The 72089-nt window shown below is 39.3% G+C and overlaps 1 long non-coding RNA gene and 1 other non-coding gene across 2 annotated transcripts; both read right to left on the reverse strand.

The window, feature by feature from the left end:
- Positions 1-14314: 14314 nt before the first annotated feature.
- Positions 14315-55240, reverse strand: LOC101681710. Its single transcript, XR_199562.2, has 3 exons — positions 55109-55240; positions 37385-37455; positions 14315-14602 (listed from the first exon to the last, which is right to left on the reverse strand). It is a non-coding gene; the product is annotated as an uncharacterized LOC101681710 (long non-coding RNA).
- On the reverse strand, positions 47546-47636 carry TRNAS-GCU. The gene has a single exon. It is a non-coding gene; the product is annotated as a tRNA-Ser (tRNA).
- Positions 55241-72089: the final 16849 nt, after the last annotated feature.

Raw genomic sequence — 72089 nt, forward strand, 5'->3', positions numbered from 1 at the left:
TGGGAGTGGGTCATCTAGCCCTAGCCACCCTGATAGATCAGAGACAAATTTTCCAACCCACAAAATCATTAGAAAAACAAAATTGTTATCTTAAGCCATTAGGTTCTAGGTTTTTTGTTACACAGCAATAAAGTATTGGGATACACAGTGTTCAGGGTGAATTTTGAGCAAAACAAAAGAAGATCTTAGAGAACCCCATGTGAACAGTTATTCTCCTCTTTCTCCATTCCCCCCCTTCACCTCTAGCCAGGACACAGGAATGATCCTGCCATGGCTGGTTTGGAGATTGCGGCACTGGTGAGGGAAATGGATCTGTCTTGTATCCCCATCCGTGACCTTGCTCTTGTCTGTAAATCCAGGTTCTCACTCACTATTGGAACTGATAGGAGGGCCCAGCTCACTTTGTTATGCTCACTGGATGCAACTACGGACCATCGAGGAGCATTAAAAAAATGGCTTAAATAAACTGTCACTCAAAAAGATACTTTTAGCATCTGCAGGGGAAAGAACTCTTGTGTTTGCCTTCCTTGAGCCAAAGACACTGAAAGCTATAGAAGAAACTTGAAACTCATGTCCTCTAGATGTTGAGTCTTTTTCCTCTCTAAAGAAGGCTTATAAGATCTAAATCTTACCTCTGTGCCCTGACACTATAGATTCTATAAACTTGCTAAATGGGTGATGGAAACTTGGTGCCATCTTGCTACTAAAAGAATCATCCATTGTTGTCCTCAGCAGTGGGGAGAGAAAAGGAGGGGTATTTGCTGCCTTAATAAGTGAGCCAAAGAGTGACTTTGACTTATGCCTTTCTCAAGACTTCACCATGGCAACAAGGACATAACACAGCTATAAAACTGGGGAATTATTATTTGTTTTAATTCCTGACTTTATTTGTGATTCAGTAATGTTGCTGGTCACACTATATGGATTTAAGATATTTTGGCTTTCCATGCTCAACAGTACTTAGCTGTCCACACCGTCTGTTATGAACTGGTTTGAGCCTCTCCCCCCAAATTCATATAAAATCCCTAACCCCTAAGGTGATTGTATTCAGAGTGGGGCCTTTAGGGAGACAAGGTTAAATGAGGTCATAAGGGTGGGACACTAATCCAGTGGAACTGGTCCTTAAAAGAAGAGGAAGAGTCACCAGAGCTCGCTCTCTTTCTGTGCACCTACACAGAGGAAAGGTGTGAGGGCACAGTAAGAAGGTGGTTTTCTACAAGCCAGGAAAAGAGGTCTCACTGATAGCACCTTGAACTTGCCTCTAGAACTGTGCAAAATAAATTTCTGCTGTTCAATCCACCCAGTCTGTCATATTTTCTTATGGCTGTGACAGCTGACTAATAAACCTCCATTCTGATTTTTTGGTCAGATTCTATTCTCTTGGAGGGTCAGGGATGAGGTGCTTATAAATTCAGTTTGTCTCTTCTGCCATTTTGGAGTCTTCTGTGAAAATATTTTCTCTCGTGATTTTTTTTTTTTTTTTTTTTAGAAAACAACAACAACAAAAACTACACAGACTCTTGCAAAATATGCATTTGGTGGAGCAGAGGTTTGCCTTCAAATGTGAGGATATATGGGATCCCTGATTATTTGAAGACCTTTGTTTCAGCTGAGCTATGAGCAGACACATGCTGTAGAGAATCTCATTTCTCACTGTGGAACTGGTTTCTGATATGTCTGGGGACTGGCACATATTTAATTAACCATCCTTTCCTCCTGATGTTACCTTCATTTCAGTGAACTGTGGACATGCAGAATCTATAGCAGGAGAGTAAAGAGATCAAAATGTCCTACTATGTTAGCTCCCCACAATGTTTTTGAGATACATTGGGTTCAGACTGAACAATTAGCTGTAGGATACTGAACAGCATGGTTTGAATCAGGGAAATAAATGCTTGGAGACCATTGTGTGATTTGCTTCATGGGGATATGTTTTTATGGGTCAGGAGTGGCATCAAGAAGCTAAAAGACTTGTTAATTGCCATGGTGCTATGGATATTGGCTGAATATTTGTTACTACTACCAGATGTGTGAGTGTGAAACTCAAGACAGCTGAGGTCATTAAATTGAAACATCGGCATTAGCAAAGAGGATTGTCCTACCCATTCAATTGATTTTCCAGGACTTAGTAATCAAAATTAAGACTGAATTCTAGTCATTTAATATTGTGATGATTTATTAAATTCTATAAATATTAACATGTAATTTTGTTTAAAACATTGTAGGGCAGGCATGGGCTGATCCACTTGGATATTCCTTTAAGAAAGAACTTGCTGACCAGCAGTGAGGAGAACAGATAGCAGGTAATCCCCAGCTGCAGTGGTCTGGGAATCTACCTCTGCATTTGCACAGAGACCTCACATTTTCCTGGCAGCCTCTGGTCACAGAAAGAACATTCTAGGGTCTGGTTGTTTTTACTCAACACTGGAACTTCCTTTTATTTTCTCAGGAGTACCCTGTAAGTTGAGGTTCTTCTTACACAACCTTCCTTCCTCCTTTTACTTTTTCCCCAGATAGGAGACCTGCATCATAATCGGAAGTCCTTCCCTTCCTACTCCTGTGCCCCCCCTTATCATTTGCAGCTATTAACCCCAATAAATCTCTTGCACTTATAACTCTCCTTTGGCACTGCTTCCTGAAGGGCTCAACTGGAATATACTGAATAAGGTAAAATGACTCCTACTTCACGTCTGGCTTTCCTGGTCTCCTATCTCAGAGCTGCCAGCTGAAGGGCCAGGAGAGCTATGGAGCAAACCAGAAATTCAGCTGGGGGCTCTTGTTACTGAAAATAGACTTTTTTTTTTTTAAATTTGACCCAGTTTAACACTCTAATCTTTAAAGTAACTAGGTTGTTCAAAATTTATTTTGTATCTGAAGTACCATCATGACTATCTTTTGGGTCTTCAAAATTGTATGACTGAAGTACTATGAAGATAGCAGTCTTGGTTCTGTGAAGCCAAATGATTCAATCTTTAACTGGATTTCATAAGGCAATATTTTAACCATAAATTTCATTATAAAGGAGTTTCACCATAGAAGAACTTATTAATCATCACGATATTGCTGTTTTTAGACCCTGGTGTAAAGCAAAGCATCACTTGTGAATAAATTTTGAGGTCTTTAGAAATCAGTGACAGAATCTGATGTCTGAGAAGTCTTGTAGCCATCACATCTACCCATGGAGCAGGGGCGTGGATGACTCCTATTTCTGACCCATTGTGCAGTCCTTCTCTCTAAGGAAAGACAGAATCTTTGGGATTAAAGGAAGTTGAGCTTTAAACACTATCATCAGTGACCACTGCTTTGGATAATGGCAGCAGCCAGTCCTGGGAATTCAAAGGCAACATATCAATTTGCGTTGTTGGGTTGACCATTAAATCAAAGGGAAAACTGCAGGTGTGTTAGGCTTTGCAGTTATCCAAGGCTTATTATTAAGGCTTGATCTGTGTCTCATAGTCTTTTTAGCATCCAGAAAACCACACCAGCTGCTAAAACATGTTGAAAAAGAGAAGACAGTTAGGCATACATGATATAATATTTCTAAAATTACAAATTAAGAGTAGTCGAGATACTTGATCATAGGAATCCTCTCTTGTGTGGGTGGGGAAGGTTACTTTGAACTGATCATCAGTCAATATTGTGAATATTAAAATGTGATTTAATTTCTAAAATTTGCATATAGTAACACAAGTTGATGGAAATAAACTAGATGGAAATAAAACCTCTGGAATAAAAATCTTGTCTCTTTCTAGCTGTGTGATTCTGGATAAGTTAATGAACCTCTCTGAAGCTCTGTTTTCTGATGTGTAAAGACAGTCAACCCAGTATGAACTTATGAACTGCTGCAAAAGATACATGCTCAAAGTGAACTTTTCACAAATGATTCAGACCTGAATAGAGGTGATGGTGGCAGTGGATGGAATACAAAAATGTACACAAAATATTCGAAAATTACTTGAAGCTCTATTAACAGAGCCCATTTTGTTTACTGAAGCCATTTTTTTAAAACTGAAAATATAAGAAACTCTAGCCCAGTCAAGTATTAAATGTTTTTATAAATTCTGAATTAGTGGGATTCATTGAATATGGTAAATGGGGTACATTGGAGACCTTTAAGATGATCATTAAATTTATTTGAAGTATTTACAGTTGCCCTTGGTACATAATTGTGAATAAAGGTATGTTTCTCAAATATTTCTAAAGTAAATACAGTTAGCTCCATCCTCTAAATCTCAAGTGCATTAATAAATCTACTCAGTGTTGCTTTTTTTTTTTAATTCTGAGAAGAAATTTTGAAGATCACATTGAAATAGAGCCAGATGGTCAGATATGACTTTCCACATTAGGTGAATGCTCATAATTTACTTTTCCTGAAGCAACCACAAGAGCAGAAATCATGGTGAATGGCCTCCAAGAACATCGGATCCAAATAATCTCAGGGGTTTTATGTTCTGTCAAACATTTCATCAAATGGCATGAGAAACATATCTTTCATGTCCTTTTCATTTTTAAAATGGCTATATCTTTTACATTAGAGGAAAGTAGTTTTGATATGTGTTTTAAATTACTGCATATAATAACATTCTTTTCTAGAAATGTATTTTTTCCTTGTTTGAGCCAATGCAAAGATTTGGGTTTTTTTTATAAGCACAGTTGATTCATTTAATTCTCTTTAAAATAAAACTTTTAAAATCCGAAATCACTCTCTTCTATTTTAAATAAAACAAAGAAACAGTTACAATTTTCAGCTTTTTCTACTGGATGGAATTTTTTAAAATTGATGAATAGGTAACATATAGTAGTCAAGATGATAACTAATCTGATTTAAAAAAAAGAAATGTGGGCTAGTGTAACAGAAGAATTGGGAAATGTGTTATCTAAATATGTCATGGGATATATTGACTTTAATCTGTAACATATGTGAAGTTTAATCATTAAGCAATGAATTCCTTTTCTGAGGTTCGTATGGTGAATATCAATGAATATAATATTTTTTGACCTGAATGAAATGCCCAAGACCAATCTCTCAAGATTTAATTACCCACTTAAAAGTCCCTAGGGTTTTTGAAGGAAAGCTTGAAGCCTATAGATCATGTTTCTTGGGCATGATCTTGAATGTATTGGAAGGTGAGGCCAGTACCGTCAGGGTCAGCCCTATCTAGAATTTTGGAACGGGCATTGCCCACCCTCATTTACTGGTGCTCACTGCAGATCCCACAGACCCAGGTGCCTTACGTCTTCATGATGATGGTAATTAAAAAAAAAAAAAAGAAGAACAAAATAAAATAATAACATTAACTTTTAATTAATGAGTGTGTGTAGGCACCACATGAAATATTTTAAACGAATGATCAATCCACTTCTTTCTTCCTTTCTTCCTCCCTTCCTTCCTCTTTCTCTCTCTCTCTCTCTCTCTCTCTCTCTCTCAGTGAGTCTTTATTACAACCTGCTACAAGCCAGGCTCTGGCCAAGTTCACAGCAATGAATGAGTCCCTCACAGAACTGATGCCACAGTGGAGTAAGAAAACAGCCAGTAGCCCACAGAGAAATAAGGCATAACCACACTGTGAGACTGGCACAGTGGCAGTCATGGGACAGGGAGAAGTGGTGGTTCATGGGGGGGGGGTTCTAGCTTAGATAGAATGATCAGAAAAGATTTTTCAAAGGAGATGCCTCTGATTTAAGGCTGGAAGGACCTGGAAGAGCCATTCTGAAGGAACAGTAGATGCCATTCTCTGAAGGAGGATGAAGCTTGCAGGTGTGAACAAGAGAGATGAGGCCAGGGAAGTTGGAAGGTAGTGCATGAAAGAGATGGTGTGGCCAGGTAGAGCAGGGGAAATGGGAGGGTGGTGATGCTGTGGCCTTGGGGGACATGCTCAGGACTTTGGATGTTCTTCAAAGAGGATCCATGGGAAGCACTAAAGGACTGAAAGCTGGGTGACATGAGTTGACTTTGGGTTTTAAAAGATTCCTCCATCTTCAATATAAGATGAAGAGTAGGGGAAGGAGTGTCAATGGTGGGGAAATTTCCAATCCTGGAAGTCCCATAGTGTCACTGATGATGGCAGTGGTGGGAACCCCAGGGGCGGCAGAGGAGATGGAGTACAGTACATGGTTTGGAAGTTCAACTGACAATATTGACTGGTGACGTCACCACAAGGGATTCCAGAAGGAAGGGTTTCAGGCTTAACATCATGGCCAATGAGTAGGGTGTGAAATTTGGGTGAGGAAGGGATTTTAAAGATGAAGTGCCAGGGATTCGTTTTAGAAATATTAATTTTGAGATATCATTTGGATATCCAGTCTGAGATTTCAAGCTAACATATTAGATAGGGGTCTATGATGCCTTATCCACAATTCAAGAATCCATAAATCTCTAAGAAATGAAAAAGATTTTCGTCACTCTTTGACAGTAAAATCTGACTAAAACCAACCTGGGTCTCCTGACAGTCCTGGTTTAATCCACTGAGAATGTTCATACATTTGAAGCACAGCTATTGATATATTTAATTATAGGGCTATTTCCTGAACCCCACTGGGAATACAATGTGCCATGCACAGCAGATTAATTTTATAACATCCCTAAGGTTGAAACCCCTTTTTCTCTCCCTGCCATGACTCTGAATTTTGTGTACATCTGTGGATTTCTATAGATTTCTATAAGTCAATATGAAGGGCAAACATGGAGATATATGTTTGGATCTGGACCCTCAAGGGACAAGGAAAAGGGGCTGAATTTGGAAAAGTCATGATCAATTTCTTAGAGGTTCCCCCCCCCCAAGCTTATAAACCAAGTTTCAAATATTTATTTAACATTATTCAAAGGTCTGGTTATTAGTGGCTTTTTTTCCCCCTCAAGTTCTTAAAGAGGTTTATTAGCAAGAAAGCTCTGACTCCTTGAAAACTCCAACGTGCCCTGAAAAATTGGTGGGAGGATATCAGCTTTGCCTAGGATCTCTCTACAGAGTACCACCAGCCCTGGAAAACAGTCAGTTAAACTTAGTGCCTGTACTCTGATTTGGCAGGAGAAGGCATGTCTTCAGATTCCATGATCTTGATTTTAATGGTTCAGCCTATGCCTTTGACCAGAACTCTCAGGGACTGTTTTTTATGATATCTTGTTACTAATCCATGTCTCTCAACTATCACCTAGTGAAACATTTTGGGAAAAAAAAAAACTGAAATGATGTCACCAAGTTGGATAAATCATATGTGGTGTTTTGTTTTTAAAATACGTTTCCCCACCCACATTTAATTTCTGCTAATTTTAGGGCAATTTGAAAATACAGAAAAGACTACACAGAATAAAATGAATATTGCCTACAACCTCATCATGGAGAAAACCTTTGTGATATTTTGATATTTTCCCTCCAGTTTTTGTCTTAACATGTTGGCTCTGAATCTATGTATTTCTGTATTCGCATAGCTGAGGTATTAGAGTATATTTAAGTTTGTGTTCTGTTTTTCTTTCAATATTCTCAGATTGTCATGTTTCATTCTCAGGAAAGAAACCTAAAAATAAAATGAGGGTGCCGGTGTATTAGTTCACACTGAGAACTGGACAAGCAGGCCTGTCCTCCCTGAGCCAGTGCACACATTATGCATGCTGCCAAGAAGCTCCGTGAGTATAAAAATGACAGAATAGAACAGGAATATAAACATCATTTCACAGTGGCATCTGCGGGAACTATACTTTCTTTAACCATTTCTCTCCCTTGGCTTTGTTTCCTAACTTTCGTGTGTGTGTGTGTGTGTGTGTGACTCTAATTCATGCCTGGCTATATATTTAATTTTTTTTCCTTAGGATAAATGGTTTGAAGTCAAAGACCTAGGTCAGAGAACATGAACTTTTTTGCTTGAATTTTTTTTTTGTTACGTCTTTCTCGTGAAATGATATATTAGCATTATAAAATTTGAAAAACACAGAAAAAGGAAAATGCAAACATAAACCACAAATATTCCTGTCACCTAAAGAAAGTGGTCACTCCTGTGTCATGTGTAGTCCCCTGTGATTTTGTGTGCCTGTATTTCTGCTTCCTTTATTCATGTCACGTGCTGTTAGGCTGTTTTATTGTTTTTTTCCCCTTTATCATTAGATATTTTTCGAAAACACAATGTTAAGGCTCCTCGCATTCTCCCAACTCGTAATATATTTGGCCATTTCCCTTTGATTGGGTCTACTGAGCTGTTTTTAACTTTTTGCTATCTCAAATACTATTGCCATAAACATCCCCACATTAAACCTTTGAACCAAATCCCACCATCAGAACCGAGGGCACTGAAACCAGGGACAGGGAAAGGGGCTTTTTAAAGCTGCTCTCAGCACATTTGTGTTTGCTAGGCAATTACAACTGCAAAGAGATGCTTCTCCGGGTTGATGGATCACAGACATGTTTCCTCTGAGAGAACTGACTATAAAACAGTGCGCCTTTCTTAGGGTTGGCATAGCCTTACCACGCACACAGCTGGATGAGCAGAGTGTGGGCTAGATTTGTGGGCCCACCTTCTTGGCCATGTGCTTTTGTTGCAGTAGATAACCCGTCCAACTTTACATAACAGTTGTGCTACATGTGATGTTTTATCCAAAGGCACAGAACTAGTAAATAAATGGTAGAGCTGGTTGGCAGATCCAAAGCTGATCAACTCCAAATCTGTTGTTCCTTTGGCTATGTTGTTCCTCCTGACCAGACGGGGAAGCTAGTGAGCTAGGGTTTCTGTACTTCCTTATGCGTGAAATTCATGACATGGCCCTGATCATAGTACATTTAGTTTTTGAAAAAGCGGTCACCACAGGATTATCTAAACATTCCATTCAGGCAATCACATGTATTATCTGGCTTCCTAATTTACCTAAACTTTGTAAAACAAAAAGTCTGAAGTTAGGGACTTCAGTTAAAAAACCTGCACATACACACACACACACACACACACACACACACACAAAATAAAAACAATTAAACTAACTGTGGTCTTTAGGATTCTTGGAAAATGTCCCCTCAACCAATTCAACTGGGGAAAATGTTAAAAAAAAAATACACATTTGAACACGACCTTAACATTCATAATACATAAAGTGAATAACCGTAAGTCAATTACTTGAAGGATCACTGCTGTTTTTGACATCCCACCAGGATGTTCTGGAATTTTATACTGACCTAGTCATAGTTTTCCTTTTAAAATTTGGAAAGCAGCTTCCATCCAAAGGCAGACCGAGGATGAGAAAATGACAGTGAAGTGAGAACTGAAGACTTAATGTGTCCATTTTATGTTCTTTAAACCAGTCCTTTCTGTTGTGTATTTTGGCATGGTTTTTAGACATATGTTAGTCGATCTTTGCAAAGTTAGAAGTTGATTCAAAGCCAGATGTTAAGAAATAGACTGAGAAGGCAATTGTAATTTTTTGTCCCTAAATTTTTGTACAGGAACTTCATTGTAAAAATTGTTCTAAATGGATGGATGTCATTGAAAACTGGGCAAAAAGCATGGCTCTGGTGGAGAATCCTTGGGATTATTTATTAAACAGTGCCTATGCAGCACCAGTGGGACACAGTTGAAACATTCCTTCAGGTCTGGCACTGGTGTCAGGTGGACTTGCTCTGCGTTCTCTTTGAAATTTTTATTTTGAAATAATCTTAGGCTTAAAGAAAAGTTGAGGAAACAGGGCAAAGAATGTCCTTAGGTCTCCACCTATATTTTCCAAATTTGAACACATTTCCTAAATTGTTCTCTCTGTCTCTCTGACTCTGTCTCTCTTCAAGTGCATGCTTTCTAAAACCAGGAATGTTCTCTCAGGTAGCCATGATTGAATAACAAAATCAGGGAAATATTGTGACTACAATGCTATTATTTAATCTGTTGTTCTTATTTTAATTTTGCCTCGTGGACACTACCCCAACCAGGGAGCAGAGTTAACATCACCCCTAATGGGGCAGTCTGACCACCTTAGTCTGTCATGTGATGCCCTGAGAGGGCCACATCATCACATCTGTGATGTTCTTTCAAAAATACATAAGCTGCATCCCTTCTTGAGGAAACATCAGACAAACCCACAGTAAAGGGCGTCCTGTAACACAGCTGAGCAGGACTCGTCACAAGTGCCCGTGTTACCAATACAAAACAAAACGAAAAGGAGAAGCTGCACAAAAACGAAAGGGAGAAGCTGTTCCAAATGAACAGCCACAGCAGTTCTATCATTAGTAATTGCTTGAGCAGATGATTAACCCAATGATTTAACAACTGGATGGGGTCCCAGGAAATCAAATCCTCTCTTACTTAAGGAACATGAACTGGCACTTAGCACAAACACACGCATACTCCCCCCCACCCCCCCACCCCGCTCCGTGAGGCGGCGCAGACAGCTTTGACGCGCCTGTGGACAGTCCCTTGTAAGCTGTCAGCCTGCGGGTTTGACCGGCAGGCTCAGCCCTGCAGCCCGGGCGCAGGAACCCAGCACAGCGGCGGGCGGGGGCCAGGGTCTGGGGACCGGTGGCGCCGGCCGCCCGGGAACGGAGGCTTCGCGCGCGGTGCAGCTGCGTGCGCCCGAAGGACCCGGGGCTGCGCGGGGACTTCGCGTCCTGCCCCTGGCTCCGGAGCTGGAGCAAAACCATGCCCAGGGACAGAGCACAGCTCAGGCAGCAGAGCTTCCCTTTTCCCATCACGGCGCTCTGAGAATGATCATATTTGTCCAACGCAATAACCAGGAAATTTAGGGGCATTTACAGAGCACTTGGTGAGATTTTCATGACATGTTCTTTATATTACACAATTATGATAAGAAAAATAAAATACGACCCTTTTAGAAAAATATTAAACATAGATTTAGTATAAATCTTCCACTTGAACTATTTTCCACCCCCTCCCCCAACTCTTTAATGAGAAACTTGAACTTACCCCTGTGATCTGACTTTAAATTTGTCAGGTTTATGCTTGATATGGCTTTATGAAATTCCTCATCAGCCTCAAAACCAGGTTTCTTGGGTCTGAAGCTTATACAATTTCAGAGAGTGGGGAGACTTTAAGAGAATAGAAAATAACAATGATCAAACCAGGTTAAAAAAAAAAAGTATTTACTTAGAATGAGAAAACAAGTCATAATAAATTCCTGGAAGCTTAGAGATAATAGTCTTTCTCTCCTCTATAATATATTTAGGCCTGTGTTGGAACTGCTTTCTGTTTATCATCTGGCTTCCCCTCACAACCTAGAATATTCTATGACTCCCAGCAATTCTGCCAGCACTCACGGGGGCTGGTGAAAACAAGGCACCCTGGACCTCAAGCTTGATTAGCTGCCCAATAATTATACCATTTTATACTCACTCCAAATAAGACAGTTTGTTGACTCAAGTAGAGAATACAAAATGGCCATTGTACCTCCATTAAAAAATGTACAACAGTTGAACATTAGACTCAAAAGCTCCTGCTTTTCTTTATTAGAAAAATGAACTGTTATAATTTCTTAGGATAATGAGTGTGGATTTCCAATCCACTCAATTTCTATGTATCAGACAAGGACTTTGAAAGAATGGCAATGATTTGTAAGACCCACGTGTCTAGTTATAGCAGGCATCCAGTGGCTGGTTTGGACAAAAAGGGTACTTTGGCCACTTCATTTCTGATGTACTAGAGCTGAAGTGACCTGGAGAGGACACCCCACAGGCCTCCCCACTCCCAGCTCCAGGGCCAGCACTTTCAGCACCAATGCCTCCTAGGGTACCTGTAATACAGCCTCTCCCACAACTCAATGTTCTGTTCCCCTGGGCATAGCCTCAACCTGCAAGAGGACCTTGCAGGTGAATGGGTATAGACTTGGCTCCAGCAAGGATGCCATTCATTGTGTGGGGACTCCAAGGAAAACCAAATCCTACTTCCCATGGGCTACTGTTCTACATGCCCTAATCAGGCTGCCTTGGGGTCAGATTCAACCAAGCACACCTTCACCTGAGGGAATAGAAGTACAACAGGGAGTGGGAAGCTCTGGGAGAGCGGACAGTGTGCTTTGTAGTTGCAGAAGGCTAGGTCAAAAATCAGATAATGTATGTGAAAGGGTTTTTTCTAAAATGGCCAAGTAGCCTCAGACAGATTTCTGGTCAAGATTTTTGGGATAGAAGCTCTAGGAAGAAATGTCTCTGATGTAGAAAAAAAGGCAGAAGAGTAGCAACAGAGTAAAAAACTGAGGGTTTTGGAAAGGAGGGGGATGAGGGAGGGCTGAGCCTGGTGGTGGGTATTAAGGAAGTCAGGTATTACAGGGAGCACTGGGTGTGGTGCATAAACAATGAATCTTGGAACACAGAAAAAAAAAAAAAAGAAGAAGAAGAAGAAGTAACATTAAACAGATTGCCAAACTCTGACAGTGAAAAAGAAATATATTTCCTAGCAGTTTCCATTCCGCTATTGCAGTATGGTGTAAAGGACAGTATGGGTGTCTGCCAGTTTAGGCAAATCACTTAGGTAAGTCTGTTGCATTGTTTGTGAAACCAGCTTCCCAAGAATCCTATCTCAGCTGTTATGAAGATCAAATGTGAGACATTCTTTGTAAATGGCTGAGGAAGCTTTGTGTTTATTTTTTTCTCTTTATGTGACTGTAGAAATGTCTGCTGTTCAAGTTCACCTAGAGTAGACCATTGAGAAAAGCCACACGTTTTTATTATTACAACTCATTTAATTCCAGAAATAAACACCTGCCACCCTGAATCCTTTGAGAGATGCTGACAGAATCATGTTCTGTTTCCACCTCTCCATTGTGGTGATCATTTTCACCCAGGTTTACCTGAGTGTCCAGAACAGACTAAAAGGGGGGTGGGGTTTGAAATCACAAAAATGGCACATAGTTGCAGCCTGAAGCAACATATAAGGATGAGAAGCTATTTGTGGAGAGGATGGTTGACTTCTTCACAGATTAATGGCACATATCTATGTCTGTACTAGTTTGTTTTATTTTGGACGTATCTACTGTAGCACTAGCTGGGAGAGTCATTTTTCCCTTTTCCTAACCTTCCTGGGTCTCAATCTAGCTCCTGCCCTGCAGGCATCCCCGCCCCCAAACCACATGCCCAAAATGGCTCCTCAATTTGCTGTTCCCAAGAGGGTGGCTCTGAGCTCGGTTCTCATTTCTTCCGACGTCAGCCTGGATTTATACAGCCTTCCTATAGGGTTTCCTGCTGCAGGCCGCTACAAAGTGTTCTCGAACTTGCCACAGTTTAATGGCCAAACCTCATATTTAAAATATTATGGATACAAAGGGAGGAAAAGAATTCTCAATAATGGACCATTGAGACCTTGTGGTGGTGTCAGTTTGAAAGCGTGGGCAGTTGAAGTCTCGGATCTTTAAAATGGAACTTAAAGAGCAGTGTGGCTTTGCTTCGGGAAGGCCTCTTTGTGACTCTCCTGCTTCTTTAGGGTCTTGGGGTGAAGAAGACCTTCAGGCAGAATTTTATTTAGAAACCCGAAGCCAGCAAGCAATAACAGCCTCCCAAGAGCATTCCTTTTGCCACAGGTGAAGTGAAAGTGCAGGAACCCCACATTTTCAGAAATTTTGTTCATATAGGATCACTGATAACCATCTAAAATGAAAGAACAAATACAGTTGTCCTCCTTCCCTGTCAGCATTTCAAGAATTTACTGGTAACTTAGCCAGATTTTTAATTGTCATGTTACAGTAAACCACACACAAACGGGAAACAACAGTGTGTTAAAAATTGGAATTTTAAAAGTCTTTTAATTTGAGGGAAAAATGATTTACACACACAAATGAAAAAGGAAAAGAGATTTATCGTGAATCAAATATAAATTTTGTCTAGATACATTGAATATTTTCTTTCAAATTCGTAAATCCTGTTGATATATGTTCATTTACTATTTATGATCTAATTTGTGGCAGGAGTCCGTGTATATGCATTGTTAGAACAGGAAAAAATAATGTACTGATGGTAAACAGAATGCAGTGTTTTTTTCTTCATTTTTTAAAGTAATTTTTTTGGAACTAACTCCTGCAACAATTTCCATCTGCAACTTTATCTTCAGAAGTTTTAATTAGTTTTTAATTTCACTACTTGATTTTGATGAGTGCTGTTGGCAATGGAATCAGATGGCAGGCGACAGGTTTAATCAATTGCAAGTGCCTCCTATAACCTTCAGTTTGGGAAGTAAATAGGAGGAGAACAGAAACTCAGTGGCACATTCTCTTCTCTTTCAAACATATGTTCTTATTTAATAAATTCTCTCTCAAATAAAATAAGCCTATAGTTACTGGCGGTCAGTTTCATGTAATAGGAGCTACTACAGTTTCCCATTTAAAAAAAAAATAACAAGACTGCAATAAAACAAACAGTGAGTCACTTTATTGGGTATGAAGTAATAAACCAGTGGTTATAATGATAACTTCTATGACGTGCTTTAGAGGAAAACAACCTTGAATGTTTTGTTCAGTTTGGGGCAGGACTTCTCAGCTTCGTGGTACAGAAAACCAGTAGGTGATCAGATTCTGCCACTGCTCTGTGTTCTCACAGTGCCTGGAAGTCTTGGCTCTCAGCAATTATCCCAGCCATAATTAATTCATAATGAAGTGTGTCGTGTGTTGCTTAACGTCTCAATCTTCCATGAAACTCTGCAGAGGGGCAAGAACTAGTCAGCTTAGGTGGTTGAATTCCTGCCCGCACACATGAATGACTTGTGTCTCTGTGTGGGAGAGAGACAAGAAGAATGGGGGAAGAAAACAGAAGGAAAGAAAGAAGAAAGGAAAAGACAGAAAGCAATGGAAAAAGAATGAAAGAAAGGCATGATAAAGACAAAGAAGAAAATAGGAAACGAAAGAAAGAAAGAAAGGAGGCTCTTACTCATTAGCAACCTGCAGTCTCAAGATTCTGCCAAGCTTAGTTTACTCTTCACAAGATCGGTATCAATTAGGTCTTTCTAACTTTGCTTATCTTGTAAAGGCAAGTAAACCACAGCACTAGTAAAGGGTTTCCAAAGCCTGCTTCCAAGGCCCCCTCTGCTGCACCTTGCCGCCAGCATTCCACAGCCTCCCACAATACAGAGGCAGTAAATGAAAGCAAAGGCATTTCAACCATGACGTGTTGCTGAGTGCTGGGTGTTGGGACGAGCCTCATCCCTGCGGGTTCACACGGCGGAAACCCACAGGGTGACCCATCCCGGGCATCTGTGATGAAGACCGAACATCATTGCTCCTGGCAGGAGTAATACTTTGCGGACAACCTGGGAACTGTTGCTGGACGCGGGTTCTAGTCCCCTGGAAATGATATTGAACACCCAGGGAAGTTCTCTTAAAGAAGCAATAATTCGCGGCTGGATATTAACCAGATCTGTGACATACAGTACTGCCACATCATCTTCTCATTTCGCTCGCTCTAACCCTGCAGAACATTTCTAATACAGCAGGGGTGTTTGGTGAAATACGACTTTCTGATTGAATGAATGCCTGCAGGGCCCCATGATAAACAGCAGTTCAAGCACACTGTGGCTTTTAATGAGGGACAAGTGCCAAAGCCTGCAGATGAGTTTGTAGCACGCATGCCTTTGTTTGCAACCCCCTTCCCCTCCCTGGTCCCCCAACCCAATTTATCTGTTTATTTTTCATCATGTCTGACTGTGACCAATAGCTTTTGTATGGCGAACATCAGTGTTTTTGCCTGCCTTGTAACATTCTGTTTTTTCTCTCTCTTTGCTCGCAGATGACAAGCTATTTTTGCCTATAAGGCAGTTTTATAGAAAAGAAGTTTTAAAGAAACATTTACTGTGTGGCAGGATTGATATAAGCCCATTGGCATGAAATAGTTGAAGTTTATACACCTTATCGCTTTAGTTTCCCCCTTCTTTTTATTATCCTTTTTTTGGGTTCCTATTACTAACATATTTCATTTTCTTCCAGTGTATTTTTCCAGTACTAAAGCTATGCTTTTTTTAGGTCTACCTAGAAAATTTTCAGTTACATCATTTGCACAAATATGTTGATGTTAACATTGAAAAACCTCTTTGCTTGCAGTTGTATATTTTATTTGGCTAAAAATGGCTCATGTCTAATACATTACATGTCCTTTGGTGATACTATTTAAGCGAGAAATTCCAAAACTCACAAATACCGAATAGCCAAAAGTTCCAAAGCTGTGCATGAACACTAAACATGCAATATATCTCCTCCTTTTCCAAACAGAAATAGATTTCTCTCTGATTTGTTTGATAAATTTGACCCAAGATTTCCATTTGGAGTTATTGGAGTTCCTACTGTTTTTCTGTGTGTTGGTGGGCCAAGGCCTAATCACCCCGAAGCCCCACGGAGGCCATAAATTACAGCGATGAGGTGAAGCTTTGTATTCCTTCGGCTACAGAAGAAGGACCATTTTGCTGCAGCCTATTTTGACAGGCATGAATTTAATTCATTGTTTTATGACAGATGGGAAAAGTGTACATGCTCATAGTACTGATTTATGGTCATTTGGGTCTGGAGGATTCTATAATTTGCAACTAATGTGAAAACAGATGGATAGGCAGACACCAAAGGTTAGGCTGACCCGTGGGTTCTCTCCCCTGGTTACAAATGGCGTCCATATGCGTCCAATCTCTCTGGGTGAGGTCTTCGTCGGGACGGCCAGACTCTGTAGAGCCCGCTGCACTTCTTTTTTCTTTTCCTGAGTAAGTCAGTGTAAGTGAAATTGGGGGAATATTTCTAAGCCTCAGTATTTCAAGAGTCGTTCTGTGCCTTTGGAACCTGTGGGATTCTTCTTTTTCTTTTGTTTCTTTTCAAATTAAAAAGCACTTTTCTAAGGTATATGCAATATGTACATTATTATCCAAACAAGTAATACCATCTCAAGGCATCGGTGGCTGTTTTCATTCCAATTGACAAATTTATTTTAATAGAATGATTGATTGAAAACCAGCAGTTGGGGAGTTTCAAAGGAAATGCCTTGAGCTCAGGACGGGCATGCATTTCTGTGAGAAATGAGTTTGTGCTTAGATAAATGAATTTCTACTTTACAAATGATTTTGCATTTTTAGAAAATAAGTGATTTATCGAGTGAAATTGTTTGGTTGATGCTAAAAGTATTTAATACATTTTTGACTATTAGGTGATTTTGCCAAAGAAGAAACAGCAGTGATTGTATCTCTTTTTGAAAAAAGAAGGAAATTTTAGACCTTCAGTAACAAGGTAAATCCACAGTTAATTTTAGTTGAACTGGTACTTGCAATCCATGTAAAGATATAACATTAAGAAGTCATGTATTATGTTGTTGCTTACCATCTTCAATTGGCATAACATTATTATTAGCTTCATTTTATAACATTTCAGCATTAAAACTGAACAAGTTATTAATTTTAGTTCTGGAGATGGAATAAAGTTGCTTAATTTCATTTCATTTTGAAAACTAGAAGTGTAGATTTCTAGTTCCTAAACCAGGAATAGAAAATTTAGGTATAATTAAGGGCTGGCATAGTCTTGACAAAATCAACATTTTGACAATAAAAGCCAGAAGACATAGTGATTTACAGTGTTAAAATATTGTTTTGTTTTATTCTGATTTAAAATTGCAAGTTAGCCAGTCCAAGGGCTACTCCTGAGGTTTAACCAACACGAAACTATCCGTTGCTCCAATTAGCAGAACATTGGCAGCCTCGGGGCTCTGTGAAGATGGCCGTATTAACCTCACTTGACATACCCACCTTTGTACATTTACCCTTGGAAGAAAAAATTTAACTCGCTGGTAACTGATTTTAAGTAGCATCTAGAAAAAAATAAGCCAAGCAAACCAAATTAAGTGTTTTCTGACAGCTGTGGTCTACTTCACCATAAGGTCCTCTTTAATCACTGAAAGAAAATCATGTGCATGTACTTTTAAATGCTTCGCTTCCTGAAGGAGCTTCAGGCTCAGGATGTCATTTCTATTTCATACAGTAGCTACCACCGTCTCGTTGCTGGGTCAGATGTGGGTGGCCTCATCAGAAGATACCAAAAAGAATCATGTGAAAGCCAGAGAAATGAGAAAGGCCAAGGTCTGGCCTTAAAAAACTTTCTCTTGGCCCACATGTTTAATATTTGTTGAGCTTTCAGATTGTCGATGTAAGAGCAACCTTATTTGCAATGTCACTTGACTGGAGTGTCAAATTTTTAAAGATTTTATTTATTTATTTGAGAGAAAGAAAGGTACACCCTGGGTGTTATATGTAAGTGGAGAATCACTAGATTTTACTGCTGAAACTAGTATTACACTATATGTTAACTAACTAGAATTTAAATAAAAACTTGAAACATTAAAAAAAAAAACAGGTAGGAGAGACATCTTTTTATTATGTACTTTTTTAAATGGCTATGGCTAATTTCACATATGTATTCATATCAATTAATTGGATAGGGCCCTATCTAAACCCCACCGGTGCTGGGAAATGTGGAAAGGTGGCCACTGAGCCATCTTGCTGAGGCATCTCCCATCCCTGCTCCCAACCATCCTGCACCCATACCTGTCCCTGCCTGTACTTCATTTTCGTTCATCATCCAGAGCTTCCTCTCCTCCCCAACCTCTTCAATTACTCATTGGCATCAGTGCTAGAGGTTGGATGGTGATCAAGAACTCCAGGAACCCTGATTTTGTGGGGTGCATGGTCTCCCTTGAATAATTTTACTCTCCCTCTTGGCATTCCCCAAATTCCCTAGGGCATATCTCTTTTAAGAATTTGCCCTCTCAGGTGGTTGGTTATTCCCATCTTTCTCTTTCACTAGGGACCTCATTTGATTATATTAATTTTTGAAATCCATTACCTACCTCAGTGCCTGGGACATTAACAGTTAGTTGTTCAATAAAAATTAATGGGAAGTTAGATATGTGAAAGAAAACCAAAGTCATCTCCATAATGATCGCAAACAGGCTGCATGAAGTAAAGTAAAAATAAATCCATAACATATACGTACTAATAAAATGATTTCAGTAACAACTACATATGAAGAAACCAATTTTATATTTATTTTACTTTTTAAACTTTTGCTTGCATTTGTTTTTCATTGCTCAAATAATGCATAGTTACATCCCTATTGGCAGCATTTCCTGAAATTCACACAAAGTAAAAGTTAACTTTTCTGACTTCCTCCTCTTCCCACATTTTTCTCCTGAGGACAGAATGGCTTATTTTGCCATTCCTGTATCCATGAATATTTAGAGTGAGTCCAATCTTTTATTATTATAAATTTAAAACAAATATTCTTATATACTCTGTGCAAATGTAGCACTATTTCCAGCTGATACACATAAAAGTAAAATGTGGGGCCAAGGGGAAATGTGTATTACATTTTTTTAAAAGATTTTATTTATTTATTTGACAGATAGAGCTCAGAAGTAGGCAGACAGGCAGGCAGAGAGAGAGGATGAAGCAGGCTCCCTGCTGAGCAGAGAGTCCAATGTGGGGCTCAATCCCAGAACCCTGAGATCATGACCTGAGCCGAAGGCAGAGGCTTAACCCACTGAGCCACCCAGGTGCCCCTGTGTATTACATTTTAATAGATGCTGCTAAATTTTGATTCAAAAAGACTACTGTTACTTTCATTACAACATAATTTTTTTAATGTTGTGAGTGTGAGGGATCTAAAAGAGATAGTTGATAATTCTAATTTGTATTGTCCTAATCAGGTTTTTTTCATTTTTATTGATTTATAGAGGTTCTTTATATTATAGACACTGGATACTTTATATATTTTAAATACATTGACATATGTTGTTAATATATTTCTTCATTCTGTTACTTTTCCCTAAACTTTGTTGACTCCTGTTTATTGTTCACTGCTTTAAACATTTATGGGAAAAATACTTTCTGTGATTTTTACATGGCTTAAGAAATTCTCTTCTGTCAGACTGTTTTAATTAGACATTTTATTATAATACAATTGTGTTGATATTTGTTTTGCTTTTTGTTTTCTTATTTATATAGATATTATTCTGGAATTTATTAATGTGTGTAGTGTAAGTAGAGATTTTTTTTCCTACTCAATTTCCCTGGTATCAATCATTGAATAATTCTTCTGTCTCTTACTGATCTGAAATGCTACTTTGCCATAAATGTAATAAACATTTTATTCTCATAATTGTAGTAAAATTAGCAAGTAAAAATCATACAAATAAGATGAAAATTATTAGTAATCCCAATACTTTAAACTACTTGGGGGGACGCCTGGGTGGCTCAGTCAGTTAAGTGGTTGCCTTTGGCTCAGGTCATGTTCTTGGGGTCCTGGGATCAAGCTATGAGTCAGGCTGTCTGCTCAGTGAGGAGTCTGCTTCTTTCTTTCCCTGCTCATCTCTGCGTGCTTTCTTTCTTTCTCTCAAATAAATAAATAAAATCTTTAAAAATAATAAAAAATAAAATACTGTATAATATTTAGATGATTTCTCTCCATGCATAATATAAGGGTTTATTTTTAAGATTTTATTTATTTATTTGACAGAGCGAGATCACAAGTAGACGGAGAGGTAGGCAGAGAGAGAGTGAGAGAGAGGGAAGCTGGCTCCCTGCTGAGCGGAACTCAATCCCAGGACCCTGAGATCACGACCTGAGCCAAAGGCAGCGGCTCAACCCACTGAGCCACCCAGGCGCCCCTGCATAATATAAGTTTATACAGCTGATATTTTATCCATCCCCTTCTCACCATATGATATATATTTTAATATATCATTGTGTTAGTAATTTAAATAACAATAAAATACTATGTCTGCTATCAGGTTAACATAGATTTCTAAAATGACAATATGCAAAAATAAAATAAAATAATAAAATGACAATATGCAAGGTTAGTGAAGTTGGAGTTTGATTGGAATGTTTACATTGCTACTGGTAGCAATTTTTTCTGTTTCTATTCAAATGCTCTGGAATAAACTCATAAAATAATTTAAGGGTACTATCAGGTTTTATGCTTTGATCTGTAGTTAATTTTTAAGATATATATGCAAAAGGAATAACCAGACATGAGTTCAAAAATTAGTATTTAATACATGGCAGGTATATTTGGTAAGACTAAAAAGCATGTGAACACTAAAATGTTCAACAATGAGGATGGTTGGATAAATGAGGGTACATTCCTGGGATGGAATCCTATTGACTTAGTGCAATGGGGCTTTGTAGGCCTGGCTTGGCAGTCATTGGTGCTCTTTGCCAAATATTCTCAGCTCCCTACCTCCTGGGCATGTGGGAGGCTCACACTTCCTGGACACCTTGCGTTTGGGTGGGGCTGTGGGACTGCCTGACAATGAGTCATGAGTGGAAGCGACACGCATCATTTCCAGGCCGGAACATTTAATTGCTAACGGGAAACACTCCAGGTTTAACAAAAAGTCCAACAATATTTGAAATGACATGGCTGACTGATGATAATAAGTAGAGATCTTCTGCTAACCAGAAATGGAAATATAGATTAGAAAGAAACAGACATGTGTTGTTTTAAGCCACTAAACACTAGTCAGTAGCCATTGATTAATACAAATGAGAAAAGATTCACAAAACAATACCAACTGGAAAAATAAGGTAAAAATGTGTTGCATATATATGAAGTCAATTTTGTGTGTGTATGTATGTGTAAAATAATGTTACAAATAGCTGCACCAAATTAAGTTTTTACCTTTGAGTGTTGAAGTTATTAGTTTTATTTTCTTATATTTCTTTCTATATTTTCCCAAACCAACACATATTATTGTGTTATTATAGAGTTGACCTTTAAACCTTTATAAGCATATAAAATGGCTGCATAGTGTTTCAACATATGAATATATACATAAATTTGGCTTCTTATTGTTAAGAGTTTTAGTTATGGTTTCTACTATTTTCATAAGATAGTAATTGTTATCCTGTGTATGTAATTCTTACTCAGCAATTAAGGATTGTCTATGGGATTCGTGGTAGAATTAATTATTCAATGATTATAGATGATTTAAGGCCTATAGAAGTGGTATTTATTTACTTTCATTAGCCATTGTATCAACTACATTTTTATCTAGAAGTGCTCATTCACAAAAATGCCCGTATAGGAGTCTGTCTTTCTTTCTTTCTTTTTCTTTTTTTCTTCCTTCCTTCCCTCCTTCCTTCCTTCCTTCCTTTCTTTTCTTTCTTTCTTTCTTTCCTTCTTTCTTTCTTTCTTTCTTTCTAGTAAAACTTTATATTTATATTAGAGAGGGAGATATGGTGGGGGAGGGGCAGAAGAAAAGGGAGAGAGAATCTTAAGCAGGCTACATGCTTCTGAACCACATAAGCACCCCTGTAAAACTTTGTAGTTTGACAAGGAAAATCTTCGAATCATATTTTCTTAATTCAGTGTGTCTTAAGATATCCAAGGCAAAGTACCAAAATTATATTTTACTTCCAATCTGTTGTGGACTGTGATGTGAACCTACAGTACATAACCAGGACCTACATGGAGCCACTTGTGTGTAAATCATGTGAGTCTGACATCGCTTAAACTTGTCTTTGAATTCAACAAGTCCATTGATGACACTTATGAATACCAAGACAATACCAAATTACTCGAAAATTTTTAAACATTTACACTCAATATCTGTATTTGTGTGGTTTGATAATAAATAAATCACTGACCAACAGTAGCTGTGATCAATACATGAATAGCACTAATTTGTGTTTCTTTAGTTTTAATTAAATGCAATTAAATTTAATTTTTACTCCATTTTTGGCAAGTTATTCTTTCATGATCTTTGTTCCTTTGTGTGTTGAATTCATAGTTCCTGTCACTTGTGTTAAGTTTGACATCTGCTAAGGGCTTTGACCCTTTTTGATGGTTGTACATATTATGTGTTTGTGGATTCTTTGTTCATATCTTATCATATCAAGGAAGGAATTTGAGTGCCCATCTTTTCATCCTGAGTGGATGGAGAACAAATGCCATGCATTGTAATGAAAAGACAACCAAACTGGCCTTTCTAATTTCACACAAAATAATCTTAAGTCAAAGTTTTTCAAGAGACAAAGAAGAACACTATATATTATAAAAGGGATAATTCATCAAGAAGATATGACAATTTTAAATTCACATAGATCTAACAACAGAGGCACAAAAAAAACCTGAGGTAAAAATTGAAAGAATCAAAGGGAGAAATGGAAAATTCAATAATAGTGGTTGAAGACTTTAATAATGGCTAAAACAATAAAGTGAAATTAATGAGGAACTAGACAACTTGAATAACAACATAAACCAGTAAGACATAGCAAACACTGAAAGAACATTCCAATCAACAACAGAAAAGTACATATTCTTTTGAAGTACACATGGAACAATGTCCACAATAAACTGCTAGCCCCTAAAATAAGTCTCAATAAATAGAAGAGAATTAAAATAATACATTTTTCCCATACTACAATGGGATAATAGAAACAAAAGAAGGAAATTTGGGAAATGCACAAATATATGGAAATTAGAGAATACTCAAGAAATCAGTTAATCAAAAAGAAATCCAGGTGAATACAGAGCCAGGCATTCATAACAAATACTAGAAACCAAATCAACGCCATATAAAAAAGATTATACAGCATAACCAAGTGAGATCTATCTAAATGCAAGGTTAGTTCAACATACTAAAATCAATAAAAAAATACACCGTATTAATAGAATAAATCAAAACCACAAGATCATTTCAAGAAATGCAGAAAATGTACTTAAAAAAAAAAACCCACTCTTTCATAATACCCAAAAACCAAGAAATAGAAAGAAATTTCCTCAACTTGATAAAGGGCATCCATGACAAGACAGCTAGCACTGTATTTAATAGTAATAAGAGTAATTGGTTGATTACTACTTGTGATCTGTTAGTACTTATTAAGCTTTTACTAAATTAGTAAGGTCTCCAGCAAGGTCTAAAGGGAGTGGGGAGATGAGGGTAGGGGTGGGGAATCACTGTGACAAGTACAGAGAGCTAGGATTTGAGTCTTGTCTCTTCTTCTCACCACCCAGTGAATTTGGGCATCACTTAAATTAGCTGAGCCTCAGGTTCATACCCATATTAAGACTTTCCCTACAAGCTTCTGGGGATGATGGCATCACTTGAAGCATGCAAACTACCTGCTGGACTTGGCATAAGGTTATAAGAATGTTATTTTCCTTTAGAAGTTTCTCATTTATAATTAAATGAGAAATTAAATGGTCGAACCATTTTTTTTTAATTTTTTATTTTTTATAAACATATATTTTTATCCCCAGGGGTACAGGTCTGTGAATCACCAGGTTTACACACTTCGAACCATTTTTATATGGGGTTGTTTGCCATTTGCTATTGAGTTTTAGACATTCCTTTATTTACTCTGGACATTAAAACCCTAACAGATATATGATTTCTAAATATTATCTACCATTGTGTGGGTTTTTCTTTTTACTTTCTTTTAAATGTCCTTTGAATTGCAAAATTACTGATGGGGTCCAATGTATGTTTTCCTTTGGCTATTTGTGTTATGAGATCATGTACAAGACATCATTGCCAAACCCAGATTCATAAAAGGTTTCCCTCATGAGCACCTGGGTGACACAGTCCATTAAGCATCTGCCTTTGGCTCAGGTAATAATCCCAGAGTCCTGGGATCGAGCCCTGCATCAGGCTCCCTGCTCTGCGGGAAGCCTGCTTTTCCCTCTCCCACTTCCGCCTGCTTCTGTTTCCTCTCTCACTGTGTCTCTGTCTGTCAAATAAATAAATAAAATAAAATAAAAATTAAAAAAGAGATTTCCCCTATGTCTTCTTCTAAATTTTAAATTGTTTTAATTTTTATATTCAGATTATTGATCTAATCTGAGCAAATTTTTGTATATGGTATAAAGTAGGGGTTTGACTTTATTTTTTTGTTTGAATATCCAGTTTTAGTACCATTTGTTGTAGAGATCATCCTTTACCTCCAGCAAATGGTCTTTCTACCCTTGTTGAAAATCAGTTGGCTGTAGAAGTATGGTTTTATTTTGGATTCTCAATTTTAGTCCATTGGTCTATGTATCTATATCAAGGAATTACCACACTGTTTTCCATATTGTATCTTTGTAGTAAGTTTTGAAATCAGGAAGTGTGAGACCACCAACTTTATTTTTTTCTTTCTTTTTTATTTTATTTTATATTTTTTAAGATTTTATTTATTTGAAAGAGCACATGTGCACACACGAGTGAGCAAGCTGCGCAAAGGGCAGAAGGAGAGGGAGAGAAATAAGCAGACTCCACACCGAGTACAGAATCCCACCCGAGGCTTATCTCACAATGCTGAGATCATGACCTGAGCTGAAATCAAGAGTTGGGCATTCAACTGATTGAGCTGCCCAGGTACCCCATGTTCTTCATTTTCAGTATTGCTTTGTCTATTCAAGGCCCCTTGAAATTCCATAGGAATTTAAGGATCAGTGTCATTTGCAAATGTCTTCTATCATTCCAAGGGTTGCCTCTTTGTTTTGTTGACTGTTTCTTTTGCTGTGCAGAAGCTTTTTATCTTGACAAAGTCCCAAAAGTTCATTTTTGCTTTTGTTTCCTTTGCCTTTGGAGACCTGTCTTTAAAGAAGTTGCTGTGGCTGATGTTGAAGAGGTTACTGCCTATGTTCTCCTCTTGGATTTTGATGGATTCCTGTCTCATATTGAGGACTTTCAACCATTTTGAGTTTATCTTTGTGTATGGTGTAAGAGAGTGGTCCAGTTTCATTCTTCTATATATAGCTGCTCAATCTTTCCCGGACCATTTATTGAAGGGACTATCTTTTTTTCCACTGGATATTTTCCCCTGCTTTGTCAAAGATTATTTGACCAAAGAGTTGAGGGTCCATATGTGGACTCTCTACTCTGGTCCACTGATCTATGTGTCTGTTTTTGTGCCCGTACCATGCTGTCTTGGTGATCACAGCTTTGTAATAAAGCTTGAAATCAGGCAATGTGATGCCCCCAGATTTATTTTTCTTTTTCAACATTTCCTTAGGGATTCAGCGTCTTTTCTATTTCCATACCAGATTCCATCCAAATTTTAGTATTGTTTGTTCCAGCACTTTGAAAAATGCAAGTGAAATTTTGATCAGGATGGCATTGAAAGTATAAATTGCTCTGGGCAGTATAGAAATTTTAACAATGTTTATTCTTATGATTCATGAGCATGGATTGCTCTTCCATCTTTTTGTGTCTTCTTCAATTTCTTTCATGAGTGTTCTGCAGTTCCTTGAGTACAGATCCTTTACCTCTTTGGTTAGGTTTATTCCAAGATATCTTATGGCTTTTGGTGTTATAGTAAATGGAATCAATTCTCTAATTTCCCTTTCTATATTTTCATTGTTAGTGTATAAGAAAGCAACTGATTTCTGTGCATTGATTTTGTATCCTGCCACATTACTGAATTGCTGTATGAGTTATAGGAATTTGGGCTTTCCATATAAAGTATCATGTTATCTGGGAAGAGAAAGAGTTTGACTTCTTCTTTGCAAATTTGACTACCTTTTCTTTTTGTTGTATGATTGCTGTTGCTAGGACTTCTAGTACTATGTTGAACAACAGTGGTGAGAGTGGGCATCTTTGTCATGTTCCTGATCTCAGTGGGAAGGTTTATCAATTTTTCCCCATTGAGAATGATATTTGCTGAGGGTTTTTCATAGATGGATTTTATGGAGTTGAGGAGTGTTCCTTCTATCCCTATACTTTGAAGAGTTTTAATCAGGAAAGGAGACTGTGTTTTGTCAAATGTTTGTTCTGTATCAATTGAGAGGACCATGTGGTTCTTCTCTCTTCTTGATTTGACAAAGGGCTGATATCCAAGATCTATAAAGAACTCCTCAAACTAAACACTCCCCCCCAAAAAACCCCCCAAACTCCCAGATAATCATGTCAAAAAATGGTCAGAAGACATGAACAGACACTTCTCCAAAGAAGACAGACAAATGGCTAGCAGACTCATGAAAAAATGTTTATCATCATTAGCCATCAGGGACATTCAAATCAAAATCACATTGAAATACCACCTTACACCAGTTAGAATGGCAGAGATTATGCTGAGTGAAATAAGTCAAGCAGAGAGAGTCAATTATCATATGGTTTCACTTATTTGTGGAGCATAACAAATAACATGGAGGACATGGAGAGTTAGAGAGGAGAAGGGAGTTGGGGTAAATTGGAAAGGGAGGTGAATCATGAAAGACTATGGACTCTGAAAAACAATCTGAGGGGTTTGAAGTGGCGGGAGGGTGGGAGGTTGGCGTACCAGGTGGTGGGTATTAGAGAGGGCATGGATTGCATGGAGCACTGGGTGTGGTGAAAAAATAATGAATACTGTTATGCTGAAAATAAATTAAAAAAATTAAAAAAAGATTAACAAGACAGTAAACAACAAGTGTTGGAGAGGATGTGGAGAAAAGGGAACCCTCTCATACTGTTGGTGGACATGCAAGTAGGTGCAGCTGCTTTGGAAAAGAGTGTGGAGATTCCTTAAAAAATTAAAAATAGAGCTACCCTATGACCCAAAATTACACTACTGGGTACTTACCACAAAGATACAGATGTAGTGAAAAGAAGGGCCATCTGTGCCCCAATGTTCATAACAGCAATGGTCACAGTCACCAAACTGTGGAAAGAGCCTAGATGCCCTTCAACAGATGAATGGATAAAGAAGATATGGTCCATATATACAATGGAATATTATGCCTCCATCAGAAAGAATGAATACTCAACTTTTGTATTAACATGGATGGGGCCGGGGGAGATTATGCTGAGTGAAATAAGTCGAGCAGAGAGGCAATTATCATATGGTTTCACTTAACTTGTGGAGTGTAAGGAATAACATGGAGGACATTAGGAGAAAGAAAGGAAAAGTGAATTGGTGGAAATCAGAGGGGGAGATGAACCTTGAGAGACTGTGGACTCTGAGAAACAAACAGGATTTTGAAGGGGAGACTGGTGGGCAGATGAGTGATCCTAGTCGTGGGTATTAAGGATGGCTCATATTGCATGGAGTACTGGGTGTGGTGTATAAACAATGAATCTTGGAACACTGAAAAAATAAATAAATAAATAAATAGAATCAGCCAAGCAAACAAACAAACAAAGAATTTAGGGATCAGCTTTCCCATTTCTGCTCCAAAAGATCATTGGAATTTCGGTAAGAATTGCTTTAATTCTGTAAATCACTTTGCGTAGCATAGCCATCTTAAGAATATTGTATATTCCAACCCACAAATATAGATGTTTTCCCATTTATTTAGATCCTCGTCAGTTTCTTTCAGCAATGTTTAAAGTTTTCAGTTAACAAATCATTTGGCTGCTTAAATTTATTCCTAGATACTTTATTATTTTGGATCCTATGATAAAAGGAATTATTTACTTAATTTCCTTTTTGGATTGTGCATTGCTGGTGTGAAGAAACACATCTGATTTTTGCATTCTGATCCTATACTCCACAACTTGCTAAAATTATTTGTTAGCTACAGTAATGTGTGTGTGTGTGTGTGTGTGTGTGTGTGTGTGCTGATCTTTCCATTTTGTTTTTACATTGTTTCTATGTTTTTTTTCTAGTCTTTGATTATGTTTAAGGACGTTGATTTAAAATCTTTGCCTAGTAAGTCCTGTGTTTCTTCAAGTATGGTTTCTGTTGATCTGTTTTTTCCTATAAATGGACCATACTTTCTTGTTTGTTTGAATGCCTTATAAATTTTTTTGTTGAAAACCAGACGTCTTAATATTATAAGGTGGAAATCAATTTCTCCCCTTTCCCCAGAATTTGCTGGTGCTGATTGTTGTGCTTTTTTTTTAAGTGGTTTATTAAAGGAGTTATGTGTTTATTACCTTTTCCAAACTATTTTCACAAAGATTATATTTCTGATTATGTGGTGTCTGAAGTCGCTGATTTATTGTCTTGGTGGTCAACCAGTGACCTGACAGAGGCTCCCTTAAATGCCTGCAGCCAGAAAGAGGTTGGTGGAGGGAGAGAGAGGAAGAAAGGAACAAAGAGAGAGAGAAAGAAAAAGCAAAAGAAAAAAAAAGAAAAAGACTTCTCTCCTGGTCTTTGTAGCTTAGCACTCCTTTACACGACTAACCCAGGTCATCCATAACTCAGCCTTATCCTTCAGGCAGCCTGGTTTTGCAGAGGCTGTTGATCTGCAACATGAGTTCTTCAACTTTGAAGAATCTCATTCTACTTTTCACATATTGTGTTGCTTAGGCTTTTGCTTTTTCAGAGGTCAAAAAGTATAGTTTAAAAGGTGCATTTGCAACTCTGATCACAGCAGCCTTGTCCACAGATCTACTCCCCTCCTTATTAAGCCAGTTGTTTGTTCTTCACAGCTTGGCAAAGCAAATCTACTCTAGTGAGTGTAGTAGACTGGTACTTCATTTTTCTCTAAACTTCGGTGTATGGAGATAATAGTGTAAATTCCTAGCCTACTAAGTGTAATGGATGATCAGGCCAAGTGTTGGATAGCTAGAAAGGGGAAGTAATTTCAGGACCCATTAATGGCACAGCTACAACTCAGATTCTACTGACTGTGGCTATGTAAAAACACAAGCCCAATGTACCAGGTATGATAGATTATACTTTGTAGAAATGATCATAACAATGTTCCCAGTCCAGATGCTCTTCAAGAACTTTGCCTTTCCCCATTAGGAACTGGAGTCTATGACTCCTCCTTTTCAAACCTTGTGGGAGAGATTCTACAAATAGAGTATGATAGAAGTGATATGTATGATGTCCAAGGTTAGGTCAAAAAAGGCAATCTAACTTCTGTTTGGGTCTCTCTTGGAATATTCATCCTCGAGAGAATAAGGCTACTATGAGTAAGCCCAGAACCCATGGGGCCCATGTCAAGAAAAGGACTGAGGCCCCAAACCCTGAGTTAGCCATGAGACAAAGTCATTTCAGAAGAGGATCTTCCAGATTCCAGTGAGCTACTATTGGGGAGGGAATATGATATGATTTGAATGAATGACCTTTCCACACTGAGCTCTGCCCAAACTGCAGATTTGTAGGCAAAAGAAATGATTTTTTTAAGTCATTAATTAGATTTTGTAGTGGTTTGTTAGACAGCTATAGAAAACCAGCATCTATTGAGAGTATCATATGGTTCTTGTTCTTTCTTTTATTGATGTGTTGTATCACATTGACTGATTTGCGGATGTTGAACCAACCTTGCAGCCCTGGAATAAATCCCACTTGGTCGTGGTGAATAATCTTTTTAATGTACTGTTGAATCCTATTGGCTAGTATTTTGTTGAGTATTTTCGCATCTGTGTTCATCAAGGATATCGGTCTATAGCTCTCTTTTTTGGTGGGATCCTTGTCTGGTTTTGGGATCAAGGTGATGCTGGCCTCATAAAATGAGTTTGGAAGTTTTCCTTCCATTTCTATTTTTTGGAACAGTTTCAGGAGAATAGGAATTAGTTCTTCTTTAAATGTTTGGTAGAATTCCCCCGGGAAGCCGTCTGGCCCTGGGCTTTTGTTTGTTTGGAGATTTTTAATGACTGTTTCAATCTCCTTACTGGTTATGGGTCTGTTCAAGCTTTCTATTTCTTCCTGGTTCAGTTGTGGTAGTTTATATGTTTCTAGGAATGCATCCATTTCTTCCAGATTGTCAAATTTATTGGCGTAGAGTTGCTCATAGTATGTTCTTATAATAGTTTGTATTTCTTTGGTGTTAGTTGTGATCTCTCCTCTTTCATTCATGATTTTATTTATTTGGGTCCTTTCTCTTTTCTTTTTGATAAGTCGGGCCAGGGGTTTATCAATTTTATTAATTCTTTCAAAGAACCAGCTCCTACTTTCGTTGATTTGTTCTATTGTTTTTTTGGTTTCTATTTCATTGATTTCTGCTCTGATCTTTATGATTTCTCTTCTCCTGCTGGGCTTAGGGTTTCTTTCTTGTTCTTTCTCCAGCTCCTTTAGGTGTAGGGTTAGGTTGTGTACCTGAGACCTTTCTTGTTTCTTGAGAAAGGCTTGTACCGCTATATATTTTCCTCTCAGGACTGCCTTTGTTGTGTCCCACAGATTTTGAACATGCTGAAAAAGCATTTGACAAAGTACAACATCCCTTCCTGATCAAAACTCTTCAAAGTGTAGGGATAGAGGGCACATACCTCAATATCATCAAAGCCATCTATGAAAAACCCACCGCAAATATCATTCTCAATGGAGAAAAACTGAAAGCTTTTCCGCTAAGGTCAGGAACACGGCAGGGATGTCCATTATCACCACTGCTATTCAACATCGTACTAGAGGTCCTAGCCTCAGCAATCAGACAACAAAAGGAAATTAAAGGCATCCAAATCGGCAAAGAAGAAGTCAAATTATCACTCTTCGCAGATGATATGATACTATATGTGGAAAACCCAAAAGACTCCACTCCAAAACTGCTAGAACTTATACAGGAATTCAGTAAAGTGTCAGGATATAAAATCAATGCACAGAAATCAGTTGCATTTCTCTACACCAACAGCAAGACAGAAGAAAGAGATATTAAGGAGTCCATCCCATTTACAATTGCATCCAAAACCATAAGATACCTAGGAATAAACCTAACCAAAGAGACACAGAATCTATACTCAGAAAACTATAAAGTACTCATGAAAGAAATTGAGGAAGACACAAAGAAATGGAAAAATGTTCCATGCTCCTGGATTGGAAGAATAAATATTGTGAAAATGTCTATGCTACCTAAAGCAATCTACACATTTAATGCAATTCCTATCAAAGTACCATCCATCTTTTTCAAAGAAATGGAACAAATAATTCTAAAATTTATATGGAACCAGAAAAGACCTTGAATAGCCAAAGGGATATTGAAAAAGAAAGCCAACGTTGGTGGCATCACAATTCCGGACTTCAAGCTCTATTACAAAGCTGTCATCATCAAGACAGCATGGTACTGGCACAAAAACAGACACATAGATCAATGGAACAGAATAGAGAGCCCAGAAATAGACCCTCAACTCTATGGTCAACTAATCTTCGACAAAGCAGGAAAGAATGTCCAATGGAAAAAAGACAGCCTTTTCAATAAATGGTGCTGGGAAAATTGGACAGCCACATGCAGAAAAATGAAATTGGACCATTTCCTTACACACACCACACAAAAATAGACTCAAAATGGATGAAGGACCTCAATGTACGAAAGGAATCCATCAAAATCCTTGAGGAGAACACGGGCAGCAACCTCTTCGACCTCTGCCGCAGCAACATCTTCCTAGGAACAACGCAAAAGGCAAGGGAAGCAAGGGAAAAAATGAACTACTGGGATTTCATCAAGATCAAAAGCTTTTGCACAGCAAAGGAAACAGTTAACAAAATCAAAAGACAACTGACAGAATGGGAGAAGATATTTGCAAACGACATATCAGATAAAGGACTAGTGTCCAGAATCTATAAAGAACTTAGCAAACTCAACACCCAAAGAACAAATAATCCAATCAAGAAATGGGCAGAAGACATGAACAGACATTTCTGCAAAGAAGACATTCAGATGGCGAACAGACACATGAAAAAGTGCTCCATATCACTCGGCATCAGGGAAATACAAATCAAAACCACAATGAGATATCACCTCACACCAGTCAGAATGGCTAAAATCAACAAGTCAGGAAATGACAGATGCTGGCGAGGATGCGGAGAAAGGGGAACCCTCCTACACTGTTGGTGGGAATGCAAGCTGGTGCAGCCACTCTGGAAAACAGCATGGAGGGTCCTCAAAATGTTGAAAATAGAACTGCCCTATGACCCAGCAATTGCACTATTGGGTATTTACCCTAAAGATACAAATGTAGTTATCCAAAGGGACACATGCACCCGAATGTTTATAGCAGCAATGTCCACAATAGCCAAACTATGGAAAGAACCTAGATGTCCATCAACAGATGAATGGATCAAGAAGATGTGGTATATATACACAATGGAATACTATGCAGCCATCAAAAGAAATGAAATCTTGCCATTTGCAACAACATGGATGGAACTAGAGCGTATCATGCTTAGCGAAATAAGTCAAGCGGAGAAAGACAACTATCATATGATCTCCCTGATATGAGGAAGTGGTGATGCAACATGGAGGCTTAAGTGGGTAGAAGAAGAATAAATGAAACAAGATGGGATTGGGAGGGAGACAAACCATAAGTGACTCTTTTTTTTTTTTTTTTTTTTTTTAAGATTTTATTTATTTATTTGACAGACAGAGATCACAGGTAGACAGAGAGGCAGGCAGAGAGAGGAGGAAGCAGGCTCCCCGCCAAGCAGAGAGCCCGATGCGGGGCTTGATCTCAGGGCCCTGGGATCATGACCTGAGCCGAAGGCAGAGGCTTTAACCCACTGAGCCACCCAGGCGCCCCGCATAAGTGACTCTTAATCTCACAAAACAAACTGAGGGTTGCCGGGGGGAGGGGTTTTGGGAGAAGGGGGTGGGATTATGGACATTGGGGAGGGTATGTGATTTGGTGAGTGCTGTGAAGTGTGTAAACCTGGTGATTCACAGACCTGTACCCCTGGGGATAAAAATATATGTTTATAAAAAATAAAAAATTAAAAAAAAAAAAAAAAAAAGAAAACCAAAACAGCAGGTCTTCCACATTTTTAAGAAAAAAAACTAAAATCTAAATGTTCAAGTGAAATTTCTAAATTTTATATATTAGCAACTAATTCTACATTTAAAGTACTATCTGCAAGTCACAAAAAACATTTTTAGGTCATTTTAAGCCCTCTGGTCACAATTGACAGTTTACACAGTATCTCAGTTAATTGTCACAGTAATAATAAAACTGCCAGATAATTGCTATTACATTCATTTTTAGATAACCCAAGAATCACTGAATAAACCAGTTCAAAGTGACACAGCTGGTAAGAAGTATAGTCATGATATGAACTCAGCAAAATCTATCTGCTTTTCCCTATACCATACCACATTTTTAAGCTTAATATAGAAGATAGATTATTTCCTGCTTCTTTTAATCCTTGCATATATAGTTTATTTAGAATTAGTCCCAAGGTGATTTAATTTCTTTCACTCTCTTATCCTACTGGAGCTGTTTTCTTTTTCTTATACTTCAATTCCCCCAAACCCCTCACCTCCAGCTTCAATCTTTCTCTTGGGTTCAAGAAAGAAAATAATAAATAACATAAATAAATAACAGAAATAAATAAATAAATAAATAGAATTAAATAAGCCAAGGAAGGTGTCAATGACTCTTCAATGATTTGCAATGAGACAGGGTCATGGTGTGGGAGAGTCATGCAACCAGCACTCGCCAAGTTAGAATAGCATACCTCCTAGCTATCACTGGGCAGAGTTTTTCATGCCTTCAGGATTGCTGTCTCATGATTTTTAAAATTTATTCTTTATAACCTATTATCATTTCCAAGATCCCTTTTGCTATACGAGTTTAATCAAAATGTGACCCAAGATTCAATATCTGGAAGTCTGTGTCAGTATATCTATTTACGTATAGGTGAAAGACACAAAAAGACGTTGTGATTGTTGTTGTTGGGTTATTTTGGGGGGTCACCTTTGAAGAATAAAAAAGGGAAGCCAGTGAGAGCCACCATTATTTCGTTGGTGATTATAAACCAAGAAAAAGGCAGAAAGGCCAATCATTATTTTTTGGACAACTTTATCTTGGGACAAACTCAACTGGATCAAGAAAAACTTTTATACTTCAAATATAGTGTGATAAATTGGCTTTTATAATAATGGTCTTCTTTTCTTTTTTTTTTTTTCTGTCTCATGTATTTTATTTTATTTTCTGTTTTATTTGATTTTATTTCTTTTCAGTGTTCCAGAATTCACTGTTTATGTACCACACCCAATGCTCCATGCAATACGTGTCCTCCTTAATACCACCACCAGGCTTACCCAACCCCCCACCCCCGCCCCTCCAAAACCCTTAGTTTGTTTTATTTTTAACTATCTAGATACTTCTTTGATTCTTCCTTAGTGCATTTTATTCTGGTTAGTAGAGGTCTGAAACACATTTCAAATAAACTCCTCCAAAAAGTTGATCTTGTAACTTCGAAACCTACTTAGTGCAGTTTATATCATTTTGATACAATTGAACTCACAAATCATGGGACATGGTTTTTTGAACTGACTGGAGGTATGGGAACCCAGGATTTGGCACTGGTACTACTGCTTTAACCTGGAAAATTCCCAATATCTATGGGATTTTCTACTTGTAGTAAATGGATTATAACAGTTTATCCACAAGTTGTTTTGAGAATAGAACAAAAATATGTCACTGTGTCAGTCAATAAAATTATTTGAAGTAGAGTCTTTGCAAATTCAGTGTGTTATTATGCTTTAATTATTTTCTTTGAAAAAAGTCTCACATCAGAGGCTATTTTATATTTCTTTTTATTAAAACATAGTACTTCACAAATAAGAGATTTTTTGCAACTCGTCTCAAATTCTGATCAGGGAAAAATTGGGTCTTGAGATTTGAAGAAAACCAAGTTTTTTGTTTTGTTAAGAAGATTATTGTGTGATAACATAAGTTTGTGAATTATCTGATCATATAGCATCAGTGTGGAATGTATTAATGTTAAGTAAATATGCACATCTTCTCTCTCTGCTCCATGGGAAGACCTGTCTCCCCCCCTACTACGTTGTGTTTGAACTTGGTTGTGTGACTCAGACCAATGGAATGGTAAGTGGACATGATACATGCTACATCCAATCAGAAGATTTAAATTCAAATCATGTGTGTGGTTTGACTCGGTCTCTTGCACTTCTGCCCACCATCATGGGAAAAGCCTTCTCCAGGTAAGCACTGTTCCTTCAGCCTGGCTCACAGAAAGATGTACATATGCACCAGATCTATGCATGACTGCAGTTTCTATCTGAACCAACACAGCTGACCTGCAGACTTGAAAGAAATACTTAATTGTAAGCTATTAAGATTGGTGGGGGGAGGTTGTTATGCAACATTTTTGTAGTAAAAGCTGATTAATTCACATATTAAATACCTTTTTATTTACAAGATTTCTCGGGACATGTATTATGTTAATGACAACTGTGGATCTCAAAATTAATTGGCCCTATACTAGATTTATGGGTTCCAAGGAAACACTATTTTAAAATACAATTTTTAGCATGGCTTTTTTTTTTTTTCCCGACATTCTGTCTTTTCAAAAGTGGAAAGGTTTAAGATTACAAATCCTATTTTGATACAATTCAGTATTAGCCATGGCTTTATTGTATGCTAACATCCCCTAATATAGACTAGTAATCTAATATAGGAATCAAGAGCAGTAGCTTTGCTAGTTCAAATGCAAGACAAGCCTTGCATTTAAATCCCAGTTTCATCACTTAGGAGTTAAGGAACCTTGGGGAATTCATTTTCATTCTCTGAAACTGAATGTCCTTATTGGTAAACTTGAGATCATAATAGTGACTACATCATGAAATTGTAGTGAGAATTAATTGAAATAATAGATTTTGCACAGTGCCTGACCCAGTGCATTAACTTAATAAATAGTAGCTAATACCACTATTTTTAAAAGCCCGATTGTACAAAATTCTGTTTAGATAAATTGGAAGTAGAAAAATAGTAAGACTAAAGAATATAGAACAAGTTGATTTTTATCAAAGAACAGATTATTCAGGAAAAATTATCCTCTCTATCATTTGAGAGTCCATTTTTTACTGAATTCATCTTTCTGGTTTCCAAGTTACACTTTCATATTATGGAATTCAGGTTTTCTTAATGTTCACCCTCCTCCACAGACAGCCCCCTGTTCCCGCAATGCAGGGTAAAAGCCAGGCAAGACAGTGACAGTTGGTATTCTGCCTGCCTTTACTTACATGAATGGAATAAGCACCCTGCCTGTAGCACCCCAGGTGGTTCCCAGAACTCACCATTCTTATAAACCACCTGCCCAGGCCAAATTAGCAATTTCTCCTCCTATTAAAATCCAAAGATGGAATTTGGAATCACATGAAAAGTTTCAACATTCCAAAGATTGAAATAGAGCTTCTCTAACCCCTGCTATGATTACTCTGCTTTAAGCGTTAAGAGGAAATGATCTTTTAAAAGGTGGAATAAGCAAAAGGGGCAAACAGTCTCCTCTGGTCTTTCCTGGGAATTTTTAAGGCATTTCCCCAAAGAGCCTTGCAGGACCTCTAACTTTCCAAAGCTTGTTCATTGTGCCAGAGAAGCAAATATACCTAGAATTGCTCATTGGGGTAATATTTAAGTCAACGCTAGATTTCAAGCTCAGTTTAAGCACAACATTTAATTTTTTTTTGAGAAGAAAAATTTGGCTTATAAAAATGTTGCTTTTCTTTTAGAGAGATCCATAAACATGCCTTGATTTTCACAATGAGGAAAAAAAAAAAGAAGTAGGCTTATATTTCTAAATGTAGATGCCCTGAGTCAGGGTGAGTAAGCTAAGTGAATCTATTCATTTTATATATATTTATAACTCTTCTTACCGTACACTGAAATTCTCCAAAATTTCCAGTGATTCTTTCTCATATTTGGTACCATTTAAATCATTCCCCTCCTACAAACAAGCAAATGTTAAAGTCAAAATGGCATGAGTAAATGGCATTGGGAATTTTATAAATTCAATATATAACATTCTGAAGTTTAAAAAATAGTTCTGAAAGCAGACACCCTAATCAACCAAATTATTTAAGGTAATGAGTAGTGATATGAGGCTAACTTCAACTCTTAGAACTGATTTGTTAACACATTTCTCAATAACTAAAAGTGATGTCCCTTTCAACTCTTCTTGCTGGGAGGAAAATTCATAATGTCCATGCCTACATGAAGACAATGGAATATTTATAAGACTGTTAAGCAGGTGGCAGCTGGGATGTGTCACAGAACAGAGAATTTTTATGTGTGATAAAACATACATAATACAGAATTGACCATTTTGACCATTTGCATTCACATTCTTCTGTACCATCACCACCATTCATCTCCAGAACTTTTTCGTCATCCTAAACTAAATCTCTATATCCATTAAGGAACAACTCTCATAGCCCCATTCCCCCAGCCTCTGAAAATCAGCTTTCCACTTCTGTTTCCATGAGTTTGTGTATTCTAGGTACCTCAAATAAATGATACAAATACCATACAATATGTGTCCTCTTGTGTCTGGCTTATTTCACTTAGCATAATGTTTTCAAAGTCCATCCATGTCATAGCATACATCAAAACTTCTTTTCTTAAAAAAAGCTGAATTATCCATTGTATATGATACCACATTTTGTTCATCCATTTATCGGTCAATGGACACTGATTCCTTCTACCTTTTAACAGTTAGAGAGATCCATAAACATGTGAGTAACGTTGTCTTAAACATTGGTATACAAATACCTCTTGAAGTCCCTGCTTTCAATTTTTTGGGGGTGTATACCAAGAAGTGGAGTTGCTGGATCATATGGCAAATCTTCATTTAATTTTTTTTAGGAAACACCATACTGTTTTCCATAGCAGATGCCTCATTTTACATTTCCAAAATTATGCACCAGGGCTCCAATTTCTGCATGTTCTTGCCACCATTTGTTATTTTGATTTTTGTTTTTGTTTTCTTTTGTAATAGCCATGCTAATATCTGTGAAGTGTTATTAAAATTTTGATTTGCATTTCCCTTATGATTATCATTTTAAGTGTTAATTGGCCATTTGAATATCTTCTTTGTAGAAGTGTCTATTCAGCTTCTTGGACCATTTTTAAATTGGATTGTTCAGTGTTTTGATTGTTGTCAAGTTAGCAAAATTTAGATGAATAGCCTAGTTGTGGTGGATTTGTCATCTCAAAAATTGTAACAAAAAATGGAGATAAATATTGTAATGGGTCATATTTTACTTCATTGTTGAAATGATTGTTGAATAAATACAATACATTTTTAGTCAGTGAAGGGAGATTTATTTTTCATGGAACTCATTCCGAACGAATCATGTACTTCTATATTTAGTGGAATTCTCCCCTTCCACAGGTATTTCTTTTGGACTCCTATAATCAGAGAACACTGTCAAGAGAAGTGTTTTCTTGTGGTATTTCTCCTCTCATCTCTTTCCTACCTTCTGTTTGCTCTTTTCTTCTTGCTGAGAAACAGCAATGTTACCGGCAGCAGGATCATTTCTATTTGTGTTGGAAGCAGACCTCCCAGCCCAGATGGGGTGAAATGGAGCCACATTCGGTATCCTCCTGACCACACAGAATTTTGTCACCATGCCCTGTACCATGCCTTCACCTGACTGCTTGTTCATCTGGGCCTTGGACAGGTCTCCTCAGCACTTAAAACCCCTTTCCCCCTGTGGGTAAATCTGTATCTGACATCACCTCACGTAACTGTGTGCTGATGACCTAAGGCCTAGCCTGGAAACTGCTGCAACTGCCTAGACTCCTGGTCCTTCTCTGTTGCACCCTCACCATTACCTGCACAAAATGGCTCATCTGAACCTCTGCCCAGCCCACTAACTCTATACAGCATCCAACAGCCTCACTAGAAATTTTAACAGACACATATAACCACTTACCCTGAGTCAGGCACTGTCCTTGGCATGTAATAGTAACTCATTGAAATCTTATAATAACCCTATGTATCCTATTATTATTCTCATTTCACAAATGTGGAAACTATGGCAAGGAGCAGAAAAGCAAATTGCCTGGGGACACACAACCAGTAAGTGGTGGGAACCAGGGAGTAGCTCCTATGACTTCTTAACCACCACTGCAGGCTGCCTTTGGGATTTGCTTGACCCCAAAGGAAACTTGTCCAAGTCCTTCTCCCTCCCAGTCTCAACACCTGCCACTCACCAACCCTCCCCCAACCCACTTTAAAGCAAGTCATCAGGAGGAATTATTGCAACTTTGAGTCTTTTTATCGAAGATACACTTTAAGGCTGAAGCATAGAACTCAGCATTAAGGATATTATTATATCCTTCTCTCAGCTTCATCCAATCTGCTGTCATCCCTTTTCCTCATATTCTTGATTGATGGACTGATGCACCATTGAGGAATTGCTAAATTGAAACAAAACGAGATCAGGGTTGAGTTAATCTTACAGCTGATTTCTATGTAACTCTTGTTTCTCATGAGATCAGACTCACAAAGATGAACCATGAGGATGGCCGTATGTGGCCACAGACCAAGACAAAAATGCTCCAATTATGATTTATCTTCTTTTTTTGGAGAGAAATTATTAGAAAGGGAAAACATTCTAAAATAATACAGTGATTATAGTCTGTGGTCAGGAATCTAGAATATTAATATGTGACAGCCATCATAACTGAAAATCCCCTGCTAATTCATCACAGCTCCTATTTGAAGTTCCCTCAAATCACTAAATCCAAAGCCAAACCATGTTGTCCCAGATTCTCCTGCATTGAAGATCTTTGCAAGATGCCACAAGTCTGAATTTATCAAACCACAAAGGGATTTCAGTTCTTTCTCCCAACCCCCAGCTTGGAACTGAATCACATGAGAAGGCTCCTAGCCCAACAGTGTGGACAGGTCACACCTGTCCTCTGGTGAGAGAGGAAAAAAATGAACAGTTTCAGAGGGATGGTAAAAACCTGGCCCCAGAAATAATGGTCATCTGAGGTACCAGCTGTAAAAAAGAGGGAAGGAGTCCAGATGGAAGGAAAATGTCAAATGAGGAAACAGAGAAGGAAGGAGAGCAAGTATAGGCAGAATCAGTAATGAATGACAGAAAGGGTTGGTCAGCACCCTGCCATGAGTTACCTCTTAGTTAAACGCTTAAACCAATGTAGAAACTGAGGCACAGAGAAGAGTGGATGCAAGATTGCTCAGCATCGAGGTAGAGAGGGAAGTAAAGAAAGGGCTACTCTGCTCTGCAGAATGACTTCTGACACTACGGTTTGCAGTGTTGTTCTGGGCGTTGTAGCAGATTCTCCAGGGTACGTAACAGAGGAGAGGCGGTAACTGAAGAGAAGGGATGGCATCGTTATTATTGACAGATGATATAACTGAATTTTTAGAAAGCCTAAAAATTTAGTTACAGTTTTAGGATACCCAAATAAGGTGATGTTGCTAGATACAAAGAAAATACACCAAAACTAAATAGCTTTCCAAATATAAGCAATCATTTATTCAAAAAGGATAAGAACCTATATGAATCACATGAGCAAAAATACACCAAAAAAAAAACCCACAAAAGAATGGCTTTAAGAATAAATGTGCAAAAGTAAAACAGAAACACCACCACAAAATTTGCCTGAAGATATAAAATCTTAGTAATTGGAAAACATAGTGCAAGACAGAGGATGAGTAGATTATGGCACAAAGTCAGTTTTTCCCAAATGAGTACATCAGATGAATAACTTCCATTAAAATATTGATGGACCTGTACCCCTGGGGATAAAAATATATGTTTATAAAAAATTAAAAAAAAAAAAAATATTGATGGAATTTCTTTTGAATATGTTAGAGAAATTTTTCTGAAAATAAAAAGAGACCAGAATAGCCAGGACTTAAAAAAAGGAAACAAACAAACAAACAATACTGGGTGTGGCTCCTCTTAGCAGATACAAAATGCAACACCTAACAGTAGCTACCATGTGTAACCCATCTGTGATAAATACCATGCCATGACTTTCCTGAACTGCCCCATTTCCATTCCCCCAACAACCTTATGCAGAGGGACCACAAGTACTCCCTTCCAACAGGAGCTAGGGAGTTTGTGTACCACTTCACAGAGGCTCACAGTTAATGTTGTATAGCACCCTCTAATTCAGTACCTACCTGCCATGCTTTGAGCTACAAAAGTTGCCATGCTTTGAGATACAAAAAGTCAAGCCAGGTGGCATTGATGCTTAATCAACAATGAGTCAATGGACCAGAAATGAGTAGCCTGGATTCACTGTTAAAAAAAACACCTCATCCCCCCCAAGCAAAGAATATCTTTAAGAGGTGCTGAGCAATTACTTGTTTATTTTAGAAAAAGAAAGCAAAACATTCTCACATTATGTGACCTACTAAAACAAAGTCTAACAGGATTAAGGAGCAAAATGGGAAAAAACATGGGGCACCTGGGTGGCTCAGTGGGTTAAAGCTCTGCTTGGGCTCAGGCAATGATCCTAGGATCCTGGGATCAAGCCCTGAATAAGGCTCTCTGCTCAGCGGAGAGCCTGCTTGCCCCTCTCTCTCTGCCTGCCTCTCTGCCTACTTGTGATCTCTCTCTGTGTGTGAAATAAATAAAAAATCTTAAAAAAAAAAAAAAGAAAGAAATGGGAAAAAACAAAAACAAGTACAAAACAATCTCCAACACAGAAGAATATGTGAGAGGGATGCCTGGGTGGCTCAGTTGGTTGGACGACTGCCTTCGGCTCAGGTCATGATCCTGGAGTCCCGGGATCAGGCTCCCAGCTCCATGGGGAGTCTGCTTCTCTCTCTGACCTTCTCCTCGTTAATGCTCTCTCTCACTGTCTCTCTCTCAAGTAAATAAATAAAATATTGAAAAAAAAAAAGAAAAGAAAAATGTGTGAGAGTCTAACCACTCTCATGTTGGAGAAATGCTTTCTATGAAAGAAATCTGAAGGGAAAACTAATAAGAAGATCTAATGATTCAAAATGTCAAAGATATCTTAACCAAATATCTTAAATTGGTTAAAATTGTAATCAAATATACATACTGAATGTAGAAAGTGCCCATATAGCCTAATAATATGTATCAAGCTGATTGAAAGTTCTTGTCCTGTGATTCCCTATTCTTGTTCAAAGACTTTACTCTAAGGGAAGCCACCAGCAATGAGGCCAAAGATGAGAGGGTCTGCCCGGCAACAAACTTGGTAAAAGTTGCTAAATCATCTAACTGGAGAAACAAATTCAATAGGAAAAAAAGATTAACTAATTCTGGTGCATTTCTATGATACATAAGTTGCCATTAGCATGGTGTTTTCAAAGAACATGTAGTGAATGGGAAGCTCTCAGGACAAAAGTTTGAGTATATGTACATCTGGAAAAGAAAAAAATAATTGTCAGATTATACACTAAAGTGTCAAAGATGGTGATGGGAGGGGGTGGGAATTACCAGAAAGTCTTCTTTTTTTTTTTTTTTTAATTTTATTTAGATTCCAGTTAGTTAACATACAGGGTAATAGTTTCACATGCACAATTTTGTAATTCAACACCCCCATACAATGGCTAGCGTTCACCACAGGTGCACTCCTTAGTCCCCGTCAGCTATTTATCCCATTCCCCACCCACCTTCCTTCTAATGACCATCAGTTTGTTTTTTCAGTCTGTTTCCTGGTTTGTCTCTCTTTTTTTGTCCCTCTTAAATTCCATATACGTGTGAAATCATGTGGTATTTATCTTTCTCTGAATGACTTATTTCACTTTGCATAATACTTTTTAGTTGCAGCCATGTTGTTGCAAAAAGCAAGGTTTCATTCTGTTTTTTATGGCTGAGTAATATCCCATTGTCTTAATCTTCTTTATCTCCTTTATCCATTCATCTATCAGTGGACACTTGGACTGTTTCCATAATTTGACTATTATAGATAACACTGTTATAAACATAGGGGTGCATGCATCTCTTTGAATTAATACTTTTATGTTCTTTGGGTAAATACCCAGTAGTGCAATTGCTGGATTACAGGGCAGTTCTATTTTTAACTTTTTGAGAAACATCTATACTGTTTTCCAGAGTGCTGTACCAGTTTGCATTGTCACCATATCCTCGCCAGCACCTGTTGTAGAAAGTCTTACTTTTACACTCTCTTTTTAATTTATGTAATATTTTACTTTTTCACACTAAAAATAATCTACATTTGTAATTGGAAAAGGAGAAGAAATTTAAAACTAAAACACTAGATTCAAAATCGCATATCAAATATTACTATAAATTTTGGTTATTCATACATAAATGTAAATATATTTTTATTGTATTTATTTTATTTATTTATTTTTTAAAGATTTTGTTTATTTACTTGACACAGAAAAAGAGAGATCATAATTAGGCAGAGAGGCAGGCAGAGAGAGAGGGGGAAGCAGATTCCCTGCTGAGGAGAGAGCCCGATGTGGGGCTCGATCCCAGAACCCTGAGATCATGACCTGAGCTGAAGGCAGAGGCTTTAACCCACTGAGCCACCCAGGCACCCTTATTTTTTTAAAAATCATAGTAATAAAAAAAAAAAAAAAACAAAACCAAAAACGGAATAGTGGGAACGAGTGAACAATACAAGTTTTCCTATGAAGTAGTGGTTGTTCTCTTGTAGTCCTTTTTTTTTCTCTTTTCTTTTCTTTCTTTTTTTTTTTTTTCTTTCTTGGTTCGTTTTCTGGGGGAGGGGCCTGCCACGTGGGTCAATGATGTTTCCTGAGTTAAGTCCTCCCACACCCCTCAAGGGGGTGGGCTCTGAGGAAACTGTTTTTTTTCAGGCTTTTCTTCTCTGGCAGTTTCTATGCTTGTTCACCTTTTTTTTTTTTTCTCTCACCTTGACTGCCTTTGATGGTTTTTGTAGTTTTAGAGGAAAAAAAAACCGCACCCTGATCTCCCTCTCAGAGAGAAGCCTCAGTCTGGGTGCAGAGCCTAAATAAGTTCCCCCTGGGCCATTGGCAGAGCGCGTTCCAAGTTGCAGACCCTGGGGGCGCAGGATCTTTTGCTTGTACCCAAAGCCAAGGCAGTGGCAGCTGTCTGGGAGCTCCCAACTGCCAGAGAGGTTCCAAGCAGTGATCGCACACTGAGATTTTGCCGCTGGCCCGGGCTGGGAGTGCCCGGCTTGCGCGCACCTCTTTCAGAGGTGGCTATGGAATGGGAGAAGATATTTGCAAATGACGGTACAGACAAAAGGTTGATATCCAGTATCTATAATGAACTCCTCAAACTCAACGCACAGGAAACAGGCAAACATATCAAAAAATGGGAAGAAGATATGAACAGACACTTCTCCAATCAAGACATACAAATGACTATCAGACACATGAAAAAATGTTCATCATCATTAGCCCTCAGGGAGATTAAATTAAAACCACATTGAGATATCACCTTACACCAGTTAGAATGGCCAAAATTAACAAAAAAGGAAACAACATGTGTTGGAGAGGATGTGGAGAAAGGGGAACCCTCTTACACTGTTGGTGGGAATGCAAGTTGGTGCAGCCTCTTTGGAGAACAGTGTGGAGATTCCTCAAGAAATTAAAAATAGAACTTCCCTATGACCCTGCAATTGCACTCCTGGGTATTTACCGCAAAGATACAGATGTCGTGAAAAGAAGGGCCATCTGTACCCCAATGTTTATAGCAGCAATGGCCACGGTCGCCAAACTGTGGAAAGAACCAAGATGCCCTTCAATGGACAAATGGATAAGGAAGATGTGGTCCATATACACTATGGAGTATTATGCCTCCATCAGAAAGGATGAATATCCAACTTTTGTAGCAACATGGACGGGACTGGAAGAGATTATGCTGAGTGAAATAAGTCAAGCAGAGAGAGTCAATTATCATATGGTTTCACTTATTTGTGGAGAATAACAAATATCATGGAGGACAAGGGGTGTTAGAGAGGAGAAGGGAGTTGAGGTAAATTGGAAGGGGAGGTGAATCATGAGAGACTATGGACTCTGAAAAATAATCTGAGGGGTTTGAAGTGGCGGGGTGTGGGAGGTTGGGGTCCCAGGTGGTAGGTATTATAGAGGGCACGGATTGCATGGAGCACTGGGTGTGGTGAAAAAATAATGAATACTGTTTTTCTGAAAATAAATAAATTGAAAAAATTAAAAAAAAACTAATGATGTACTTGCTATATGTTGGCAAATTGAATTTAAATAAAAAATTTAAAAAATCATAGTAATTATCAGAAAGGAAGCATGATTGGTAACTATTTCTTTCTTTCTTTTTTTTTTTTTAAGATTTTATATATTTATTTGACAGAGATAGAGCATGTGCACAAGCAAAGGGAGCAGCAGCAGAGGGAGAACCATGTTCCCTGCTGGACAGGGAGCCTGACATGGGGTTTGATCCAGATCATAAAAGGAGCTAAAGGCAGACACTTAACCAACTGAGCCACCCAGGAGCCCACTTTCTATTTCTTTTTTACTAATTCTTATACTTTCAAAATCTGATGTGTATTATCTTATTGTTTTAATAAGAAAAAATAAATAATGTGCTAATGTAAATACAAATCCAAAATTGTTCAGCTTTTCTGCTTCCAGCAAAGCAGATTTTCGGGTGTTGTTTCATGGCATGCACGAACAAGCCATTTCACATGCTTGTGTCTCTGGTTTAAGTTATACAAAAGCCATCCCATTTTCCCTTGTAAGGGTGTCATTTAAATTTCAGGTGTAGGTGGGTGTAGTGTGGGTGGGGAGGACAAGGTGCCTTTCCCCCGCATCACATTCAGGAGTAGTGGTGGCAGGTGGGTGGTTAGGAAGCCTGTGGGACAGAGCAGAGACCTTCACGGCTCAGGAGGACATCAGCAGAAGAATGTGGCAATTGGATATTACAAGAGCTTGACCCAAGGAAAAATTTCTGGACAGAGACTGTGTAAAATTTTCCCTTCTCCTGCCCTAGGGAGAAGGCAGCATTGCTGGCAGCATCTGGAGCTGCAGGTGGGACAGATTTGAACAGCAACGGGATGTGAAACTCTTTACTGAATATTTTTTTACAGTAATGTTCATATTTGAAAACACAACTTCCTGCTGTAAGTTCTCTTCATCTCACCTGACGCAGCCAGAGTGAAATGAGAGAGGGCTGTAGGATTCTGTCAACAGTGAGAGAAGCACGGAAAGTAGGAGTAACTGTTCAGAAGAAGAGAGGAGTGTCGATTTTCCCAGCACGTGTTTCTCCATGTATCAACATCCCTTTCCCTGCAGAACATGTTTTCCTACCTCCTCACACCCTGGACTGTTTTTACCGACTTTTCTTTTCACACCATGCTAATTCATGCCTTGCGTGCCTTTTTTTATCCCGCTGTGTGGCTGACAAACCTCAAAGTCAGTAGGTGGTCATGGAATTGTGCCCCAGATCCTGTAAGGGAAGTAGGTGTGGAGTTGACATGACTCAGGACAGGATCTTTCAGCACCAGTTCTGGGAGCTTCCAGATTATAGAACACACGTCCTATCGGCGGCGAACACACAGGGGCACCTCGTTTGGGCCCTAGGCAGGCAGAGAGGCCAGACAGCACCTGTGTTCCACGAGGTGGCCTTCCTCCTGTACCCACGATCGGCAGAGCCCTGTCTGCAGACTTGGCAGCATAAACAGGCAGGACGTTTCCAAACATAACCCGCCATTGAAGAGATCAGTGTTATTTTGCTTGCACGGGGTGTCACTGGCAGCCGGTCTCTCTGACTTCGGCTGACACACCGCTGGAGCAGGCAGCCAGGCCAGGTTCGGCCAACTCAGAAGTCTGGCTGGGGTTTCCATGCCTCTTGTACACTGTCAGGAAAGAGCTGTTCTTGCAGATTGCTCATTAATTGGCAAAACAAACATTTTGTTCTCTAGTGTGATTTGGGTACCAATTCCAAGGCACAGATGTATATTTTTAGATCTTCTTACGTGACACTTGGATCTTCTTGTCATGCAAATTTTTTTCTTTTCTTACGTCCCCTGGTGAGATATTTTTCTCACAAAACACCAAAACCTCACATAGCTAGTCCAGCAGGGAAACTGAACGACGAGGATGGGATTCTAACCCATGCGTGCAGTTATGGGTTAGAACAATGGATTAGCAGTCCATCGCCTTAACCGCTCGGCCACCTTGTCACTTCCATTTGTGTCCTCTTTTATATACGATTTAAAGAGCAGTCAGAAGAGCTGTCTATTACCCCAGACCCAGGAGAATAGAGGCCCAGTGGTCGATCTAGGGAGATGAAAGACTGAACAGCAGATTATTCAGGCAGAATGTTCCCCTCAATACACAGAGTATCCCAAGTGCTTTTACCCTTTGTAAATCTGTTCAGCATGCCTGCAAAAGTGAAAGTATAAGCCTTTTTGCTTTCCATGGAAAAAGCAGGGAAATTAAAAGGGAGAGAGGAATAAATAATCCTTACTTTGGCATAGCTGAAAATAGATGTCTTCTTGGGTAATATTCTCATTCTTTCCGGGGTTATGGGGGAGGGTGCTTTTAAATATCCCCAGGCTCAGGCCATACCCAAAAACAATGAAATCACAATTTCAGGAATTTGAGCTTGTAGATAGCCACAGTGAGCAACCAAGTCCGAGAACTACCATTTTGTTAACCTTTCAGGTGCCCTGGTCTCTCTGTGTACATGAGTGTTTGGAGGGGCTGTCACCTCAAGCTGGCATCTGATTTGGTCCCTGAAGGAGGAGTGGCGTAGAAGGGCAGGGTCCATTCCAGCCCAGAAAGACACAGCAGCACAAGCACGGGGAACAGAATTCTGCTTTGTCACAGCAGTCCTGATAACTCCAGAGTATCTGCAGACCCTCAGGAGACTTCCAGGAGCCCCTCATGGCTCTGCTCACATCCCTGCCTCTGGGGAGTCTCTAAACGTCTCTGGGTGCATAGCAACATGGGCCATATTTGATCACTTCTCACTCACCCCTCACCTCCTAGAGAATGTCATGGCTGTCAAGTACTGCATCTTTCCTGTACGTTCTCTACATCACCTATGTTTTAGGATCCGCTAAATATTTTTAAGGGAATGGGTAGATGAATTAATCAATTGATGTCAATATTACCCTGGTTTGTCATCAATTCATTTCAATTCATTATATGTTTATTAAGTGCCTTCTATGGAACTGGCCCCCTCGTGTAGACTCTGGAGCTATAATTCCAAATAGGAGGGAACCCTTGCAAATCTTTGGTGTCCAAAGTTTCCCCCAGGACCCCTCCACCACAAGGCTCCTCTGTCCTATAACGTGCATGTTAATTCCCATTCTTCCTTTGATTTTTCTCACACTGCCCCTCCCTCTCTATGGAAGATTTTGGACAGAGAGAAAAAAGTGTATTTGGGATTGAATCAGCTCCTGCAAATGGGTGCTGAAAGCCCTGCTTATTTTAGTGCACATGCTTTACACCAGGGCTACCTTCAGGATTCTCTCTTCAACTGGCGGGGGGTGGAGAGTGAGTACTTATTCAGAGAGGAATAGAATTTAATATAAACATTCCTTGCCCTCTCTCCCACCCCCACCCTCCAAAATTACCTGACACTGAGGGCAAGAACCTGGTCTCAGATTGTCTATAAAACCAGCTGTTCCAATATTTGAACTCACAGAACTGCCCTCCAGTTAATTTGGAATTTGGATTGAAATCATGTTCCAAGTTTTGCCCTAATTCAGTCAGCCAACAGGTATTTCTGGGTCCTTCATGGAGACCTGGTACTGTACCCTTAGATTTTATTTCTCTGGAGCCCAAAAAGGTGAAATCCACAAAACTAATTCATAGGTTACAGCAAAATGTACAGATTGGTGTATTCCCCTGCCCTGAGAAGACTCTGTGTACCTTCTCCTGCAGGATACACATTTTGTCTTTCCTTAACAGAACTTTGCACCCATCCAACATAGGTGCTTTCTTTGGCAGTAAATGGATTCTTATTTGAGAAAGAATTGCCAAAAGGTCTTGTTATGGGGCTGCTATTTGAAGCCTACATGGAAGTCAAAGATTCACCTGGCCATGACTGTGAAGGAAATGCCTTTGTCTGAAATCTCTGAATACTGTTTATGCCCTGACCTGTTGGAAGAGATTTCCAGAGAGCTAAATGTCATGAACTTTAAGGTCCAGGAAATAGAATCCTGTTAGCAAAGGCTTGTGTTTAATTTTGTCTTACCTCCTATAATGAGGAAAACGTCACCTAATTTTACATAAAAACTCCCCTGTGTTATTGCAGATCTTAGAGCCTGTCTTAAAACAGTCCCATCCAGAAAATTCCAAGTCAGGAACAAAAGTGGTGGGGACCGGCCTGAAGCGTGATGAACTTGTGTTTAACAGGTATTTCATTTCTAAGAAAACTTGACAGTTGAAAGCACAGTAGGTTATTTATAAAGTAATGACAGAGGGCCACCTGGGTGGCTCAGTGGGTCAAGCCTCTGCCTTTGGCTCCGGTCATGGTCTCAGGGTATTGGGATTGAACCCCCATCAGGCTCTCTGCTCAGCAGGGAGCCTGCTTCCCGCCCCCCCCACTCCCGCCACCAACCCCACCACTGCCTGCTTCTCTGCCTACTTGTGATCTCTCTCTGTCAAATAAGTAAATAAAATCCTTAAAAAAAAAAAAAAAAGAATGATAGGACTTGAAGATCGAGTGCCCATGATGACATTTTGACAAATTTATACAACGTGTGCAATTTATAATATGAGTTATTAGAATAGTTGTGATTTCTGCAAATTTTACATGGAAAAACTGGGGAATGCTTGATGCTTGACTAATCCACTATAGAGGGCCCTCTGAAGAAGAGGCGAGCCATGTAGCAAGTGCCCACAAGTGTAAGTGATTCAAAGACAGTGAGGGTGTCTTTCATAACTGTCCCATAATAATTTATATTTACTTAACAATTGTGGGAGTCGATCTCAAAGTTTAGGCATAATGTTTTTTAAACGTATGGTTTGTTTCAGTACTTATGAGCGGAAATTAGAAATAATATATGGGGGTGTATTTTGCTTTCTTTATTACACTCTCTTTTGTTTCCTGAAATTTAAGCTGGGTGCATATGAACAAAATGGGACCTTTTCTTGGTGGAATATCATAGTGACAGAACTACCATGACAAAAAAAGGACTCTTAGGATAGTATTTGGATAATTAAATTCTAATGTAAATGATGCTGTCTTCAATCCTCGATTCCAGTATACTGAGAGTCTCTCTTTTCTATGTAGCAAGTAGGCAGTACACTAGTATGCAACCAGCCCTGGTAAAAATAGATTTTTCCCCTAAACAGTATGCCATAGGGGCACCTGGGTGGCTTAGTTGGTTAAACTTCTGCCTTTGGCTCAGATCATGATCCCAGGGTCCTGGGATTGAGACTCACATTGGTCTCTCTGTTCATTGGGGAGCCTGCTTTTCCTCTCCCTCTGCCTACTGCTCCCACTGCTCGGGCATTCACTCTCTCTGTCAAATAAATAAAATCTTAAAAAAAAAAAAAACAGTAAGCTCTAGCTCATCATAAATATTCATTAGCTTTTAATTATCTGGTGAAATACAATTTAAAAATACTATAATATCCTGAAAGCACAAAGAAAATACTTTTCATTTGAGAAAAGCAAACAAAGCAACCATTTCCTTAATCCCTTTAAAATTTTCTGTAGTTAACATTTTTGATAATGCATTTCCTTCTAGATTTTAAAAATAATGTAAATATTTATGCAGCTACCAAGATATGTTAAATTGAATATATATTATATTTGTAACCAAGATATGTTAAATTGAATATATATTATATTTGTATTTCTTTTTTGGTGGTTCCGGACTCACTCTATGAACAACATAATTTTGGGAGACTCACACGAACTACATGAAAAATACTTTTTAAATCTATCCTATTTTGATTTCATTAATAAGTGAATTTTTCAATGTAAACAACAACAACAAAAGGATATGGCATATCTCCTACATGCACCTAATCTAGGGCTAATGTAATTTCTGTAACCAAGTTCTGCAGGTTTGATTCCCAAAGCCATGTTTTAAAATCCTTTTCCTATGCTCCAAAGTCCATGTCCGCATCTCGCTGCAAACACACCAACCATGCATGATGCTGTATGTTTTGAAGCGAAAGTTTGAAACGCCAAAGGAAAGTTCATTAGAACATTAGAACAACTTTGTAATCTTGAAAAAAATCAAATATAGGAAATGTCCAAAGTATTTCTATTTGTCTAGCAAAAGAATGTTAGAAAGTAAACAGTGATTCTGAATCATCACCAGTTTGATTAAATTTTCTACCTCTTTAGGTTTAAGAATTTTTTTTTTCTTCCTTGGTCTCAAAAAGCTTCCTGACATAAAATGCATCTATGTCAAGGTGACACTTTACATGTGTTTTTGGTTTTTTTTAAAGATTTTATTTATTTATTTGACATACAGAGATCACAAGTAGGTAGAGAGGCAGACAGAGAGGAAGGGAAGCAGGCTCCCTGCTGAGCAGAGAGCTAGATGTGGGGCTTGATTCCAGGACCCTGGGATCATGATCTGAGCTGAAGGCAGAGGCTTGAACCCACTGAGCCACCCAGGTGCCCCTACCTTGTGGTTTTTGAAAGGTGGTGGAGGAGTTCCTGGAGGAGAAAGAGGCTGACACAAAATACAAGTGTCATTTTTCCCTGGGAAAAGAGGGTCACAGTTGTTCCTGTGATTTTAGCAGTGACAGTGTTTCAAAAGGATACCTTAAAACTGAAACGGGACTTCTGAGTTTAGAACTGCCTATGTAAATCTGGGCTGCACTGCCCAGTTTTTCACTTTCCTGTGTAAAGCGACACATCGAAGAGACTAGATATTCTCTCCACGGCCTGCCACCCTTGCCCATGACACAGGCTTCAGAAAACAGAAAGGTGGCCCCCAGGCTGACTCAAGCTCTGGTGTCTGAGAGACACTTGTGGCCCATCCATGTTTTTTTTTCTTTCTTTCTTTATTACATGTGCTATATTTCCAGGTGGATAAATACTTGGTTCAACCTTTTGTTTACTTCAGGAGGGAGGTATCAGAATCACAACAAATAGAAAGAACTTCCCTCCACCTGCTCGGCAGGACAAAATAATCCGTAGCGAGTTCCCTGTGTTTCACTTTCTTTGTTTTGCCATAAGAACGGTGCCCCTCCCCAACCCCGCCACTGAAAGTACTAAGTGAACTAATTGTTGCATTGTTTTTCTTGGCGTGATTTTTGTGTTTTATTAGTTTCTCCACTTCACGTTGCTAGTGATTTAACTTCACCCCAGCATCTGAAAGGCTGCAATCCGATAAAATAAGTAAATTAATAAAGTATAAAGTGCTTCCAAGCCCGGCAGACACCTTTTTGTATGCTGTGATTTTACTGCTCTTCCCAGCTGATATTTATAACTCAGCCATATGTGGTTATAAAGATTTATTATGAGCCTGTGGAATAAGTTCTGTTAATGTGTACAGAAAACGTCCAAGTTTTGACTCTGTAAGCCTTGGGGATTTCTAATAAGATGAAGCCATTTTGATCGCCAGCCAAGCAGTGTGCAGTTGGAGTGAGGCCTTGGACTGACAAAGGGCTTAGCTATGCGTCCTAGACTATACTTGCCCTGTGTGTGGGTTTACTCAAAATGTTTGCAGAGCTCAGGTAGGTATTTTTTTTCCTCATCACCATCCTCATATGAGAAAAGAGTTGAAGTTTGAGACTCTGTTGACTAAAAGTCGGAATGGAAAATTTTAAGACGATAAATAAAGGCCGAACTAAAAATGCAGGGTAGAGCCATCAGAAGTATAGTGAATAGGGCATCTGTACCTGATCCCCCCGCCCCGCACCACCACCAACCTTGTCTGGCCAGAGGCTGGTGACTCTGAGTTCATCAGGAGACAGAAAATTGCAGACATTGGCGGGTACTAACCTCCCCGCCCCACCTCCCCTTCCACGGCCAGCAGAAAAGAAGGACTGGGCCTTTCCTTTTATGCCTTCCTTCATTTTCTGAAACTTCTCTTGCCCTTAATGTATATGTGTTTTTTCCAAGCAAATTCATGCCATGTGGAAAAGAGAGAGATCTCAAAATGAAACAACAGAGTGAGACAGTTCAAAAAGTATGCAGCAATTTTCTCAAGCTTGACTGCATTAGAATCACCTGGGGAAGGCTTTAAAGATACTAAAATGTCCGGTGCATGTTTTCCCCCCAGAATGCTGCTGGGGCAATTTTTTTTTTTTTTTTTTTTTTCCTTAGAAGATCCCTGGGTGATAGAAGGAGAAGGAGAAGGTCTCCAGATTCTCCTCCAGGAGAAGGGGAAGCTCGAGTCATGGCCCACTGGTTTAAACCCTAATTCTCAGTGAATTTTCACAGAAGTCTTGAAAATAAGTAACATTTTTCTACTGCCAGAACTTGACAATCTCCGAAGATTGCTTGAGAGGCAATATTTATTAACAAGGAAGAGCTCAGGTGCTGAAAAAAATCTGCTCTGACAAAAGAAAGCCAAACACCTGAGAGAAAAGATAGGACCTGAGCTTACCAAGTGGGTATCTTGAAGTTTCTGAAGGTGTTGTGAAATTTCTGCACAGCACCATGTTTTTAAAAGATTTTATTTATTTATTTATTTGAGAGAGGGAGACAGCATGAGTAGTGGGCAGAAGGAGAGGGAGAAACAGATTCCCTGCTGAGCAGGAAGCTTGATTCGGGACTTGATCCCCAGACCCTGAGATCATGACCTGAGCCAAAGGCTGATGCTTAACCAACTGAGCCACCCAGGTGCCCCTACCCTTTCTTTTATTAGTGTGGTATATCACGTGGATAGTCAATTACTTAAAAATAAAATCTTTAAAAAATAAGAATAAGAATAAGAATACAATGGATTTCCCAGGGTTGTTAAGGATTAAATAAGACAACTTATGAGGTGGTAAGCATGGTGCCTGGCATGGAGGGAGTCCTCAATGAGTGGTTTGATGTGTGAGGGAAGTGGTAGCAGCAACAAGAGCCACCCAGCGCCCTTTTGCACAACACCATTTCCCCTTTATTCATCCCCTCCTCAGGTGCCCAGAAAGTTCTAGATCTTTTCCCAGTTTTATCTTACAATTGAATTATTTCCCCCTCTAGCTCTCTTTCTAGCAGATCTGTGAAGTGCCATATTAGATTGTACTTAATTAATCGCCAAATATCTGTATATGATGATTTAATATATGATTCCATTATCATCAACATTATAAGATAATTTTGATATTTATCCTAAATAAGCAATTAATATAGACTTTGAGTATTCAGTAATCATAGACTGACAGTACACAAATTCTTAGTACCTCCCTTCTGTATACTTCTGACCAAACAACATTCTCCAAAGCTCATCCATCCTTTAAATAGGGAGCTCTGGACATATAGCGGGTTCGTGATTGGACCATGTGATATTTCCTATCAATTTCCTTTCCAAAACATGTCTGAAATCCATCTGTCCTCCCAATTTCCACTGCTACCACCCCTTACCAGGCCACTGTTGTTTCCAGAGTTAGTTACCACAAGCTTCTACTTTGTCTTCCTCCAAATTCAGTTTCTGCTTGAGTTGTCACCAACCTCACACTGCCCTCCACTCAAAGCTTCCCAATGCCTTTGCACAGCCCTAAAAATAAAATCCAAACTCCTCACCTTCCATGGGCACTGTTGGGTCTTCTTAAACTCACTTGCCATGTTCTCTGACGTCAGTGTGGGTGTTCGGCTGGCTCCCCGGCCAGCTCAGGCTCTTTGCTACTGGGAGCCTTTGCTGTGCTGTTCCTTCCACCAGGCATGCTTTCTGCCTGTTTCAGCCCAGAAGTATCTGATTAACTAACTGGAACCTCTTCACACAGGAAGGACCTGCTCTTTCAGATTGCTCATTACTTGGCAAAACAAACATTTTGTTCTCTAGTGCGATTTGGGTACCAATTCCAAGACACAGATGTATATTTTTAGATCCTCTTATGTGATATTTGAATTTTTTTGTCAGATGAGTTCTTTTCCTTTTCTCACATCTATTGGTGAAATATTTTTCTCACAAAGTACTAAAACCTCTCATGGCCAGTCCGACAGGAAACTGAATGATAGGGATGGGATTCAAACCCAGGCCTGCAGAGGACAATGGATTAGCAATCCATAACCTTAACCACTTGGCCAATGTCTAAGGCAGTCCATCCCTTTATTATTCTCTATCTCAGCCTGCCATTTGCCTCTTCATAACAATTAAAATTAGCAGTCATCTTGTTTATTTTGTCTATTTGTATATTTAGCTGTTCTATGCCTGCCTCTTGCATGAGAAGGGAAGTCCTTTGATTACATGGACCAAGACATTTACCATTTTATTCACAATGTGAATAAAATGTGCCTGGCATGTATTGAACAGTCAAGAAATGTTTGTTAAATGCTAGCAGAAATAAAAGGAAATAATCTCTAGAGGTGCCTGTGTGGCTCGGTGCGTTAAGCCTCTGTCTTTGGCTCAGGTCATGATCTCAGGGTCCTGGGATCAAGCCCCATATTGAGAATCTCTCTTCAACAGGGACCCTGCTTCCCCCTCCGCCTCTGCCTGCCACTCTGCCTACTTGTGATCTCTCTCTCTCTCTGTCAAATAAATAAATAAAATCGTAAAAAAGAAAAGAAAAGAAAAGAAAATCTCTCCTCTTTCCTGTCTTTTAACTTACCAGTCTTTGGTCTGCTGTTAGTGCAGTTGATATGGAATCCAGGTGACAACCTCTGCTTTACCTTCTTCTGGAACTAACTCAGGGCCGTTTTTAACTCTTAATGTTTGGACTTGGGAATTAGGAAATAAACTCCAGATAGTATAATAGCACCAGTGGACACATGCTGAGCTCTATGTGACATGCATCATGTTAGACATTTTACTCTTTAGTTCTTATAAGACAGTGAATCAAGAACTGATTCTTCCCATTCTATAGATTAATTAGTACACTGGGGCTCAAAAAGGAGAAGGACAACCCAAGATCATGTAACTGATGTGCTGGAAGTAAGTATTTTGACAGCAGATCTTCCATCCTAATCCACTTCCGTTCACTCCTCAGGAGGCAGTACAGTTTTATGAGTGTACTTTACAAATTGGCTCAGACAATGACACCAAATTTTACATGATGGTAAAATGGTGGTTACATTAAGAATGCTAGTTCCTCCAATCTTCCCTGCACACTTGTGCATTTTTAAACCAAAGTAAGGGTTTTTACATGTATTTCCTTTGAATAGCATCACATTTATTTCAGTGAATCATTCTTCAATTTTTTTTTTTTTTTTAATGTCAGTGAATGTTTAGAATGAAAAGGACATAAATTCCAGAGCAACACAGGCCTGAATTCAGACCCCGGTCCACAGTGGAGGGTCTGTGATTTGGAAAAGTTAATTAAACTTTTTGAATGTTGGTTTGCTCCTTAGTAAAATGAGAGTGCCAAGGTGTAGCTTTATGTGAGAGCTAAAAAGATGGTACCTGTAAAGCACATGGCCATGCACTTTACATGGAGGCCCTCCATCAATGCCAGCGCCTGCTCCTTGGCCTGTGCAACAACTAGCTATTCCAGCTGTGTTATCCAAACTTTGCAGACAGTAGACTCTTTTTCTATAGATTTTATGTCATCCATCAAGGAAACGGTCTTTTAAGAGAAGCTGTCTCTTCCCCTAAACACTGCCCTTCATCCGAGGGATCAACCCACACATAGTTGTGACAAATTGCCTTGATTTGCAAGGAACCTGAGCAACATTACCCTACTGCAGCTGAGAATTTTTTTCTCTTGATCATGTTAATGTCATTATATTCTAAATCATTATTTATCTATATAAATGTCATTATATTCTTTCCATTATATTGGAAAGCCTCTTGGACGTCTGAATAAATGTTGGTAGAAAGTGTGGTAAAATGAATCCCGAAAATGAAAGTGTCCCTGAATGTGACTAGGAATTCAATCCAGGAGAATGAAAATTTGTAAACTCCCTTTCCATGTCCAGAAGTGACTTCATACATAGGACAGTCATCTGTCTATTGATCCTGACTTGGAAAAGCACAAAAATGTCTCTTGTAATACATGGGAAAGCTCCCCAGCAGTCTGCCTACTATTTCGAAACTTTAATAGGATTTGACAATGACTGAAGGGCAAGGCCATAAACGTAGAAGACTATGCTATTGGCACTGAATAATTTGTCTGATTAATTTATAATTACTCACTGTCACCTAGCTGAAGTCAGGACTGACAAGTCATCCTAGGAAGAAAACGATGAGTGAATCACAAAAGTAAAGGAAAAAGAAGTTTGGGTTTACAAAACCAGAACAAGTCTAAGTAAGAAAGGATGGCACAAAGGGGCTATAAAAACACTCAAGGATGAAGAACCAGGGGACAAAGGAGTCAGGGAACATGGTGGACCAGGGCCAGGGATGTGGCAGGGAGAGGAGAGACCCAAAACTAAGTAGTTGGTTTGGAGGACCCAGGAGAACTCTAACACATTGCTCGAGGGGAGGATAAGCTCATACAACCACTTTGGAAACCAGTTGACAAGGATTTGCTTGCAATGAACATAGCTATTCCTATGGGATATAGCAGTTCCACTCCTGAGTTTATTTCTAGCAAAAACCGGGACAAATTTTTCTTTCACTAGAAGACAGATACAAAGTGCTCACAGCAGCACTATTTGTAATAGTTCTATATCAGTTTGCTAGGGCAGTTGAACAAAATACCATAGATTGGTTGGCCTAAACAACAGAAAGTTGTTTTGTCATAATTCTGAGGCTAGAAGTCTGAGAACAATTGTTTCCACGGTTGGTTTCTCCTGAGACCTCTCTGCTTGACTTGTATCTTCACATGATTTTTCTTCCGTGTGTGTCTGTGTCCTTTTTCTTAGAAAGGGGTAAATCATATAGGATTAGGGCCCACCCTAATGACCTTATTTTACCTTACTTACCCCTTTAAAGGCCCTGTGTGTGTGTGTGTATAAAGTCAGATTGTAAGGTCCTGGAAGTTAGGGTCAATAAATGAAGTTGGTGGGGGGAGGTTGGGGACACAATCAGCCAAGTTTCAAACTGAAGCAACCCAAATATCCAACAACAGTAGAATAAAGATTCACATTCACACAACTGAACACTATACCACATGGAGAATGAATGGATTACAATTATAGGCAACAGTATGGTTGACTCAAAAAAGTAATGTTGAATGAGGGGAATCAGACACAAAAGTATATACTATAGCAGCAATGGCCACAGTCACCAAACTGTGGAAAGAACCAAGATGCCCTTCAACAGATGAATGGATAAAGAAGATGTGGTCCATATACACGATGGAGTATTATGCCGCCATCAGAAAGGATGAATACCCAACTTTTGTATCAACATGGATGGGACTGGAAGAGATTATGCTGAGTGAAATAAGTCAAGCAGAGAGAGTCAATTATCATATGGTTTCACTTATTTGTGGAGCATAACAAATATCATGGAGGACATGGGGAGTTAGAGAGGAGAAGGGAGTTGGAGGAAATTGGAAGGGGAGGTGAACCATGAGAGACTATGGACTCTGAAAAACAATCTGAGGGTTTTGAAGGGGCAGAGGAGGGGGTGGGAGGCTGGGTGAGCCTGGTGGTGGGTATTATGGAGGGCACATTTTGCATGGAACACTGGGTGTGGTGCATAAATAATGAATTCTGGTACACTGACAAGAAAATTAAAAAATAAAAAATAAAAAAAGTATATGCTGCATGCTCCATGTATATTAATGTACATACACATCTACGTGGACTAGACCAGCAAAACTAATTTCAGTGCTTAGAAATCAGAAGAGCTGTTGTTTGGGAGGTCAGGAGAGGCTTACTGGGAAAAAGAAGATAGCTTCAGATGTGCTGATATCTCTCTCTTGAGCCAGATGTACATTACACAGGTGTGTTCACTCTGAGATTAAGTTTCAAGTTGCACACTTTTGATCTGTGCATTTGTCAATGTGATGACACCTCAGCAGAATGGGTAGAAGAAAGAGGACTTAACAGTTGCAAACAGAGGCAAAACATCCAAAATGTATCTTCCATACTGGTCAAGTCAATTATTCAAAGTGGGTTTTGGAGTACTTTCCTCCTCCTTTCCAAATTGGGATCTTCCAAAAGGGCAGGTGTCTGTCCTAATGTAAAGACCCTTTGAAACAGTCTTCCTAAGACCAAGACTCTTTCTTAAGATGTTATAAGACACCAAGGTGCCTCGGTGGGTCATTGGTTAAATGTCCGACTCTTGATTTCAGTTTAGGGTCATGACATTGAGCCTTACGTCAGGCTCCATGTTGGGTGAGAAGCTTGCTTGGGATTCTCTCTCCTGACTTTAGAAGAAGGAAGGGGGAAGTGAAAGGGGAGCAATCGTGGAAGGGGGAGACAAACTGTGAGAGACTGTGGATTCTAAGAAGCAAACTGAGGATTTTAGAGGGGAGGGGGATGGGGGGTGGTTTGGCCTGGTGATGGGTATTAAGGAGGGCACGTATTACATGGAGTACTGGGTTTTATACATAATCAGTGAATCTTGGAACATTGCATCAAAAACTAATGATGTACTGTATGGTCCCTAACATGACAGAATTTTTTAAAAAATTATCTCTTCCTCTCCCTCTGCCCATCCCTCTGATCGCACTCTTGCTCTCTCTAAACAAATAAATCGACATTATAAGACACCAAGAATAGAAGGATAAAAAGTCACTGGCAAGAGACAAAAAACAAGGCTGGAATGACTTCTTATTAGCCACGTGAAATATTAGACAAAAGTGGAGCAAAGCACTGAATATTATAAAGGAAAATCATTTTGGATATGGAATTCTATGTTCAGAAAAACTATCAAACAAGTGAATAGGAAAATGAAGTTAACTAGCCATGAGAATCTCCAAAGTTTATCTTACATGCAACTTCCTTAGGAAGTTAATAAAAATGTACCCCAGCAAAATAAAGAAGAAATGTGGGCACCTGGGTGGCTTAGTTGGTTAAGCATCTGCCTTCAGCTCAGGTCATGATCCCAGGGTCCTGAGATCGAGTTCTGCACTGGGCTCCCTGCTCAGCAGGAGCCTCCTCCTCCCTTTCCGTCTGCCTGCTGCTCCCTTCTGCTTGTGCTCTCTCTGTCAAATAAATGAAATATTTAAATAAATAAATAAATAAATAAGAAAAGTGGGGAATAGTGGAACTAGTGGGCTCTAGCAGAAGTAGAAGTAGAGTCATAGGATTATAACTGTGTCTGTAAATATGGGGGAAATCTTTCCAGGTTGGATCTTAAGGAAACAGGCTCTGAGAGGAAGCATCTGAGTGATGAAAGGTATTAGAAGAACACCATGTAATGGATTTTTTGACTGAGAAGGTGAGATGATGGAGCAACTTAAAAATATGATGGACACGTGACTCTTTTGTCAACAAGAAATACAAAAAACAATTAAAAACTCTAGGGAAAACAAATAACAATAATTAAATAATAAAGTCCTATTCTAAACAGAAAGCAAATTAAAAAGTGGCATGATTTTGAACAACCAATTGAATGTAAGAAAAGAGAAACCATTTGACTTTGATCTTAGAATAAATTTTATTTAACTGGCACTGGACCCATGCTGAAGAAATTGTAATGTTATAACAGTACCTGGTCTGGCGGCAAATGGTATTTTTATAATCATAAAATACATATTATACCTACTGGCTTTCCAATTATGGATCCAGACCATGAGCAAGTCATGGAAAGTTAATTGTTATTACAAAATAGGAGGCAAATGTGAATAACTGTGATGATATTGTGAAATCAGAGAACTGGAAGAAGTTTTGGGGGCTGGTGTGAGAGGAAACAACAAGGAATAGCTTTTGTTTGGTTAGAAGCAGTATGTGTCAAATAACTATGGCAAAATCATGGCTTAACCAACTAAAAGTAAGAATAAAAGCATAAGGATATTTTAAAAAGTCATAATGGGACAAAAGAAAAAAAAACTAAAAGCTAAGACTATATCAAGCACTGTGAGGAAAAAGCAAGGAGAAAGAAGGTACTAAGGTACCTCTCATATTGAAGAACCAATGTGTTTTTGTTTAACTTTGTTAAATGTTAAGGCATTTAATGAGTCACTTGTCACACCACTGGAAGCTTGAATATTTACATACAATACAGGAAGTGGCAAAAGTTAGAAATTAGGAAGCAACCATGATAGGAACTACAATCTATATTAGTCAAAAGAAATTGATTCCAGGGCACCTAGGTAGCTCACTCTGACTCTGGATCTCAGCTCAGGCCTTGATCTCAGAGTTATAAGTTCAAGCCCCTTGTTGGGCTACATACTGGGTATAAAACCTACTTAAAAATTGTTTTTAATTTAAAAAAAAAATTAAAAATTACCTTAGGGAAGGTTAAGTCTGAAGGGGTTAGCAGAACATAACTATTTACTCATCGGTTTCTATAAGTATGTATTTTATATGCATATATATTTATTACATATTATTTATTTCTATCATATATTACTTATGTTTATTATATTTTTTATTTTTTATAAACATATAATATATTTTTATCCCAAGAGGTACAGGTCTGTGAATCGCCAGTTTTACACACTTCACAGCACTCACCATAGCACATACCCTCCCCAATGTCCATAACCCCACCCCCCTTCTCCCAACGCCCCTTCTCCCAACCCCCTTTTCCCCAGCAACCCTCAGTTTGTTTGGTGAGATTAAGAGTCACTTATGGTTTGTCTCCCTCCCAATCCCATCTTGTTTCATTGATTCTTCTCCTACCCCTTTAACCCCCCATGTTGCATCACCACTTCCTCATATCAGGGAGATCATATGATAGTTGTCTTTCTCCGATTGACTTATTTCGCTAAGCATGATACCCTCTAGTTCCATCCACATTGTTGCAAATGGCAAGATTTCATTTCTTTTGATGGCTTCATAGTATTTCATTGTGTATATATACCACATCTTCTTGATCCATTCATCTGTTGATGGACATCTAGGTTCTTTCCATAGTTTGGCTATTGTAGACATTGCTGCTATAAACATTTGGGTGCACGTGCCCCTTTGGATAGACTCAAAATGGATGAAGGACCTCAATGTGAGAAAGGAATCCATCAAAATCCTTGAGGAGAACACAGGCAGCAACCTCTTCGACCTCAGCCGCAGCAACATCTTCCTAGGAACAACGCCAAAGGCAAGGGAAGCAAGGGCAAAAATGAACTATTGGGATTTCATCAAGATCAAAAGCTTTTGCACAGCAAAGGAAACAGTTAACAAAATCAAAAGACAATTGACAGAATGGGAGAAGATATTTGCAAATGACATATCAGATAAAGGACTAGTGTCCAGAATCTATAAAGAACTTAGCAAACTCAACACCCAAAGAACAAATAATCCAACCAAAAAATGGGCAGAGGACATGAACAGGCATTTCTGCAAAGAAGACATCCAGATGGCCAACAGACACATGAAAAAGTACTCCATATTTACCCTAAAGATACAAACGTAGTGATCCAAAGGGGCACGTGCACCCGAATGTTTATAGCAGCAATGTCCACAATAGCCAAACTATGGAAAGAACCTAGATGTCCATCAACAGATGAATGGATCAAGAAGATGTGGTATATATACACAATGGAATACTATGCAGCCATCAAAAGAAATGAAATCTTGCCATTTGCGACAACATGGATGGAACTAGAGCCTATCATGCTTAGTGAAATAAGCCAAGCAGAGAAAGACAACTATCATATGATCTCCCTGATATGAGGAAGTGGTGATGCAACATGGGGGCTTAAGTGGGTAGGAGAAGAATCAATGAAACAAGATGGGATTGGGAGGGAGACAAACCATAAGTGACTCTTAATCTCACAAAACAAACTGAGGGTTGCTGGGGGGAGGGGGTTTGGGAGAAGGGGGTGGGATTATGGACATTGGGGAGGGTATGTGCTATGGTGAGTGCTGTGAAGTGTGTAAACCTGGTGATTCACAGACCTGTACCCCTGGGGATAAAAATATATGTTTACAAAAAATAAAAAATTATAAAAAAAGAAAAAAGAAATGGGCAGAAGACATGAACAGACATTTCTGCAAAGAAGACATCCAGATGGCCAACAGACACATGAAAAAGTACTCCATATCACTCGGCATCAGGGAAATACAAATCAAAACCACAATGAGATATCACCTCACACCAGTCAGAATGGCTAAAATTAACAAGTCAGGAAATGACAGATGCTGGCAAGGATGTGAAGAAAGGGGAATCCTCCTACACTGTTGGTGGGAATGCAAGCTGGTGCAACCACTCTGGAAAACAGCATGGAGGTTCCTCAAAATGTTGAAAATAGAACTACCCTATGACCCAGCAGTTGCACTATTGGGTATTTACCCTAAAGATACAAACGTAGTTTATTATATTATTGTATAAATTTATTTTTAAAATGTATTTTTTAATCTTTTTTTTTAAAGATTTTATTTATTTATTTAACAGACAGAGACCACAAGTAGGCAGAGAGGCAGGCAGAAAGAGAGAATGGAGGAAGCAGGTTCCCTACTGAGCAGAGAGCCTGATGCGGGGCTTGATCTCAGGACCCTGGGATCATGACCTGAGCGGAAGGCTGAGGATTTAACCCACTGAGCCACCCAGGTGCCCTGATTTTTAATTGTATTTAAAACAGTATTTCTTTTTAAATCACCAGGTACTAGGTTAGAAGTGGGACTCAAGGGGCAGGTAACCAGAATTAGTGACTAATGAGTACAGGGAAGCCTACAGAATTATCAGAGTCAGAGGTGGGCGGAGGGGGGAAGAAGGACACTCCCTAGCAAAAAAAAAAGCATGGGCAGAGGCCCAGAGGCTAGAAATAAATAGCTAAGAGAAAAGTTGGGGAACAGATCATGAAGATAATGAAAGGGAAAGTTGAGGGACTCAATCTTAGAGAAAAACAAGGCTCTGGTTATTTTTAGGGCACTTGATTTTTTTCAGATATTATGTAGAAAGGCTTTGCTGTGTTGTGTACATTCCTGCCTGCTGTATGAATGCTTTTTTTTTTTTTTTTTAAATCCTCCACCCTGAAAATTGAAATGCATTTTACAATTCTGGTCAGCCTGGCAGTAGTAAAAGCTTGTAGAATAAACGTATGAATGTCTTCAGCTTGGAAGAAGATATTGAAGGCAATAGTGGAACATCCTTTTAAGAAAGGCTGTGTCTTCAACGTTCTCAATGGTATTGGGGATGATATTGTGTGGAAAACAAACAAACAAAACCCATAAGAACATCAAAGTCTCCAGGTTGAAAAGTGATCAAAAACTCAAATGAGCAAGTCTTAGAAAAACATTATCTTATTTATTTAACTGATGTTGCCTACTTTCTATACATTAAAGAATGATATACAATAAAAAAACTATGTGTAAAAAGTCTTTCAATAAAAATCTACGTGTAAAAAGTCTTTAAAATCTCATTAAATTAAATTAAACATAATTAAAATTAAAATACCAAGGAATAAGAAATACTTGTATCAAATTTAATTGATAATATTTTCCTTTGATGGAACATAAAATTACATTACTAATAATTATAGCATTTTATAGTCAATGATATTATATATATACATACACACACATATTTTTTTCTTCTTTGTTAAAGTAGAATTATCTCTTTCCAAACTTGCATTTTTTTTTTTATACTAAGTACTTGTTTGACTGAATCAAATTAACAACAGTTGTTCAAACAGAAGCAAAATGTTCGTGGCTAAATTCACTCGCAAGAATGCTCTTCTCTCCAGGACACTTTATTCCTTCATCCTCCACTTTCTCTATTGTGAGTTACTGTAAACCCTTCTCAAGTGGGGAGTCAGAGGAAAATTGACAAAACGGGTGTCTGAAGAATCTCATTACCTGTTAGCGCCTAGGAGTGTGTAGTGGGGGGTGAATATCCTATCCCAGCTTTCTGTGTGTGAAGTGATCCTGGGACTTTGCTCTCCTTCTACTTGCTTCCCAAACCAAACAAACCCCAAATAGCAGCCACTCCTGCTGGCTTAGTAGTAGACTGAGCATTCAGAGCTACTCCCTCCAGCAAGGGGAACATGAGGTTTGCCCTCAGAGCATGGGAACTTGCTGGAGGAATTCCCCACAGGTGGGGGCTTGTTAAAGCCCTAAGTACATCAACTGCCTGAGGCACATTAGGAAAATAAATGATTTTGGTGTCTTGGCTTTGAAATGTCACCCCCCCCCCATATCTGTTTTTGAAAGGCAGAGGGTTGCAGTAAAGCCAAGTGGGTAGGAACACTGGGCCCAGACTTCAAGTGTGTCTGCCCTTTTCACTTATGGACTATATGAGTTAGAGACTTCAACTTCATTTTCTCTGAGACTCAGTTTCCCCATTCAGAGACAATAATGCCTCTTTTGCAGGATAAGATTGAAGAGTAAATGAGGTTCTGCACATGGGACACACACCGTAGTTCTCTGTGTGCACAGTGGCCCCCAAGTGGCTCCTGCTGTTTATCATCAGAAGGAGGGAAGCAAGGAAGCTGAGTAGCGATAGTAAAGGATTAATAATGAAGCATTATTGGGGTGCCTGGGTGGCTCAGTGGGTTAAGCCTTTGCCTTCAACTCAGGTCATGATCTCAGGGTCCTGGGATCGAGCCACGCATCGGGCTCTCTGCTGAGCGGGGAGTCTGTTTCCCCCTCTCTCTCTCTCTGCCTGCCTCTCTGCCTACTTGTGATCCCTCTCTGTGTCAAATAAATAAATAAAAAAATCTAAAAAAAAAAAATAATGAAGCGTTATTCCTTTTAGAGATTGAAAAGACCTGAGAAATAATCCAGTCCAAACCTCTCATTCTACAAACAAGGAAAGTGAAATGCTGAACCAGACTATGACTTTCATAAGACCCAAGGAAAAGTTCAGTGGCAAAGCTGGGCCGCCTTTTTACACTTAGGAGAAATTTCCAACAAGTAAATGGCAACTACATATGGACTTGGACCAGCTGAATTTTTAAATTTTCTTTTAATATCACAGATCAAAAGAATGTGGCTCAATCTTTTTGTGTTTCTGATATAGGCTATTTTAATCAAAGACACTTAAAATAAAAAAGCTTAAGCTTTCTTCTTTTTTAAAATTAGAATTTTATTTTTTTTTAAGATTTTATTTATTTATTTGACAGAGAGAAAGTGTGAGTGCCCACGAACAGGGCGAGCAGCTTTGGGAGAGAGAGAAGCAGGGAGGCTGACGCGGGGCTCAATCTCTAGACCCGGGGATAATAACCTGAGCTGGAGACAGATGCTTAGCTGACTGAGCCACCCAGGCACCTTTTAAATTAGAATTTTAAATACACAGCTCAGGTGAAGACAGAAATTCAATTTTAAAAGGCCAAGAGAAAGACTACCAAAGAACTAGAAGATAAACATTTTGTCTTTCACAGGAAAAGAATTCTTCATTCTGTTGTACAGCCAACCATCAGCCAACTGATGATATTTTCAGTGGCATGGTTTTCCAGTGACATGAAACCCAGACTCTGCGGGACGGGCTCTGGTGGAGAAGCCATGGTCTGCCTCTGGGGCTGAATCTGTTGCATACTGTATTCTGAACCTTCACGGCTTCTCTTGTCCTCTCCCTACAACCTGCTCAGGTTTCTTTCCGAGAATTTTGGTTTTGAGGTCCTGGCTTCAGAAACAAACAAAAAAATGAACACCTAATAGGATTCAGCACCAAATAAGGACTTTCCCCTATGTAATCTCAACCTGAACTTTGTTTTCTTTTGACTGTATATCCAGAGTCACATATTTGATGGGTGCATCAATAAACAGACAAATGGATTACTTAGGAAATGACATTCTGAGGCAGGGGAGCCCCAGCCCACCTCATTTGCTGATTTCACTGGCAGGAACAAAGGCTGTCCCTGTGTTCGTTCCTGTTTGGACACATGGCTAAGGGGCCTCTGGGCTACACTGCACTAGACATTTTCCTGGACCTGCAACAGGTCCGAGATGCCCGCGGCACTCACTCTACCTGCTGAAGGTGGGGCTCCTCTCACCTGGGAGTCTCTGCCTTGAGGCTTTGTCCTGCCCACACAGCAAGCCACAAACAACCACAGGCTGAAAGTGTGTGGGTAAAAATCATTATTGAGGGTGCTCTACACCATCCCCTGCAGCTCCGCGGAGGGACTGAGAGGCACTGCCCTTGGTGCGTAAAACCAGGCCTATAACTTCCTTCCCACCTCACAACCCCTTACTCCTACAAGGGATTCTTGAGTTCACCTTACAACTAAACTTCTTGCACTTGAATCCTGGCTTCAGGATGTGCTCTTGGGGGAGCCCAGCTCAAGACATAGCTATGCGCACTCACCCATGCACACACACACACACACACACACAGGCATGCGTGCACACATGTGCACATGCTTGCTCTCTTGAGCACAGTCTTCATGCTTTCTCATGCCTGAGTCCCGTTATCCTGTCACTTGCTGTATTTGAAAGGGTGTCACGAGTGCTATGATCCACCACTCAAGATGCCTGTCTGTCTGGGATGTGTCCTCTTTTCTTCCGGCTTAAATGAAATAGTGCAGATGACAATGGTATAAACAGACCCTTGTGGTTAAAAAGAATCCAAATATTGGTGTCTATAAGCACAGTATGTAAATGGATCTAACTTGCCTTCCAAAACACCTGACGCTTTGCTTTAAATGTAATGTTAACCACTAGTTTCTGTCTCATTGATCTCTGCTCTAATCTTGATTATTTCCCTTCTTGTGCGTGGAGTTGCCTTCATTTGTTGTTGATTTTCCTGTTCTTTAAAGTGTAACAAGAGCTGGTGTATTCTGGATTGTTCAATTTTTTTGAGTGAGACTTGGATGGCTATGTATTTCCCCCTTAAGACCACTTTTGCCGTATCCCATAGGTTTTGGACTGATGTGTCTTCATTGGTTTCCATGAATTGTTTAAGTTCTTCCTTGATTTCCTGGTTGATCCAAACATTCTTGAGCAGGATGGTCTTTAGCTTCCAAATGTTTGAATTCCTTCCAAAATTTTACTGTGATTGGGTTCCAGTTTCAAAGCATTGTGGTCTGAAAATAGGCAATCTTTTGGTATAAGTTGAGACCTGATTTGTGACCCAGTCCTTGGTCTATTCTAGACAAAGTTCCATGTGCACTTGAGAAGAGTGAGTATTCTGTTGGTTTGGGATGGGATGTTCTGTATATATCAATGAGGTCCATCTGGTCCAATGTGTCATTCAAAGTGCTTGTTTCTTTGTTGATTTTCTGCCTAGATGATCTGTCTGTTGCTGAGAGTGGCGTGTTAAGATCCCCTACAATTAAAGTATTCTTATAAATATGACTCTATTTTGATTAACGGTTGTCTTATGATTTTGAACTCAAAATATTTGCATCTTGCAGTTTCTATGCATCGTCTCTGAAACAGCTGATGGGGAACATTCCTCATTTAAGGTGGTGAAAGGTGGGGTAGGGAGTGCTGAGGTAAAAGACAGGAGGTGGAAGGGAACAAAGGGGAAATCAATGGATATGAGAAACATCTCTTTTCATCTACTGTGACGGCTCCAGGGTGGGATCCAGGGAAAGAAAAATGGCAGATTGCAGACCACCCCCACCTCCCTAGAATGGCTCATCTTTGAACTATGATCTCAGAATGGCTGTTTGTAATAAAAAATATTACCAGGAGACATTGGATCCTCCTTGCCTGCTGGTATTAACAGCCATATCAGGATTCCAAAAGGCTGCTACATATCGCATTGGCTCTTCCCTATCTGAAACTGCTGAGCATTTACTGAGGGTTTACCATGCCAAGCTGTGGGAAAAAATCCTCTTAAAAGTCTGATTCGAATAATCCTCCTCAGAGCTCTCCAGGGGCTCTGCTAAGGTGATCCAATCTGGATGAGAAGGCTGAGGCTCAGAGAGGTGAGATAATTTGACCAAAGCCACCAGAGAAGCCTGGTGGAGATGGAATTTGAACTCAGTCTTTCCTGTTTAAGTCAGAATGCCAGCTTCTCCTTGCAAAACAACTCCATATCCCTCCCTGTCTGACCTGATGGCTATATGGGATACACAGTCTTGAAAGGACATCATGTCTCTTGAGAAGGGGTGCATGTGGATTAGGGGGTATGTGAAGCTACAGTTATAGACAGGGCACAATTTCTGGAAAACTTACCTAGTTGATAGTTGAAATGTCATTTTTTACATTAAAGCCAATGCACTGCAGTTGCCAATACCAGGACTCAAGACTTTTGACAGCATGTTGAGCTTGTGTTCAGGGCACATGTCCAGCAGGTGACCCAGCCTCCAGGTTCTACTCATCTGAGCCCCTCTTCCCTTCTCACTCCCCTCACCCCAACTCCAGTGTCACAAATTACCCACGAATAGTCACACCACCAGAAGCCCATGACCGACCGTAACCCATTGTTGGTCATTTGGAAAGATGCACAGCTGCATGTCCACAGAGTGACTCAGCAACCTCTGGTATCAGGGACAGGGCTGCAACTTGATGCTGTCATTCCTTCAGTCAGTTCACACTGAAACCCCCACCTTGTGCCTGACACTTCACCAGCCCTAGAAGACTTAGCTCTGAACAAGGTGGACATGGCCCCTGATGCTTGGGCACGTTGACACACGTTGACAGAGATAGACATCAGCCAAAAGATTACATTTGTGAATAGAATACACAATTGCACATTCTGAGAATAGGAATGCAGGAATAGATTATGTTGAGAAACTGAAACTTAGAAATGGATTTGGCTTGGCAGACCTGCAAGGCTTCTTGGAGGAATTAACATTGAATAAGGGCCTAAAGGCTTGGTTGGTGAAGAATACACCAACTGAAGGCTGGGATATGTGGTTCTCAACCCTGGCTGCACATTTCAATCACCAGGAGGACATTAAAGACATATTCCTGCCCAGGTTGCACCCAAGACTGATTTAGATCAGAATCACTAGGAATGGATATGGGCATCTGTATTTTTAAGCTTCCCAGGTGACCCTGATGTTCAGTCAAGCTCAAGAGACTGCAGACTGGAGCAGGCTCAGGTGCAGAGGCTTAAGGCCAGCGTGTGTCTATAGGGTGCACGTGATGGTGGGGTGGAGAGGTGGGTAGAAGGGGTCAAATGAGCATGGGCAAACCAGGCAGGAGGCCATTCCAGTGTCCAGCCTCAGGACAAAAGTGGTGGCAGAATTAGAACTAAAGAGAAGCCAACTCCATGGAGAAATAGTTCAGACGAGATCTATCCATCTAGGACTTCACATGCACTGGGTGAGAAGCTGAGGGAGTGATGGGCCAGTCACGACTCCTGCTAGATTCTCAGCATGAGTAACAGGCATGACTTGTGTTCTGTTTGCTAATTGATTTAGTCTCATCCATGATGAAGACCGAGAGGCTGTCAGCAGGAAGCTCACCTGCAGTGGCAATACATAGCCTTGCTCATGTTGGGTAGGCTCTCCGTGGGGCTGGCTGGGCAGCAGGGAAGAGGGCTTGCCTGTAATGACCTCCAATGTGGAAAGAAAAAAAACTTTCACATCCTGACTCTAAAACTCTCTCTTCGCCCCGTGAGTCAGTACATAAACTTTAATTCAGACGTTGGCAGTGCTGTCAACAGCTCGTATGTCATTAGCAGAGAGCTGCTGAGGCTCCATGTGCCAGGGAGCAGGCTTCTTCTGTTGCCTTCCCTGGAGGTTAGAACCTCCTTTATTTGTGGAGACCTCAAAGACAAGGTCTTTCTGGACTGTGGGAAAGAAGTTGAGATACAGAGCCGGTCTCTGTCCAGTGGCTGACCCATCCAGGCCGGAGCTCCCCCTCTCTGAGTGACACAGATGTTACTCCGCACACCTGGTGAATGTAACCACGGTGCTGGAGGCCTGGGATAGATCTCAGAGGGTCACCACTCATAGCCCAGGAGCTAAGCAGGTCATGCTGGGAGAAGGCAGAGTATTAGCTATGACAAGTGTGGGTACAGGTGCTACTCACAGTAACAGCACAGGTAGGAAAAGGAGCAATAGCCTCTCCTAATGTGGTTGTCCTCAAAAACTCTATTGGCTGACTCCTCAGAACTGCTGGAGGTAGGGGTTGGCAAACACCCCTGGGAAGAGCAAAGCCTGTTATCCGTAGGAGAAACTGAACTCTGACGCCCGATTCTACTTGATAGGGAAATTTTAAAGAAACCTCCAAAGCCCTTGACATGAAAATAAAGCTCAGCACAGGTTGTTAATGAATTGAACCCATGGCACACAGTACGAGTCTTTACAAAACTAATACCAAACCAGACAAGTCCCAACTTGTGCATGGGTGATGGGAGGGAGAGCATGAACTGTAAATTGTAACACTAACTGCATAACCTAGCTGAAGAAATCACCCAACAAACCACCCTGAAAGGTTTTTAAAGTAGAAGGTGGTGTAGCTATTGTAAAATGATGTTGAGGAAAACCAGAAGCATTTCGAAGGTTTTGAAGTCTCATTATTTTTGAAACAGCCTAGGTTTGCTGCTATATAGTTTATGAGCCTGAAAATGAAATTACAGGACATAAAATATAAAAAAAAACTAATCAATATCATATAACCAGGAAGCTTAGAAATTTAAAGGACTTCTCATGTGCTATAGTTGAGGCCCCAAATGCCAGAAGAGAGCATATGGAGAGGAAGTTGGAGGTCAGATTACACCCCCGTTACCTTG

The sequence above is a fragment of the Mustela putorius genome, unplaced genomic scaffold (genome assembly GCF_011764305.1).
Source record: "Mustela putorius furo isolate JIRA1106 unplaced genomic scaffold, ASM1176430v1.1 tig00000253_pilon_pilon_pilon, whole genome shotgun sequence".
In the NCBI taxonomy this organism is placed as follows: Eukaryota; Metazoa; Chordata; class Mammalia; order Carnivora; family Mustelidae; genus Mustela; species Mustela putorius.